Source organism: Gopherus flavomarginatus, chromosome 3 (genome assembly GCF_025201925.1).
Source record: "Gopherus flavomarginatus isolate rGopFla2 chromosome 3, rGopFla2.mat.asm, whole genome shotgun sequence".
Classification (NCBI taxonomy): Eukaryota; Metazoa; Chordata; order Testudines; family Testudinidae; genus Gopherus; species Gopherus flavomarginatus.
Genome location: NC_066619.1, coordinates 20,348,368 through 20,420,456, shown reverse-complemented (window position 1 = coordinate 20,420,456; position 72,089 = coordinate 20,348,368).

Below are 72,089 nucleotides of genomic sequence, written 5' to 3'. Positions count from 1 at the left end.
GATGATTAGGTTTATGTATCAGATCTGAAATCTGGAAGTTACATGGCAATTAATGTTTGAAGTACTCTGTAATGTCAAATAAAATGATTATATTTGCAAAGTAATTACAGAATATATGTGCCTAATAAATAACACTTGGCACTTATGTAGCACCATTCACCTGAGGATCTCTAAATGAAAAGATAACTAAAAATAATAGGAGTATCTCAAATGCAAAAGGTGTTTTCACTAATATTCCTCTTTAGATATGATGTAATAATATTTAGTAGGTATGTAGTCAAAGCACTCTATACACATTAACTAATTAATTCTTACAAGATGCCTAGGAGGTAGGTGAGTAAGCATTATTTCCCCCATCACTAAAATGGGGATACTAAAGTGGGGGGATAAGTGATTTGGCCAGGTCTATCCAGTGCCCAAGCTCTGATTAGAAGTCAGGGCGACCTGATTCCTAACCCATCATTCATTCCTGCAGACCACAATGACTCTCACAAGACGAGCACAGAACTGATAATGTCACAGCATTACCAATCAGCTACAAAGTGGCTGCCTTACTTTATGCAGGTTCTGCTTAGTCCCATGCCACGACACTCACAAAGAGTCAGGACAGAGAAACAAGCAATGTGATATGTTCAGAATATCTGACAGACTCATCTCCCTCCTTTGAGTTCATGTAGCCATTGAAGTTGTCCCTATGGTAGGGTGCTGAAGATTTTATTACAAGGATAAAGGATAAAAAGTCATTAAAAATTGAAACTCAACTACATAGAACAAAAGCAGGCAGGAAAAATCCCAAACCGCAGAGAGAACTAGGATACCCTCTTAAAATAAAGTTTTAGTATATCCTATTTAAGTGCCTGGTCCCACTTTTGAACTGGTCAAGGCATAATCAAGGCCAAATACAAAGACAGATGCACATTTAATTAACTGTACTATATTCAAAAAAGCAAGTCTATACATGAATTTACCAAAGATCATTCAGTGTAAATAACCTCTGTTATAAATCAGTCTGTGTTTCATATTTCTGTGTCTGCAGACAATAAGCCACCTGTTGTGTCCCTATAATGTCTCCTTTATCTACATTGTGTGATGGGGAATCTATGCCATTCAAGAGCAAGCTCACATTAAGCCTTTCCTGCTCTGGTCTTCTCAATGTGACTGGTTCCTCTTTCCCTCCCTCTCTTTTCCTTACTGCCAGATGATTTAGAAAGAAGGAGTGATGTAACACTGCATGGTCCAGTCTGACTTGTTTCCATTACATGGACTTCATCTGAGCTTAATTCCTGGATGACCTTGCAGTTTAATTACAGATAAAAAGAACAGTTATGTAATGGAGGCAGCAAAGCTAAATAAAACAAAAACAGAAGGGCCATATGCCACATAGCCCAGAAAAATCTAGAATCAAATTACACTCTTTGAATTATTTGCAATATTTCTTCTTGCCAAATCTAAGCAAACATTCCACTTGCATCAATTGCATCAACTCTCCTTTAATAACTTTAACTGTTTATTGTAAACCCAAGCATACAATAGCTCTTTCATAAAAGTTAACTATATATTTTATATTAATAAATATTACAAGAATATTATGAATGCTTCCTTATTATAAAACTAGATATACATTTCAGGAGACTTCTAGCTGCTGTACTCAAAATTATTGTAAACAAGATGTTTCCTCTCAGGCCAAGTATTCTGGTAGTGTTTGAGCTTGTAGCGAGGAGTCCCCACTCCCCCGTGCTCCTGAGGAGAACAGGCCAGAAAGGGCGCGGCCATGGGCGGAGCCCCCGCCGCCTGTCCCCGCCCCCCGGAAGTCAAGGGGCGGGACAGGAAGTACAAAAGCCCGGCCCCAGGGCTCAGTTAGAGGGAGGCAGCCAGAGAGAGCAGACGCTAGGGCCCGAGCTCCCGCTGGGCCCGGCCTACCCCGTGCCCGGTACTCGGAGGGGTACTGGCCTGACCTCCCCTGGGGCCAGCACTCAGAGGAGCTGACTGAGCGGTCCGACGCTCGGCCCGTGGAGGAGCTGCCTGGACCTCCCGACGCCCAGTACCCCGAGGAGTGGATCGGACCTCTTGACGCCCGGTACCCCGAGGAGTGTACTGGACCTCCCGACGGCGGACACCCTGAGGAACCCATGGTCTGGGACGCCTCGGACGATGCTGGCAGAGGGCAGGTACCCAGCGAGGGGGAGGCTGGAAGTGGCCCGGGGGCAGCCGACCCCAATCAGGCTGCAGGTTCGCCTGAGCCAATGGCAGTGTGTTTCGGTCAGGATTCCCCACTGACCGTCAGCAGCGTTAACAGCTGCTAGGGCCCCGGGCTGGAACGCAGTGGAGTGGGAGGGCCTGCGTTCCCCCTGCCAGCCCTCCAAGGGTGGCCAACTCCCCCTCCCTTGACCTGAGGAGGCCGTCTCAGCTACCTTGTTGCTCAGCCCCTGCTGAAAGGCCTGAGCATAGACTGTGTGCTGCCCCACCCTGCCTAGGGGCCTGGGCTTATATATATAAACTGTTACCTTGTTGCTGAGCCCCTGCTGAAAGGCCTGAGCATAGACTGTGTGCTGCCCCACCCTGCCTAGGGGCCTGGGCTTATATGTATAAACTGTTACCTTGTTGCTCAGCCCCTGCTGAAAGGCCTGAGCATAGACTGTGTGTGTTGCCCCGCCCTGCCCAAGGGCCAGGGCGTACTTATATACTGTTCTCTCATGCCCAACCCCGCAGCAAGGGACGGGCCAGAGGCAGAAGGAGTGAGGAGAGCTGGTGTGGCTCCCCTCCCACCCCCCCAAGGAGGGTCAAGCCCCGGCTGCGCTCTACTACAGAGCTATTGAATAAATATAGTGAAGCCAATATTTTTAATAACATTTTCCCACCACATACTGTAATGGAAAAATTAACAAGGAATCATTTCATTATTCTGTACTGTATAAACCCAGATTCACTAATTCTTAATACTCAGCATAAAGCACTATATTATATACAGTACAAATGTTCAGTCAATCAGATTATTCAATTGATTGAACATGCCTACCCTTATTTTGAACCAGGAGCAATGACTGCCTCGTGCAAGGAGACAGTTTCTATAACCATTGGTCCTTCCATTTCTTGTCATCTAAATTAAAGATTTAGAGGCCAAAATATAGATTTAGTTGCCTAACTTGGAAAATGTTGGCCTATGTTGTAGGGCTTATCTACACAAACATTTAGTTAGTCACAAACTGGGGCGCAAATCTGCTGTGCACTAGTCTGCCGTGGTCTAACTATCCACCTGCAACCAGCTGACATGAGTTAACAGTCATTAAAGTGGTTTGAGGTAGGCCCATTTCAAAGAGGACTAGATCAAACCACTCTAATGAACTGTCAACATGCATTAGCAGAGTAAACATGGACAGCTAATCTGAGGCAGGATAGTGCTGAGCAGATTCAATCCAAAACTTGTTGTGAACTAAAGATTTGTGTAGACAAGTCGTTAGTTTTCTCCTCTGGGAAATGGGGGTAATACTTGCTTACCTTCCTCACAGGGATCTTTTGAGTGTTATGAACCACTGCAGTTTGAAGATGTAAATACTGCTATATTACATTATGTGACCATCCGTTGTTTGTACAACACTAACTGGGTGTTAGGTGCTTAACAGACAGGTAGGATGACAATGTCCTTGCCCTAATAAACTCCCACTCTAGAAAGACAATGTACAAATAAAGAGTGGGGTCTGCAATGTACTAAAAGCATTGGATAGTCTTTCCCAAAGTACCTATGTGACTTAGAAGCTCAACTGCCACTGAAAGTCAGTAGGACTTGTGTGCCTAAGTCACTTAGATGCTTTTGAAAATCCCACCCAGTGTTATTGCTGGTGTCATTTTACACTCATGGTATTCCTCTGATTTTTGTTTGTGCTATTTAATGCTTCTCTGCAGAGGACATTACTTCATAGGAGGCAGGACTTTGGGGAAAAGTGAATTTTAAGGAGGGATTTAAAGGAGAGGCAAGACAAGGCTTGGTGGTCTGAGCCTGTAAGAGACATAGGCTATGTCTACACTACTGGGGTAAGTTGACCTACTCTACGCAACTCCAGCTGCAACATCCCTTAGGTCGAGTTACCACAGGGTCTGCACTGTGGGGGGTCAGCGGGAGAAAAAATCTCCCATCGACTTCCCTTACACTTCTCATCGTGGGTAGAGTACAGGGGTTGACTAGAGAGCGATCTTCAGTCAATTTGGCAGGTCTTTACTAGATCCGCTAAATCGACTGCCGGTGGATCAATCTCAGAGCATTGATCCTGGCTGTAGTGTAGACCTGCCCAGAGAAGAAAGGTAGTAGGGAAGGGATCTAATGAAGAGGGCAAGAAGGAAGGGAAGAGGCAAGAGTGTTGGGAGGGGTCATGAAGAGGGATGCAAGTTCTAAGAATTTTTTTACACATTATTATTTAGCAAAAGGAGAAATCAAACATTTTTAATCATTTATGAAAACACTTTATGCTTTAAAACTGATTTTTGTTACCTGTCCTCTCTCAGCAACTCTCTCATAGAGCAGCTACTAGTCTAACTCTGCATCCTGGTGTAATATAGTATTTCCAGAGAAACTTTAGGAATAGCCAAGTTGGGAGCCAGAAGTTATTCTTACTGAGTTATTATTAAAACCAGCTCCCAACAAGCAGGTCTGTTTGGATTTTATGTAAGGTGTATATATACTCTGTTAAGAACAGGGTGAGAAACCCAGGTAAGCAGATGCCAATTGATGGGGATTTCTAGTGTTGAGGATCAGACTTCTTGCCATTCCCATGGCTAACCGAAATTAGTGCATCTCAAACTGTCTATGAGCTATGCATTTAGTGCTTCCAAAATAAATTGACTTGAGTTATACCAGAGTTATTCTGATACCAACATCATCTCAGTAACAGGAGATATTCCTGGAACATGAGTATCAGCACACTTCTATGGAAATGATAAACAATAACAAGCAGCCTTGGTACAAAGACTGCTGAGCTGAAATCCTGGCCCCACTGAAGTCTATTGAAGTTTTACCTTTGGCTTCAGTAGTGTCAAGATTTCACCTAGGATCTGCATTATTTTATTATTATTATTTTTCATATTACTGTGGTACCTAGGAGCTCTAGTCATGGACAAGAACCCCATTGTGCTAGACACCGTGTGGTCTCACTGATATGTATTACAACTGAAACGATAGTCCATTATACTGCATTCAACTAAGTTTTAAATCTAAACAGTTTTTTAATAGTTTATAGATTCAGCCCAAAATTTCATAGTTTACTTTTATCTTTTTTTCACCTTCCCCCAAATATCTGCCCGTTGTTTCAAGATGTCGTCAGTGGCAGGTATTATAAATGAACATTGAGTTGCTTGTCTGCCAATTCCTAAGAGTTTGTTAACTCAGGGCAAGTTTAAAAGTGCATCTGACAGTCCTTCCAGTAGTTATGTGAAGAAATCAACCTGTTAGAGAGACCCAAGAGTTCTGTCTCTTTTTAGACCTTTTTTAGCATGTCATGACTATAAAGTACTACTGAACTGATGTAGCTGTAGATAAAGCCATGAGTTCATTTTGTCTACTGTGGCTGATGTAGACTTTGTAGTGCCTCACAGTACAGAACAAACAATTTCCTCATGTGCTTTCCTATGGTGCTTTCATTGTAGTATCTTAGTGCTTTGCACACATTAATGAATTTATCTTCACAACATTACAGTGATGTGAGGTGATATTATTATCACCATTTTACATATGAGGAAGTGAGTACAGGGACTGAGGCCAAAATTGTCAAAAACGACAAATAATTTTGGGTGAGAAGCCTAGGACCTGATTTTTCAGAGTACTTATGTTATAGCACTTTATATGTTCAAAGCATCAGTCCTATTAATCTCAGTTGCAGCTGAGAATGCTCAACACTTCTGCAAATCAGACCCCAAGTGTCTCAATTTTCGTATGCAGAAAACAAGAAAGAGACAGTAGCCACTTGTGAAAGTTTGGGTTTATATGACTTACCCAGCATCACGTCGGAAGTCTGTGGCAGAAGCAGGGATAGAATCTAAGGTTGTGTCTACACTACAGACCTTACAGTGGCTTTGCAGTACAACTGTGTTGCTGTTAGGTCTCCCACGTAGCCATTCTGTAGCCCGCACTGAAAACAGCAGTGTAGCCGAGTTAGCAGAGGTAGTGGTTCAGGCTAGCCATGCAGTACATAACCACGGGGTCCAGGCAGGTTTGTACTCAGGTGGCTAGCCCAAGCTACCCTGGCTATACTCCTTTAGCATGCTAGCTCAAGCAGAACTAGTGTGTCTACGGGCAGGAGGAATAGATCAGTGGTTTGTGCATTAGCCTGCTAAACCCAGCATTGTGAGCTCAATCCTTGAGAAGGCCACTTAGGGATCTGGGCCAAAAACAGAACTTGGTCCTGCTAGTGAAGGCAGGGAGTTGCACTTGATGACCTTTCAGGGTCTCTTCTAGTTTTATGAGATAGGTATATATCTCCAATTACACCTTCCAGCTCAAATGCAAACATAGCATTATTCAATGGATACCATCTCACCCTACACTATCATTAGAGCTAGAAAATTGTCCAGTTCCTTCCCTATGAAGTATCTGGCACTGGCCACTGTCAGAAGATAGGATGTTGGACTAGATATACCATTGGTTTGACCCAATATGGCCATACTTATGTTCTTACATCACTGCCATTGAATGTATTATTAATAGGAAGCATTTATAGATCATCAGAAATGTACATGTAGCCCACACACCTCCAGGGTGTGGTGTTGAGTCCCATCTAGTGGCACTGAGACCACTTAGAGAGAGAAAAATAAAATGAGTCTGCTCTACAGCCTTAGCTAACAGGCAGTTGGTTTTTAGCTCATGCAGGAGAGGCTCATACACTAAGCTCCAGAGGCCCCAGATTCAATCCTGCCTGCCGATGACCTGGGTCTGTTGGTGTTCCATACACAGCAAAGAATCCTCTCATATTCCACTCATTGCTGACAATATTCTTTGTAACAAAAGCACTATGCTCTGCTATTGACATTACCTGTACAATTCTGCATAAAAATGATACATACTGCAGCCCGAAGGTATACACCCAGCTCTTCCTTTTCCTTACATACGTGAGAGGATACAGTACCTAGAACTCCTCGTATCACAATCACAGCTGTGTCATACACCTCACAGGAGACAGCAGATCTCACAAACATACCTCTACTGAGCACAGCTAACTACTGCCTCTGCCATTCAGTACAGCTGCATCTGACACCAACCACACTCATTCTATCTAGAGTGCATGCAAATAATAAATGCTTGGACTGCTTTCATAGCCCAGCTCACTAATGACAATGACTTTTGTAATAAAATCTCTGTCTCCTGCTAATTATATCACATATACAATTTTGCCTTGAAATTATGCATACTGGATCCTGAAGACACACATGCAGTGCTTCCCTTTGCTCCTGCCTCAGGCTGCTCTCCCAGCCGGCATTACTGCGCAGTCGCACCTACCCCAGCCTGCCCCTTGCTCCCATGGCTCATGAAGCCTGGACAGTAGTAAGGAGCAGTTCAACTTGTGGAATGACAAATCCAGAATGAAGGATTGCACTCTATGGGCTACGTAAAGATTATTTCAGAGTCCTAGATAGCATTTAGTCCCTATAAAAAGCTTCATGAAAATTTTCCTCCACCCCTAACCAGAGCAGCTGAAAGGATAAGGAACCCAGGACTATAACTTAGAGAGAGAGCTTCCATATTATTTAACTCATAATTGATATAATTCAAAGTAAAATTTCACAGCACGGTCTGTTCTAAGACTAAAAATGCAGGAAGGGAGTCAGAAAAGCTACCTAATGCAATGTCTATATCTAAGGCCTTCCTGTTCACTAAGCAGTCATGCCTCCACCCAAGGCTGACACAGGAACCTGGCTCAGGCAGGATCTCTAGCGAGGCATGATACTTTTGCCATTAAGCAAACACAGCAATTCTTTCCTGGCCTCTTCCATTGAATGCCTCCATGCATTACGCTGTGCTCTATCAGTGCGGGAGGACTGCATGAGCTTGGAAAGCATTTCATCACGAGTGTGGGTTTTTTCCATTTCTAATCTGCGATAACCTCAGGGAAGGAGATGATAGGGGGAACGTAGAAACATTCTGGGGGGACTGCATGGTCACCTGTGTTGCTGAGTGCTGCTGAGTTTTCCACACTGGCCAAACAGGAAATTAAAATCAAAAGTTCCCGGGGCTTTTCCTATGTACCTGGCTAGTGCATCTGAGTTCAAAGTGCTGTCCAGGGCGGTCACAATGAAGCACTCTGGGATAGCTCCTGGAGGCCAATACCGTCGAATTGCGTCCACACTACCCCAAATTCAACCCGGCAATGTTGAGTTCAGTGCTAATCCCCTCATCAGGGGAGGAATACAGAAATCGATTTTAAGAGCCCTTTAAGTCAGAAAAAACAGCTTCATCATGTGGATGGGTGCAAGGTTAAATCAATGTAACGCTGCTAAATTTGACCTAAACTCGTAGTGTAGACCAGGCCTTTGTTTTAGAGATGTTGAGGCCTTGCGGCCTACCCTGACAAAGGAGACCCATTCTTTCAAGGAGTTCCTTCAGGGGACTATTTAAAAGCTGAGGCATAGCACAGACCCTGTGGATCCATGACCATCTGAGTAAAGGGGATTCAAATAAAAAGTCTCTTTTGTCTAATCTCAGTAACAGGAAAACTAAATACCTTTGTTTTTTGCAACACCTCATCAATCTGATGTTGCTTTTGAAAAACCAAACCTAAAACCAGGAGTGTTTTGAATGCAAGTTCCAAAAGTCTGGAGGAGGAATAGATAAGATTTGAATTTAGGCCAACCTCTAGTTACTGGGATAGAAGAATTCCTCAGTATTTATCTTTTTGGTGCTGTTTCTTTATTATCACTGTATCCACAGCTAATCTTTCAGTTACTTCACAACTGACTGAGCTTGTTCTAGACATCTCCTGATGAACCCTGTCTTCCAGGCCAAAGTATATTCTTTAAAAGAGTCTTTCAGATTGGAGCAGATTTTCCATATGTTGCACTGTAACATAAATCATTTTCAGAGAGGGGCTTTTCTTAGATACTTTTGTTAATTCTCAGAGATATGCAGATGATAATTTTAATATGCTACATGTTTATGAGGAAATAACCATAAATGAGGCTAATAAAATCAGAGGCTAAGTCGCAGAGAGATAGGAGCCTGTTGGTCTCATTATATGGATGGCTTGAGCAATAATGAATAGTTTGCAATAAACATCCAGGCTTTTAGCATTGTGTTGTGTTTTTAACTCTGTACACCAAAAAAAAAAAAAAAAAAAAAAAGAAGTCACGCAGGCACAACTGTGTCCCAAATAATCATATTTACTAAATATACATTAAAAACACCAATATAGGCCAAGACTATAACAGGGTTAAAAAAAAAAACTAAAGTTCATGGAGGATAGGTCCATCGATGGGCAGGGATGGTGTCCCTAGCCTCTGTTTGCCAGAAGCTGGGGATGGGCGTCAAGGGATGGATCACTTGATGATTATCTGTTCTGTTCATTCGTTCTGAAGCACCTGGCATTGGCTACTGTCAGAAGACAGGATATTGAGCTAGATGGACCATTGGTCTGACCCAGTATGGCCATTCTTATGGGATGGATCACAAGGCCCAGCTACATACATACTGCTACTCACTGGTTGTATGGTGATGAGTCATCCCTGAACTGGAGCTTGATTAAGCCACATGCATTGATGAGTCATTCCAGGAACTGGTTTGGTGACTCTCAGGGAATGTATATAAGCCTCACAGGAGGAACAGCAGCTCAGCATATTCACTGTCATGTCAGGATTTGGAACTCACTTGTGCCTGATAGTGGCAACAAACTCCACAAGCCTTAGTCTGCTCTGGCCTTGTTCCAGCCCCGTTCTGGCTCTGACCACTAGGCCTGACCATCCCCTTCATGGTTTCTGACAATGATTTCTGTTTGCTTCTAAAATATAGAACATGGTAAGTGCCACTGGAGGGCACACAGGGATACTACCCTATTTCTATACACTACAGGTGGCATTTTCAGAAGCTCGCAGCACTGGCTTAACTCTGTGAAGTGAATGGGAGCAGCTTTCGGTTAATATTGCATGCTTTTGAAAATACCGTCCCCAATTGCTAGTCCAAATCCTTTTAGATCCTCTCATCATTAGTTTAACTCAAGCATAGTTTACTGATCATTTTATTCCCTTTGCTACTGTTCCGAAGTCAGTTGCTGTGTTTGCAAATGCTTTTTTAGCTGTTTTCTTCAGTGTACAGGATGTTCTATGAATGTCATTTTGAGTGACTTAAGCTTTGTTTAGCAAACTTGCAGCCAAGACAATAGTGGTGATGTTGTCTTCATAAAGAAATAGGCAACATCATTATTAGCTCTGAAACCTCCAATTAATTCCTTCCTTCCTTTTCCCGTCCCCACATGGCAAGCCCATCCATTGATGGTGGTAGTGGTGTGGAGAGGAGGGGCAATTTCAGATTCATCCTCCGTTATGCTCCATTATGATAATTAAACTGCAAAGACTGAGCCAAAAAGATTTAAACACTGAGGTCTGACAATCTGCCTCTACCGAATTTTTCCCTTGCACTTCATGTGAATACTTCCCAGCCATTTGATATTCCGTACTCCCTTTGTGATTGATAAATGTGCATTTGTGCATAGGTGATTTTTCCACCTCTCTAATCACACCAGCTAGTATACTTCCCATTGAGGTAATGGAAAGCAGCCCCAGCTTATCTCTGAGCAACACATTAAACAAAGCAACATCATGAGCTGCATTTTGTTGAGGGCTCTCCAGGTCCCCAAATCCTTCTCAAATGTGATTGTTTATAAAATGTTGGATAAAAAATAAATGATGCTTTCAATTTAAACAAAATCTCACACTGTTGCCAGTTTTAATAACAGTTTTGACAGATGAGATTTTCATCATCTGTTTTTTCTTTGTAAAGCCTTCTTCAACAAACTCAAAATGCTTTAAACTAACAGATGTGACTATAAAATAAGGGTGAGCGTGAGACATCAGGAACTGAGGTTTGTCAAACGCCACATATATACATTAATTCCTAGTTTAAGCTTCCTCTAAGCATCAGGACATCTACTGTACCCTGCTAATGGTTACTGACCCTGCAAATACTTCATGTGAGGAGCTCAACTTAGAAGCCATTCAAGTGAATAAAGTTACTCATATGCTTTAGTGCTTGCAAAATTAGGCCCTGCATGATGCAACTGTTATTTAACAATGGTAAGTCAGTTATCTGAAACCAGGGCCAAACTTGGATGCCTAGAGTTAGGTTTCAAAGTCCATAACTGGATACCCAAATAAGTGACCTGGTTTCAATAAATATTGAGCACTCTCCACCTTTCATGGACACTCAGCACTTTTAAACTCAAGCAACTTATTTTAATGCCTAAATATGGACCTTTGGGCCTAATTTTAGGGAACCATTTTTTAAAATATTGGACTAGGCTTCTCTATATTCACAGCATATGTCAGCTTATCCTCGAGCTCTAATCTATTTAGTTTCTCTTACTATTACGAATGTATCTAGCATCCCTCCTGGAATCAATCTGAAGTGATGCTGATGTTTGAATAACTGATGAGCCACGATTTTTCTCATCTGTGAAAGGTTCAAAAATTAGAATTTTCAGTGATATTCTGTTTGCTGTAAACAACTTATATTTACCAATTTGGAGAGGAGTTTTGCTTTGTTTAATGGGCTTTAAGCAATGCAATTTTGAAAGCTTGATTGCTTGTAAAGCCTAATACTGTTTGTTTTTAAGTTTCCAATGTTATTTCTAAGCTCTGCATATTTTTACCGTTCCTCCTTCTCTACAGCTATAAACTAATCTATTGAGTTTGACTACGTTCCCCCACCACAGTGTGGCCTCTGTGCACCATACTGCTGATACAATCTGGCCATAGTCCTGGTATAAGAGGCACTAGGAGGATGCCCCCAGTACAAGGGGGATCCTTGTAGCATAGAGTCTCTTCCCTCTGCTGCCAGTGTAGGAACATTGCCAAGGGTGAAAGTGTGAACCTCCACAGCTAAAGAGCAACGCTCCCCAGCAAAGAGTTATAACAGAACCATATCCTTTGCAAGTTGGGCACAAAAGGGGAACACAATATATGCTGAGTCATGGATTGCATACTACTTCTAGACAGAGAAAGCTTGTCCCACAGCCATTCCAACTGCAGAGAAGACCCGCTTATGTCACAGCCACCATCCTGGCCAACACTGGGGATAAAACCAGGCTCTCCAGTGCTAAAGGCATGAGTTGCTACAGCCTGAGATAAGGAAATAGGTTCTATATCTGGGGCTATAACAGACTCACATCCTCTGTGAATCAGGCATTGAGGGCGACAATTACACACTGACTAGTGGCTTACCCTAGCCCCTCTCCTTGATTTGCACTGTGTGCTTTTCAGATGTAGCTAAGGATGTGGCCCTTAGTAGCCAATCGGTATAATATGTTAACAACAACAGAAATGATGGTGTAGACTGTGAGTAACTCCACTGAAGTCAATGGAGTGGCACTAGTGTAAAACTAAAACTACTGCAAGTGAGAGAGAAGAATCAGGCCCTTGGATATGTCACACTACAACCAAAAGTTCACTACAAACATCTATCTTCCTAAAGTCCAGCCATCCTGAATCTCATATAATTCCTTCCAAATGACAAATCTTGCTCATGAAAGCAGTATTTTATATAGAGAAGAAAATACTGTATTGTCAGCTGAGCCTGCAAGCTGAGGAGCACTCCAAACTCTATGGAAATCAAATCATGCTGAATGTGCTCAATGTCTTGCAGAATTAATCAAGCATTTAATGAATAATGGCCAAAATAACATTTTAGATGGCCTACAGTGTGTTTTCCTCAGGACAGAGCTCTTCGAAAGCTTGTTTCTTTATGTAATTCTTATATACATCTATTGCAATCAGGGCTAAAATAGAGGAGAGAAGGTGAAGCTAGAATTCTATCCTCTTTTTTAAACACTGACATGCAGTAAATAAAGGGTCTTATCCTGGCCCCGATTCAGCAACACACTTGAAGTATGTAATTAACTTTAAGATTATATGTAGACCCATTAAGCAGACAGAATCACTCATGTGCGTAAAGTTAAGCATGTGCTTAAATAGGTTGCAGAATCAGAATTACTGCAAGGTGTTGAATCCTTCAAGCAAGAGCAATGGGTGATGAGGGCTTTTAGCATCTTGGAGGATCAGGACTAAATATGTGAGTTTAATTGGTATAGTGAGAGGACAGAAAGGAAGAGAAGCTCCCTGTGTCCATTGCTTACCATTTCACTGCTCATGCTGTTGTAGTTTCACTGAAATCCATTATAAACAGCCTCCTCACAGCAAATCCTTCAGACTGTTACAAGGAGTCGGAGAGGGTCATGCTATCTGGAAAAGGATGGAGCATGGTAGGAGATCCTGATGCCAAGCTGATGTGATTATATACATTGTTCATATGTATTTATAATTTCTCAAACTGTGCGTATCACCCTTGATTCTTGGGCTTATTGAACATAAAGGGTGAGATTTCCAAAAATGTCCAAGTGTCTTAGGAGCACCAGGCCAACCAAAAGTCAGTGAGACTTGTGCTTATATGTTACTTAGGAGTTTTTGAAAATCTCCCCCCAAATCTTTACAAAATGTGAAATTAGCTGACCGGCATCTACCTAAATAAAATAGCCTCATGGCTGAGATATGCTGCACACATAAGGGTTCTACCTAATCATCCCCTCACTCAAAAGCCAGAGCAAACAGGTGCACTTTGCATCATGTCCTATAGGTAGAGGCCCCTCTAGCCATAGGCAAGCTAGGCAGCTGCTTAGGGTGGGAGATTGGGCCTGGCTGCCCCTCTGTCATGGCAGATAACACCAATAGGGCTACAGTCTATTGGTGTTATCCAATTGGTTAGTGGCAACCTTCACCAGCTGTAACTGCTGAGTATATCTTTGAAGAAGCCCATGTAGCACGCAATACAGTAATCCAGTCTAACATGGAAGAGACAAAGAATGGGCTTGTGGTTAAGGAACTAACTTGGAATTCAAGATCTGGGTTCAGTTCTTACCTCTGTCATAGACTCCCCGTATGATATTGGGTGAGTAATCTAATCCTTCTCCGCCTTAGTTTCCCATCTGTAAAAGAGGGACACTATCTGTCTGACTGTCTCTGAGTGTATGTGTGTATACAGTACCTGGTGCAATAGCGTGTTCACCGTAGCTGGGGCCTCCTGCTGCTATTGTAATATAAATTAGAATAAATGAGTAAAGCATTCCATCCTCATGCATGTAGGTGCTACTGCAATACGAATACGTAATGAGAATAATAATATCAGTTAGGGTGCTGGCATGCAAATTCAATAGCTCAGTATAGAAAAAAAGGGTGAGTGAAAGAAAAGTAGTCCCTTTCTGAACATTTCAGTTCAAACACTAAGTTAATTGGGACTGTTGAGTTGGTAAGCAAAAACAGAAATAATACTTTGAAAAATAAATTTTCCAAGAGACATAACTCTACTGAGATCCTCCCTGTTTGGTGCAGGCAAGGTTCACCAAGGACAAATTATCAGCCTGAGAAGCCTCAGATAAACATGTAAATTCTTTAAAAGATACATTATACTTATTTTTATCTGATGTTTTGTTATAGAATCCCAGACATTCAACTGAAATAATTTCCATTGTTATATTTTATATCTTGAGATAGCTATATCTCTGATTCTTTACATTCGTTAAATTCTTTCTTCTATGGAGCCATAAATGTAATAATCTAGATCCTGATAAAAGCTTTAAAGCATCCCATAGGATACTTGTGGTTGGAACTTATGGAACATTAGTGTCACGGAAGCATATTATTTGAGTCTCAATATAATTAATAAACCCTTTCTTTTCCCTTACAGGAATGTACTAAATCTCCTCCTCTTGTTTGTGTTGCGGCAAAAGATTTAGTTACCTCTAACAGAAAAAGACAGAGGGGTGAAAAAGATGAGAAAAGGGCTTTAAATATTTAACATTTTAAACCCTACATAAATTGGAGATTTGAATAAAAAATCAGTAGAAGTAAATCTCTATGAAACTGGTGAACAGAAGGAATATACATGCTCAGAGGAATAGATTTTATGCCAAACATCAATCAATCGCAGCTCAAAGCCTATTTATAATACTGTGGGGGTTCTGGACGGTTGCACTTCACACTGTGAAGACCAATCCATGACATTATCTATTGAGCAACTGAAGTATTTACAAATAATTAAAACTCTATTTGAAAATGGAGATGTTTTTCATAGCTTTTGTGTCCACATACCGGATCATCAATATCTGAGTGTGTAAATAATGACTAGTTAGTGTTGAGAGTCTGATGGAAAATTTCCCTTGAAATAAAGCTGTACCTTGTCTAACTCTCTATCCATCTGTACAGATATATATCTACATCCACCATGGGCTTGACTTTTCTCTCACTTACATCAAGAGTTACTCCAACAAAGTCAATAGAGTTACATCAGTGTAAATCTAGTGTGAGAGGAGGATAAGACATGTATAAGCTGCATTTCTCTCTTATAAAAGCTAGGTTGAGAATGTCACCAGTTGAAAGGCTCTTGGTTTGATGTCATAAAATTGATGCAAAAGTTGTTTCCTGGCTCTACACCTTAGATTCCTGGGAAATTGTCCTGATTTGCTGAAATTAATCAAGACAGAGACCTGATTAGAGTGAAGGCAATGAATGTATTTCCACACGATAGTTGCATAAATAAATACTCACCACAGAAATGTGATTCACAAGAATAATAGATGTAAAAGAAATGCAAAGAATTACTGCCTGGGTTGTGTTAACAAGCGAGCTATTTGAGGAAAGATGTACCAAGTGAGATGAACTGATTAAAAACAAATCGTTGCTATAACTTTCACAATAACAGTATGTATTATAATAACAATCCATAACCTGTACTGCCTCAACTCTACTGTATTCCCTTGCCTTGTATAGCTGTCACCCTTTATTTTACAACATCTATTATAAAAGAATTTGTATTGTAAACAATTTGGTTTACCATGCACAAAAAAGACATGGATTAACTGATACTCCTAAAAGGGCAAAACTGTCCCAACCCACCTTCCTCCCAGCAAATACATAGGGCCCCAGATGCAGCAGAACTGGTGCGGCTTATCTTTGTAGGAGTGAGAGGCTTGGGAGCCAGTCCAGGGTAGCTGCACCACCTATGTACTGCAGAACTCAACTTATCGTGGGCTTTCTGCATGGAAATGAACCTGGGATATTGGGGACCAGCAGATGCCTGACCATGCAGAATCACCGGTCACTATCCACATGCACAAACCCCTCCATTCAGGAAAGTACGTAAGCACATGCCTAGTTTAAGCATGTGAGTAGTTCCATTGAAGTCAATGGGACTGATTATTCATTGCTTAAAGTTAGACACATGCTTAAGTACCTTTTCTAAATCAGGGACTAAACAAGCAGTAGAAGAGAAGAAAACTGCATTTCAGGTCAAGCGTATATAAGTTTCTCATGACCAGAGTTGGTATTATGTCTTTGAATAGCCCATAATAGAAGTAACCTTTCAAAGGAAACTTTCCATTACTTATTCAAATATTAAAATAGTTTAATTTTTAATATTTTGTTTCTTTTTATTATTGTTGATGATGATGTTGTTATTCTAATTGTAGAGGAAACATCTATCCCCAGATATCTGACTCCAGATATTTTATTTGAAATTAAACAATACAAGAGAACAAAAATAAAATCCTTGAAGTCATGCAGAGGGCCCAACCAAAAAGTCATGAAAACTAATGTAAACTTGCCAATACTACTATATGTAATAATAATAATAATAATTAATAAACCCTTAAGGCCTAGAACTACTGGTTTGGCACCAGGTGTGGAATAGGATGCCAAACCAACCCAATAAGGAGAATACAGGCAAATCAATAATTAATATGAACAGCATCAAGGGGGCCTCAGAAGAGCTTAGTTGGATTGCAGACTCCTTGCCCAGCTGGGTGTGTTGTGTGGAGACAGGCTGACATCATGCAACTGTCCAAACAACCCCCCAAAAAGGAGATCATTAATTATGCCTAAATGAACTTGACTGACAGAACTGTTCCCTGAACTGCAGAATATGTTTCAAAAAAGAGGTGACGGTGGAGCATGTGTTGAGCTTCTGAAGGAGCCTGACAGAGAGAAAATATGAACAGGCACAATGAGGTTGCCAATTGTCTGCGTTGGAGCCTCTATGGCAAGTACAGATTTAAACGAACTATGAAGTATCATGACCACTGAACTGAAAGCACTCTAGAGAATGAAAAAGCTAAGATTTTATGGGATTTGACAATTGTCACAGACTGAACAGTGCAGACAAACAGGTCAAACACTGTTGTAGAAAAGAAAACAGACAAGACCATGTTAATTGATATTGCCATACCATCAGACAGAAACATAAAAAAGAAACAAGAAGAGAAGAGTTCTGCCACAGGGTGGAACAATTATGGAAAACTAGAACAAAGATGATTCCAGTGATTTTTGGACCACTTGGAGTGATCTCTAAGGGTATGAATGAGCAGCTCAAGAACACATTAGGCATGCAAGACATCACAATCGGTGATCTCCAGAAGACAATGCTCTTAGGCACTGAGAGTTATCCTTTAAGGAAAGTCAAAGAAGAATGAGTGCACTTGAGCACCTAAAATGCAGGAATTCTGGGAAGACTTTACAAAACTCCTGACTGACTATAGTGCTCCCTTCCTCTCGGGTCCAGAGGGAGGCCACTCTGCCTCACTACTGCAGACCACAATAGTTGGAGCTCTGGCCATCTGAGCAAGCAGAGCAACCAACGCAGTCTATAGCTCTCAGTCTTCAAGCTGGAGTACTAGAAACAGTCTGATGCAGACCTTTTGGCCTAGGGTGAGTAAGCAGCCAGCCCCAACTGTGAGGCAGCAGCAGGGGATAGAGGAACCTGGGCCCACTCTACTCCACACTGACCCAGCCCAGGGCCCTGGTCATGGCATTCTCACCATTTCTCAGTCGAGTGACATTGCCTCTGGAAATTTCTTGGAGCCTTCTGCCTCCTGGGCGCGCGTTCCTGGGGCGGCAAGCTGCAGTGGGTGGGCTGCCAGTCGCTGTGAGGGTGGCAGTCAGACAGCTTTTGGTGGCATTTCTGCAGGAGGTCTGCCAATTCCGTGGTTTTGGAGGCAATTCGGCAGTGAGTATGACGAAGGCACAGGCAGATCACCTGAAGAACTGCTGCCAAATCCGCATGACCGGCGGACCTCCCGCAGAAATGCCACCAAAGCCTGCCTGACTGCCATGCTTGGGGTGGCAAAAAACGTAGAGCCGTCCCTGCTCCTGGGATCTTTACTTGACCCACAGCTTAGCAGGGGGACATTCAGAATCTACACTAAGTTCAGTTTCCAGAGGGTCTCAAGTTGTGGCTCCTCATGCAGAATGCTTTACACTTTAGTCTAAAGGGGCTTAATTCTGTACCCATGGATGTCAGTGACAAAGCTCCTTCTGACTTCAATGGGGAAGAGCCAAGGCTAAGATAACAGAGACATGGATACAAGTACCATGGTCTGCATAGAAAAGAAAATGCTGCACTCCTCTTCACAAAGAGCTGAAAAAGAGACCTTAGTCACAGTTGCCACATAAACATCCAACCACAGCCACCGCAGGATCACCAAAATACAAACCTGAGTAAGTAAATGCAAACAATCATGCAAATATAATCATCATCAACTCCTCTGGTTGCCTCTGCTGATTTATCAACATTACCCCTCTATCTTTTATAATTCAGGTTAGCTAAGTTTCAGCCAGCTAGCCCTTATTCATGTATCAATCACAAACAAACAATGGATCATCCACTGCATCATCCAGTTCATAAGAGAGGGAGACAAGAGGTCCTGACTCTCCTTACATTGGTTTAGCTCCATGATGTAGCTCCCTCCTCATTTCCACAGGAGAATCAAGCCCATGGATCATAATCTCATCAGCATACTTTCTAACACTGTTAATTACACATTAAACTGAAGGGTATGATGTACCCCACATAGAATTAATAGATTTATAGATTCCAGGGCCAGAAGGGACCATTGTGATCATCTAGTCTGACCTCATGTATAACACAGGCCACAGAACTTTCCCAAAATAATTCCTATCTTTTGTAACATCCAATTTTTCCCCTTTCAAAAATAAAATAAAATGAAAGGTAATTTTGAAACAAAAAGTAATTTTGAATAAAAAATGTTGATGTCAGTGATGCTAACAATGTTTCAGTGACTTACAGGACAAGGGAGAGTGAGCTTCTTTTGGCTTCTTCTATCTTTTTTTTTAATAAGTGAAACAAAATTCTAAATCTTTTACTTTGATAATGACTATCCCTATTAAAAACACTTTAGAGATATGGGACTAATATAACTAGTTTCACTCAAGGTTCCTGAATTCTAATGCCCTGTGATAGGCGGGCTTTCTTTCACTAGCGTTTCTTCATTTTTACAGAAGAAACAGGCAGCTTTAAAGCTTTTAAAGAAACTTAAGTGATTCCTCACAAGGTAAACTGCAAAGCAGCAAAAAAAAAAACAAAAGGCCTTTTTCCCTCATGAATTTTCAAATATATGCAGCACAAAAACAATAGAGTAAAGCAGCAAGGGGAAAGATTAGAGAGGAGCTGAATCCAGACACCCCCAAACTTTTGGGAACTTCATATCTAGGTCTGGACCTCAACTGGTCCCCTGCTCTGTAGCAACCTGAACCAAGAACTCAGACTTCAAAACCACAAAACTTTGAGACAGTTTGGATTTAGATCTGAACCAGGAGGGGCTTTATGTTTCTATAAACAATTTATGGGGTCTCTCCTTGAAGACCATTCAGAAATATCACCTATTGCGGAATGAGGTTTTCCACTTGCTTAGAGGTGTTTCCTCCATAGACCATATTATATTCAGAGGCATCCCCAGAAATGTTTCACACTATACACACAACTGAACCATTCTCACTTTAACTTACATGGCATCTACATATACTCTTTTTTATCCTACATAGGCAAAACTCTAGGCAAAGTTCTCTCATGTCTACATCTCCTGCTAGGGCTCCCTGACACCCCACTCCCAGTGAGCTCCCCCATGCAAGCACCAACTGCAAGTCCCCATACTTGTAGCAGATCTTGAGACTGCCGTTGCATGAGACCTGTGGCCAGGAAGGGACACAGGTTACTGGAAGCAAGGTAAGGATGGGGAGGTCCTGGTGAGGATCCATAGTGCAGGAGCTGGTTCCACAGCAGCAGTGAGGAGGAGCAGTACTGACCACCTCACTGCCCACTGAGGTTTGGCCCAGCAGCCCCTCCATCTTGACTGTACCTGAGGCCAGACCTGAGCAGTAGTGTGACCTCCAGGTGCCACATTAACTTGGAGGACAGGTCCATCAATGGCTATTAGCCAGGATGGGCAGGGATGCAAAACTGTGCTCTGAAGTGTCCCTAGCCTCAGTTAGCCAGAACTGGGAATGGGCGATGGGGAATGGATCACTTGATGATTACCTGTTCTGTTCATTCCCTCTGGGGCACCTGGCATTTGTCACTTTCGGAAGACAGGATTCTGGGCTACATGGACCATTGGTCTGACACGGTATGGCTGTTCTTATGTTCACAGTGCCACTCACTGAAACCCAAACAGGCAGTGAGGTGGCCAGCACTGCTTCTCACTGCTGACGCTGGGCTGACTCCTGCACCAATACCTGAACCCAACCAGCTGGAGTGCAGATTGACTTCCCCCCGCCACACAAACTGGGTCCCATCCACGTGCTTCATTTGCCTATACCTTAATCCAGCCTTGACAATGGGATGCATTGTGAGTAACGTGCAATGCCACTGTTACATCAAGGTTTTTGAGCTACGCTGGCTACCAGTCTGCTCCTAGACGCAATTCAAGACGTTGGTTTTGATCTGTAAAGTTCTATATGGTTTAGGTCCTGATTATCTAACAGACATGCCTCTCTCTCCTTATTTTCCATCCTGACAGTTGAGGTCAGCTGCATGTCCCTAGATTTGTATGTGTGCAGGGGCTGGGGGTCGGGGGGAGGCTGGAGGAAGGAAGAATTTAGTGGGGAACACTTGACTCCGGAACACACTTTCTGAGAGTTTCTAGAGACGTAGTTAAACAGATTTTTGGAGAAGGGTCTAGCTTCAGGAGCAGATTGTGTGTTTAACTTAGGAGTTGGCTGTGTTTTCTTTAGCTGACTTTGTGCCACTTTTGTTATAGTTTAATTTCTGTGGTTTCACTAATGTGGTGGGAAGAGAGAAACTGGCTCCTTCCTTGGAAGAAATGTTGATGCTCCTTTTTAATTTCTGTAATGACATCTAGATATTATGGTGATGAAAGCCTTAGAAGTACATATGATAATCATTATAATCAAGTACATGTATCTGGGGAACGTAATAGGTACCATTTGTAAATTAGAAAATAAATGCGCTAAAGTCTTCTAATATTAATTTCCACTCTTTGAGATTAAAGCACTGAATTTGAGCAGGACCACAATCCAGCATTCTGTATTTAGGCACACTTTTGCCCCCACAATTAAATGCAAATATATTAATAGTGCCCACAGTTGTTTTTCCCACAATTACACCCATTTAGGGCCTGATCTAAAGTCCAACAAATTCAGTAAAAAGACTCCCATTGGTTTTGGATCGCCTTCATTCACCTTTTTACCTGATTACATCTACAGACCTGTAGAAAGGCATCTCAATGTGTGCAGTAGCAGGCATAATTAATTTCAGACGCAACCTGGCACAACATTATTGTAGGTCATTGGGGGGGGAAGCTATTAAAATAAAAGTAATGGGCCACACTTGCCACTGTGCTACTTCAGTTTTACGGTGGTGTAACTCCACTGAAATCAGCAGACTAAAAGTGGGATAATACAGTGAATACACTAATTCATTTGTCATTATGTCTTTAGAATAACAGTAAACACGGGCATAACAGTTCTAAGAAACCATTTTCATATAGTAAAGCCCAGAACAACCAGATTTAGGATTATATGGTCTGTTGAATTGGGGAATTTAATGTTGTTAAATAAATAAATAAATAAAATAAAAATTGCCTTCCTGGCTGGAATGTTGGTAAAATGAACAACTATATGTTTCTGCCTCGCTACACAGCCTATTGATTTTATAAGTCATCAATGTATATTGTCTGTCGATATTATTAACAGGACAACCAGGAGGTGCACATAGTTATCTGACAGCATAAGCCAGTTGTCCCATGCTGTGCCCTATGGGAAGCCACTGATTCTTACACTTGGAGCAAGGACAATGCAACTTAATCAGACTGACAGGAAACAGGCAGCAATTACAGTGTGCAGCTACATCTGCTGGGTTCCACTTCACTGAAGGAAGAGTTATCTCAATTTTAATGTACATCCCTTTTTCATGTTTCATTTAACCTCTGCTGTATTATTAAACACATCAAAATATAATGACAGTTGTTAAAAAAGAAACAGAGGACATTTTGGATATTTTGGATATTTTGGACTCTACCCCCTACATCTGTAATTTAATGGCATCAGTTTTACTTTGCTGTAATGTTTTACAGCAGTTAATGATTAATTTAGTGTATAGCTTTTTTTTAATAGCAAGTATAGACCCAATCCTGCTTCTACCAAAGTCAACGGCAAAATAGCTATTGAACCAATGAAAGCAGGAGTCGGACTCATATTAGCATATGTTGTTAACTTTGACATTAGGGGAAAGCTATCTCAATAGTTTGTTGGTTCTCTCAAATTCTTCTGGTGTTGTCTAAAGGCTCTTGTTGTTCAAGCATCTAATTTATAAAGCAGTAATTCTGAACTAGTGATGCAATTGTGTAAAAATTTAGGGAATATTGTGCCTCAGAAAATAATGCAAGTTTTACTACTGGGTCTAGGAGCTCACCCTATAAGCATCAATGTGTACTATAGCTATCAAATTCTGAGTGAGCCTGGCTGCTCAGTCAATAGAGCATCAGACTTAATTTGAGGGTCCAGAGTTTAAGTCCCTCGTCAAGCAATGAGACTCAACCCCCACGCCCCACCTTGTATGCCCAAGGACCTTCAAAAGGTGTGTCATTAAAGTGCTCTTTGACTTCTGAGTCACAGAAAAGTGGCATGAGACAGACAGACTGGGCAGGCTTTAGGCTGATTCCCCTGATTCCTAGGATTCGGGCCCTGCATCTGCGCCTAAGAGAGCCCCACACTTTAGGCTCATCGTTAATTTTTTAACTTTTTTTACATACCCGGTGGTGGTCTGGGTCTTCGATGGCACTTCAGCGGTAGGGGGTCCATCACTCATTCTGGGTCTTTGGTGGCATTTCAGCGGTGGGGGGTCCGGAGCGAGTGAAGGACCCCTCGCTGCCGAAGTGCCAGCAAAGACCCGGACCGCCACTGGGTATTTGAATCGGGCCCCACAGTTTCTAAAGCTGGCCCTGCAGACAGATCAGTAGTAGAGCTGTCAATGGAATGCAGAAGTCCTGAATCCCCATTCTGTGCATAAGCCATAATTGTTCCTCCTGTTTTATTCCTTCCTTTTCTTCTTTCTGTCTTTACTTCTGTCACATCTTTTTTCTTCGCCAATTTCGCTCTCTGTCTAGCCCTTTCTAATGGCCCTTACACATTTTTTCATGTCCCTCTTCCTCCATTGATCCAAATCTTTTCCATTTTCTCCTGAATTTCTTGTTAACCTCTCTACTTCTGTCTCCCTCACACCATGACTGCCTTCTGGGAAAGCATGGTCCCCCACTCCTGTGCTCTGGAAAGAATTGCAGGGAATGTTTTAGAAGTGTAGCACATTCTGCTGCTTAGCATGCTTCCCACAGCAGCCATGAGAAGGGTCAGCTGGAAAACAAGAATTTAATTTCACAAAACAGTTGAGTTTTTGAAAGTTGCTTTCATTTTTCACTGTAACAAAAAAGAAACATAACAGAAGTCAACTTAGATCCACTTACCGTAGTGACTATGCTGCATGGTGTTGACGGGAGAGCATCTCCTGTCGACTTCCCTTACTCTTGGGGAGGTGAAGTACACAAATCAATGGAAGAGTGCTCTCCCATCGATTTAGCATGTCTTCACCAGACCTGCTAAATTGACACTCGCTTCATCGACTGCAGCCAATCTACCGGTAAGTATAGACATGCCCTTAGTCTCCTTCTCTGGCCCAATTTATATTTAATTATTTATACAAAGTGGAACAATTCCAACAAGACTCATAGCTTGGTCATTAGAGTCCTTAGCTAGAAAGTAGGAAGCATTGGTTGATGTCACTGCCCTGAATCAGCCAGAGCAGGGATTTGAATATAGGTGTCTCTGATCTTAGGTAACTGCCTTAACCACCAGACTATCGGATCTTCTAGAGGGCTGTTCTCTGATGAGAAATTCCATCCTGGATCTTCAGTGAAATTAGTTGAAACATACATTTCCATTAAACTTTTTGGTTTTGACAAAAACAGCATTTTTCAACAGGAAACTTTGTTGAAATGTTTTTGACCAGCTGTAACTAAGAGGCAATATTCCTTACACTGTCATAATGTTTGCTTTAATATCATTGATTTTCTAGCTATTTACTCAGAGGGACCAATTCTGAACTCACTCAGAACACTTTTACACAGGGGTTGTGATAGATTTTTGTTAGCAATCTGCCTGAGGCTTCAGGTGATTAGGTTGAGGCCACAGGATCTTTAGGGGAAGAGATAAAGAAGTATACCAAGTGACTGAGTTTAAAGCTTTATTAACCAAATAAAAGTGGTGAGCACTGGGTGCATCCCATGTCATCAGAGGGAGGAAGAAAGCATTAGTGCCTGAGCCCTAACACACTTTTATACTTACACATGCACAACACAAGGCTGGCCAAGCCTGGGTGTAACGTAAAAAGAAGAGGGTAGGAAGGGTAGATGAGAGTTCTGCCGTGTGCACAAGTCATCTAAGGTTTGCTGTAAATTTTTTACTTGCTTCAGCTCTCAGGAGGGTTTTAAGCCCTGGGTTCTTTCAGGGACCCTTGTCCCCAGTGCTCTGGGTACCAGTCCAAACTGGCCTTCCACAGCTCCCTTAGTTTTCCCAAAACACACTGGTTTCAAGGTCGCAAGACTGTTGTTTTTTCACTTACTGACCTTTGCAATCTTACCAGCATCTTTAGTTCTGCCTGGCTTAGGGTTTTTTTTTTCACAGTTGGCCTGAGTTGAGCTACAGGCTTCTGGCTGTTTGGCAGCAGAGAGCTTGTTTGTGTGCACTGGCCTTGGGCTGCAGTTTTGTTTCTTATCTTTGGGCCTAGCTGGATCCTCAAATTAACCTATTTCTTTCTTTCTCTCTCCCTCCCTCCCCCTTTGGCCCCTTCTAACCTGCAAAGAAATCTTTCACTCTACACTCACCTTCAGTAGATACTTTCCAATGCATATAAAGGTCTTAGCAATACACAATGCTAGTGCTAACCCAGCAGGACCCCATGGTGAAAGGGGGGTGGCATTTTATTGTGACAGTGTTTTTTTTTCCCCCAGTTGGAAGGGACCTCAGGAGATCATCTAGCCCAACCCCCCACTCAAAGCAAGAGTAATCGCCAGATGGATTTTTTTACCCCAGTTCCCTAAATGGCCCCCTCAAGGACTGAACTCACAACCCTGGGTTTAGCAGGCCAAAGCTCAAACCACTGAGCTACCCCTCTAGTTACTCTAGTGACTTCTCTGGACTCATTACTTATTTACTCTGGTGTAAGTGAGATCAGATTCAAGCCCTGAATATCTTTCATGTGTGATGTATTTCCAGATTCTCTCAATCCATGTCAACAGTTACTTTCACCAGGCCTTGAATGCATTTTAATTAAAACAATTTCTTTAATTGCAGGTGAAGCTGTGTTGCAGATAGAATTTATACTTATACACAACTGAGCTGAAAGTTACATAGATTTCTGCCTGCACTAGTTTTGGCTTTTGGGAGCCAGGGGAACACCTTCAGCACCTGCCATGCCTACTACTTAAGGGTGAAGTGGAGTTTATGTGGCACAAATGTAGTTCATAGGTCTTGTGCTGGCCCTCCACAAAGTAGTGGATTTCACCATAAAGGTTTCTCCTCTGAGGACCATGTAGTGAGCGCTACGAATAACAAATTTCTTTTCAAATATGTCTGTCTCTCTCCCAATAAGGAATAATAATGTTCAGTTGTATAGCTACTAAATAATTTCAATACAGTACAAGTACCTTGTCTTACAAGGGTCTGAAAAGGTCCTGGAGAGTGTGAGAGACCCTCCTCTATCGTTCTGAATTTCATATCTACTAGACAGCAAAGGCCTTGAGTTCTCTGAGTCCAAGATTTATTCAAGGCTAGTGATAGTGGCAGTGCTAGCCTCCTCAAAGAGACAAGATGAGAAGATGCAACAGAGGTTCATAGATTCATATATTGCAAGGCCAGAAGGGACCACTCTGATCATCTAGTCTGACATCCTGTATAGACAGCTAGCTGTGAAGACAGCTGCAGCAGCACAGCAGCCAGCAAACAGAGCTGTAAACAGAGGTGTTTCACTGGGAGTTCTGTTGGAGGAGCAGGTTTTAGGTGGGAAGGCTATGACAGATACAGAGGCAGCAGTGAAAGACACAATGAGGATGACTGGATGTGGAAGCTGCAGCATGTACATGATCTTGGAGGCGGTACCTGAAAAGAGTTTCGTCTGCATGAAGTGCTGCCTGATAGAGCTGATGGAAAAAAAGATCCGAGGACTGGAGATGCAGATGGAAACTCTGGTTGAGATTATGGTGATCAACAGATAGCTCAGGCAGTGGTGCTATAAGGAGGACTTTGGGATGCATGGCCACTGGGAAGCATTCATGGACAGATGACTAGGAAAGAGGGAAATAGACTTCTAGGATGGAGGCTCACTCAACTGATTAAGAGAGCTTTAAACTAGGAATTTGGAGGAGATGTTTGGGACATGTCCAGGTAATCTCCACACCGGAATTTAACCTTGAGAGGGAAGAAAACAAAGTAAGAGAGGATACAACCATGGGCAGAAGAATGGACATAAGGAGGAACGGTAGTGTAGATACCATTCTAATAGGTGATACTGGTGGTAGAATGTCTGTGCCTAAACGGATAAAGAATGTCAGTGAAGCCAAACGGCAAAAATTAAGATGTCTGTACACTAATGCGAGAAGTCTAGGTAACAAAATGGAGGAACTAGAGCTACTGGTGCAGGAAGTGAAACCGGATATTATGCAGATAACAGAAACATGGTGGAATAGTAGTCATGACTGGAGTACAGGTATTGAAGGCTATGTGCTGTTTAGGAAAGACAGAAATGAAGGCAAAGGAGGTGGAGTAGAATTGTATATCAATGATGAGGTTAACTGTAAAGAAATAAGAAGTAATGGAATGGATAAGACAGAGTTTGTCTGGGCAAAAATCACATTGGGAAAGAAAGCTACTAGAGCCTCCCCTGAGATAGTGCTTGGGGTGTGCTACAGACTGCCGGGGTCTGATTTGGGTATGGATAGAGACCTCTTTAATATTTTTAATGAAGTAAACACTAATGGGAATTGTGTGATCATGGGAGACTTTAACTTCCCAGAGATAGACTGAAGGACAAGTGCTAGTAATAATAATAAGGCTCAGATTTTTCTGGATGTGATAGCTGATGGATTTCTTCACCAAGTAGTTGAAGAACCAACAAGGGGGGATGCCATTTTAGATTTGGTTTTGGTGGGTAGTGAGGACCTCATAGAAGAAATGGTTGTAGAGGACAACCTTGGTTCGAGTGATCATGAGCTAATTCAGTTCAAACTAGATGGAAGGATAAACAAAAACAGATCTGGGACTAGGGTTTTTGACTTCAAAAGTGCTAACTTTAAAGAATTAAGGAAATTAGTTAGGGAAGTAGATTGGACTGAAGAACTTGTGGATCTAAAGGCAGAGGAGGCCTGGAATTACTTCAAGTCAAAGTTGCAGAAACTATCAGAAGCCTGCATCCCAAGAAAGGGGGAAAAAATCGTAGGCAGGAATTGTAAACCAAGCTGGATGAGCAAGCATCTCAGAGAGGTGATTAAGGAAAAGCAGAAAACCTACAAGCAGTGGAAGATGGGTGAGATTAGCAAGGAAAGCTACCTTATTGAGGTCAGAACATGTAGGGATGAAGTGAGAAAGGCTAAAAGCCATGTAGAGTTGGACCTTGCAAAGGGAATTAAAACCAATGGTAAAAGGTTCTATAGCCATATAAAGAAGAAGAAAACAAAGAAAGAAGAAGTGGGACCGCTAAACACTGAGGATGGAAAGGAGGTTAAAGACAATCTAGGCATGGCCCAATATCTAAATAAATACTTTGCCTCGGTCTTTAATAAGGCTAATGAGGAGCTTAGGGATAATAGAAGGATGACAAATGGGAATGAGGATATGAAGGTAGATATTACCACATCCAAGGTAGAAGCCAAACTTGAACAGCTTAATGGGACAAAATCGGAGGGCCCAGATAATCTTCATCCAAGAATATTAAAGGAACTGGCACATGAAATTGCAAGCCCATTAGCAAGAATTTTTAATGAATCGGTAAACTCAAGGGTTGTACCGTATGACTGGAGAATTGCTAACATAGTTCCTATTTTTAAGAAAGGGAAAAAAAGTGATCCGAGTAACTATAGGCCTGTTAGTTTGACATCTGTAGTATGTAAGGCCTTGGAAAAAAATTTGAAGGAGAAAGTAGTCAAGGACATTGAGGTCAGTGGTAATCAGGACAAATTACAACATGGTTTTATAAAAGGTAGATCGTGCCACACCAACCTGATCTCCTTCTTTGAGAAGGTAACTGATTTTTTAGACAAAGGAAATGCAGTGGATCTCATTTACCTCGATTTCAGTAAGGCATTTGACATGGTTCCACATGGGGAATTATTAGTTAAATTGGAAAAGATGGGGATCAATATGAAAATTGAAAGGTGGATAAGGAACTGGTTAAAGGGGAGACTACAGCTGGTCATACTGAAAGGTGAACTATCAGGCTGGAAGGAGGTTACTAGTGGAGTTCCTCAGGGATCAGTTTTGGGACCAAATCTTATTTAACCTTTTTATTACTGACCTTGGCACAAAAAGCTGGAATGTGCTAATAAAGTTTGCTGATGACACAAAGCTAGGAGGTATTGCTAACACAGAGAAGGACCGGGATATCATACAGGAAGATCTGGATGACCTTGTAAACTGGAGTAATAGTAATAGGATGAAATTTAATAGTGAAAAGTGCAAGGTCTTGCATTTAGAGATTAATAACAAGAATTTTAGTTATAAATTGGGGACGCAACAGTTGGAAGTAATGGAGGAGGAGTATTGGTTGATCATAGGATGACTATGAGCAGCCAATGTGATATGGCCGTTAAAAAAGCTAATGCGGTTTTAAGATGCATCAGGCGAGGTATTTCCAGCAAAGATAAGGAGGTGTTAGTACTGTTATATAAAGCACTGATGAGACCTCATCTGGAATACTGTGTGCAGTTCTGGTATCCCATGTTTAAGAAGGATGAATTCAAACTGGAATAGGTTCAGAGACGGGCTACTAGGATTATTCGAGGAATGGAAAACCTGTCTTATGAAAGGAGAGTCAAAGAGCTTGGCTTGTTTAGCCTAACCAAAAGAAGGTTCAGGGGGGATATGCTTGCTCTTTATAAATATATCAGAGGGATTAATATTAGAGAGGGAGAGGAATTATTTAAGCTTAGTACCAATGTGGACGCAAGAATGAATGGATATAAACTGGACACTAGGAAGTTTAGACTTGAAATTAGACGAAAGTTTCTAAGCATTAGAGGAGTGAAGTTCTGGAACAGCCTTCCAAGGGGAATAGTGGGGGCAAAAGACATATCTGGCTTCAAGACTAAGCTTGATAAGTTTATGGAGGGGATGATATGATGGGATAGCCTAATTCTGGCAATTAATTTGGCAATTGAACTTTGATTATCAGCAGGTAAGTATGACCAGTGGTCTGTGATGGGATGTTAGATGGGTTGGGATCTGAGTTACTACAGAGAATTCTTTCCTGGTTGCTGGCTGGTGAGTCTTGTCCATATGCTCAGGGTTTAACCGATCACCATATTTGGGGTCGGGAAGGAATTTTCCTCCAGGGCAGATTGGCAGAGGCCTCGGAGGTTTTTCACCTTCCTCTGCAGCATGAGGCACAGGTCACTTGCTGGAGGATTCTCTGCAGCTTCAGGTCTTCAAACCGCAATTTGGGGACTTCAATAACTCAGACATAGTTTAGGGGTTTGTTATAGAAGTGGATGGGTGAGATTCTGTGGCCTGCATTGTGCAGGAGGTCAGACTAGATGATCATAATGGTCCCCTCTGACCTTAAAGTCTATGAGTCTATATCACAGGACACAGAACTTCCCCAAAATAATTCCCAGAGCAGATCTTTTAGAAAAACATCCAATCTGAATTTTAAAATTGTCAGGGATGGAGAATCCACCATGACCCTTGGTAAATTGTTCCAATGGTTAATTATTCTCACTGTTAAAAACATATGCCTTATTATCAGTCTGACTTTATCTAGCTTCAACTTCCCCAGCTTTTGGATCATGTGATATCTTTTTCTGCTAAAATGAACAACCCATTATTAAATATTTGTTTCCCATGTGAGTACTTATAAAATTTAATCTAGTCACCTAGAATTATAAGACAGGAAGGGACCTCGAGAGGTCATCTAGTCCAATCCCCTGCACTCATGGCAAGACTAAGTATTATCTACATCATCCTTGACAGGTGTTTATCTAACCTACCCTTAAAAGTCTCCCATGATGGAGATTCCACAACCTCCCTAGGCAATTTATTCCAGAGCTACTAACCTTTTTGGAGAAAACTGAAACAAAACAGTAGTTTATCACTTCTGCCATTTCCACATTTCCTGTTATTGTTTTTCCCCTTATGTAGTAATGGGTTTCCCCTGTCCTTGGTCTTCCTCTTGCTTTTAATGTATTTATAGAATGTTTTCTTGTTACCCTTTATGTCTCTAGCCTGTTTAATCTCCTTTTGCTCATTGGCATTTCTAATGTTCTCTCTATACACTTGTGCTATTTGTTTATATTCATTCTTTATAATTTGACCTAGTTTCCACTTTTTGTAGGACTCTTTTTTGAGTTTCAGATCATTGAAGATCTCCTGGCTAAGACAGGGTGGTCTCTTCTTACGCAGTGGGATAGTTAGCTCTTGTGCCATATTTAACTGCATAATCTTTACTTGCCAAGCAATCCAGATTGCTCTGTATCAATTACCTGTCCTCTTCATTTTTTCCTACTCCTCCAATTTTTATGTCATCTGCAAATTTTGTCAGTGATGATTTTATGTTTTCTTCCAGGCCACTAATAAAAATGATAAGTAGCATAGGGTCAAGAACAAATCCCTGCAGGACCCCACTAGAAACATACCCATTTGATGATGATTCCATGTTTACAATTACATTTTGAAACCTATAAATTAGCCAGATTTCAATCCATTTAATGTGTGCCACATTAATTTTATATCATTCTAATTTTTTTTAATCAAAACGTCTTGTGGTACCAAGTCAAAAGTCTATTACACAACACTACTACCTTCATCAACCAAACCTGTAATGTCATGAAAAAAAATCAAGTTAGTTTGATAGGCTCTATTTGCCATCAATCCATGTTGTTTAACATTAAATTATATTTCCCTCAAGGTCCCTCAACAAAGGCTCTTAAGCAAAGCAAGCTGTCATGGGATAAGAGGGAAGGTCCTCTTATGGACTGGTAACTGGTTAAAAGATAGAAAACAAAGGGTAGGAATAAATGGTCAGTTTTCAGAATAGAGAGAGGTAGATAGCGATGTCCCCCAGGGGTCTGTACTGGGACCAGTCCTATTCAACACATTCATAAATGATCTGGAAAAAGGGGTAAACAGTGAGGCAGAAAAATTTGCAGATGATACAAAACTACTCAAGATAGTTAAGTCCCAAGCATACTGGAAAGAGCTATAAAAAGATCTCACAAAACTGGGTGGCTGGGCAAGAAAATAGCAGATAAAACTCAATGCTGACAAATGCAAAATAATGCACATTGGAGAACATAATCCCAACTACACATATAAAACAATGGGGTCTTAATTAGCTGTTACCACTCAAGAAAGATCTTGGAGTCACTGTGAATAGTTCTCTGAAAACATCCACTCAATGTGCAGCAGCAGTAAAAAAAGAGTGAACAGAATGTTGGGAATCATTAAGAAAGGGATATATAGTAAGACAGAAAATATCATATTGCCGCTATATAAATCCATGGTATGCCCACATCTTGAACACTGCATGCAGATGTGTTTGCCCCATCTCAAAAAAGATATATTGGAATTGGAAAAGGTACAGAAAAGGGCAACAAAAATGATTAGGGGTATGGAAAGGTTTCCATATGAGGAGACATTAATAAGACTGGGACTTTTTAGCTTGAAAAAGAGATGACTAAGGGGAGATATGATTGAGATCTATAAAATCATGACTGGGGCGGAGAAAGTAAATAAGGAAGTGTTATTTACTCCTCTTCATAACACACGAACTAGGGGCCATTAATGATGAAATTAATAGGCAGCAGTTTTAAAACAAACAAAAGGAAATATTTTTTCACACATCGCAAAGTCAACCTGTGGAACTCCCTGTCAGAGGATGTTGTGAAGGCCAAGACTATAACAGGGTTCAAAAAAGAACTAGATACGTTCATGGAGGATAGGTCCATCAGTGGCTATTAGCCAGAATAGGCAAAGATGGTGTCCCTAGCCTCTGTTTGCCAGAAGCTGGGAATGGGCAACAGGGGATGGATCATTTGAGGATTGACTGTTCTGTTCATTCCTTCTGAGGCACCTGCCATTGGCCACTCTCAGAGGATGGGATACTGGACTAGATGGACCTTTGGTCTGACCTAGCATGGCCTTTCTTATGTTCTTTTGTACCCTACTTTAATTCTTTATTAATCAAGTCCCATATCAGTCACTCCATTATCTTGTCCAGGATCGATGCCAGACTAACAAGCCTATAATTAGCCAGGTCACCAATTTATCCCTTTGCACAACAGTAGCTTTCCTCCCGTTTTCTGGAACTTTCATGGTGTTCCAAGACCGATTGAAAATCAAAATTAATGGTCCAGTGAGATCTTTAGACAACTGTTTTAGAACCCTTGAAGGCAGCTTATCTGGACCTGCTGATTTAAAAAGGTCTAACTTTAGTAGATTTGGTTTAACATCGGCCTTAGATACCAGTGAGAATGAAAGAGTGTTATCATATGATGTGAGTATATCATCCAATTTTTTCCCCATATATGGGACAGAAATATTTATACAACACTTCTCCCTGTTCTGCATTACTCTTGACACTTCAACCATTTCCACCTAGTAACGGACTAATACACCCTGCACCATCCAGAAGAACTTCACCAGCATGGGGGAAAGGAGTACAGGCTACATATTGTAACAGGGTGTACCACACTCTATCAGCAAGCCTAGAGGGATTGTGTAGGTGTGAGGCACAATCCATACAGGAACTTCCATTGAGGCAGAGCATACACCTCCTACCATGGCCAGTGTGGCCTAAAGTATCTAGTGAACCACATCATACCCCTAGGTGAGTTACATCTTGCATGGGGGCAGGGAAACTCTCATTCAGTTTCCCCAGACTTCTATCAAATTACAGTTTGTCCTCTGTGAAACTGCCTGGGATCAGCCTCCTAAAAGAACAGATCCCAAGAGATCCCATGTTACATTGTGATCTGCACAGAAGAGCTGTGCTCCATACTGAGGCTATATCTATACTACGAGCCAGGGGTGTGATTTCCCTGTTTGTGAATACATACTTGCGCTAGTTCTCATCAAGTTAGTACGAGTATAGATAGCAGTGTAGCCACAGTGGCATAGGTAGTGGCAATGGCTTAGCCATGCCAAGTATGTACCCACCACTTTCATTCGGGTTTGTACTTGGCATGGCTAAGCCGCACTTCCACTGCTGCTACTCATGCTACTGTGACTGCACCGCTATTCATATGCAAACTAGCTTGATAAGCGCTCGGGTGAGGGGCATCACAACCCTCGCTCAGAGTATAGAAGTAGCCTTTGTCCTGTCTGATCTAGTGACAACATGGATCCTGCAAGAGCCACGCTGCCAATAAAAATACTAGCTCTTATATAGTGCTTTTCTTCTGGAGATCTCAAAGCACTTTACAAAAGAGAAGTTTTCTTTCTGCTCACCCCAGAACTCCACTAAAAGGGGGATTCCACCATACAGAGGACAAACCTGGGTAGACAGGTAACTTGGCATCTAACTCATTCTCCAAAGACTTGGGTCTGGAAGAGATGCTGCCGCAGAGGGTGGCCATCCTCTTCCAACCTTGCTTCCCTCATTCCCTACCTCACCCCATCCCCAGGAAGGTAGCTCACCCCCATCTCCTGTGGAGCCCCTGCATAAGGAAGATGAAGGCAGAATTACAGGTGATGAGGAGGGAGAATGATGCCACACTCCTCATGCCCCATAATCCACTGAATCCCCATACTCTGCTCACAGAAGCAGAGGGTATATTATGGCTCTAAGTGATTGCAGATAACACTGCTCTACAGCCAAAATGCTTCTGAAATAAATGTAGTCCAACTTTACTAATTCTGGGTCACTGAGAACGAAAATGATGCTTAAACTTGTTGATTGGCTCTAGTTTTCAAGATATGCTATTGGGTCAGTATATACGACCCTTGACTTGGGAATGGCAGAGGAGAAGTGAGTTGTAAAGGGAAGGGATCTCAATTTAAACCAGAAATGACTAAAATACATCTTTGACTGGATCTATGAATAAATCTATGACTGAGTTTGGATAGTACTAGCTTTTTAGGCAAAACAATGAATGATGCAATCTGAAGCTGGTATTGCATCATACATGATATGAATTGCATCATGTTATTCCTAGAAGTCATGGATGATGCAATCATAACGAAGCTTACATCACCCTGCTGAACAAATTGCCCTATATCAGCTCTAGAAATCATACAGTGTCGTGCTCTCTTATTTGTCAGTGTCTGATTTTGCAAAGGGACACATTTCTGTTTAGCCAAAGTGAGCAGAGATGCCTTGTACTTGTGTGAACAGTGCAGATAACTTCTGCTATGTTTGTGGTGAAGTGACTTTTGCATCACAAAAGCGCAGTATAACCCCTATGGTTAAGAAAGCCTATCACCTTTATTTTGGCTGCAAAATTGCAGATCAGGACAAGAGGTGGGCCCCACACATGTGCTGCAACACTTGTGCAACAAATCTTTGCCAGTGGTTGAACCGGGAAAGGAAATCTATGCCTTTTGCAGTGCCAATGATTTGGAGAGAGCCAACAGGTCATACCAGCAATTGTTACTTCTGCATAGTGCCTCCAGTTGGGAAAGGTGTGTCAAAGAAGAAAAAGTGGACTGTGCATTATCCAAACATTCCATCAGCTATACGCCCAGTACCCCACGGAGAAGGACTGCCGGTTCCTGATGCACCAGAATCATTCTCACTTGAGTCAGACGAGGAAGAGGAAGAGGATGAAACTTCTGGTCCTGAACCATCCACGTCACAGGATCCACATTTTCTCCCATCCTCCTCCTCTGAAGCACACCTCATAACACAAGGTGAACTGAATGACCTTGTCAGGGATTTGGAATTACCCAAGAGTAAGGCAGAGCTGTTGGGCTCCAGACTACAGCAGTGGAATCTCCTGGCAGGCTATCAGGGCAAATGGAGCCCATCAATGCTTGCAGACTATTGCTGGACAGTGACAAGAGATGCTCCATTTAATGAATACAAGAGACAAGCCAAGAAGCGCCGAGTAGACACTGAATAGGACTAAACTATGTACATAATAGTTTTTTGCCTTTTGTTTCATAATAAATTTTATTTATATAACTCTTTTGTTGATTTTTAAAGTGTTACATAAACAGGACAGGTGAAATATTATCATGTAAAGCAACCATAAACACATGAAAAGACCTAGGTTTACAATTTATGATTAAAACTCTACTATCTACACAATATACATAGACATAAAATGTAAAAACTTAAATATTTTAGAAACAGTAGCCAATCAGTTGTTTTAACTGTCATATTTGAATTCAGCACATCAAAATACATAATAAATATCACATTTTATCTCTGAAGCAGACGACTGCTCAAAAATTGTAGACCAGTGTAATTTGTACCATTATGATACTGAATTTGGTGCATATTACTAGATGCTACACGAGTGATATCTAAGGTTGTAAACTAAAGTGCATCACATTATCTTACATTATTTGACAAACAGCATGGGCTGTGCCAGAGCTTCTGTCACACAAGCCACTGTGCCACCCCATCAGAGGGCACAGGATGTGTTTCCATCAGCAATACACCCCATCAGCTAGTGTGGAAAGGGATGGGACCATGGCTTTGCTTCCTTGAGTTTCTAGCACTGCTAGCAGTGCTAGCCTCATACACAGTCCTTGTGCTCAGAAGAGCGCAGGGATTTTGATTGTTCTTTATAGGGGCACAAAGATGGGAGTTGGCTCTTTCAACCCTTCTGCTTGTGCATGCATAGAGGATCCAGGCACAATCTGGTCCTAAGTAACTAATATGTTAAATATTTTTTTTTATAAAGTGCCTAAAAGCATACAGGCATCTGCTAAGAAATTACTTACAATTCATTATTTACAATTTGGTTCTGGGGCTTGTTACGTCCCAAATCAGCCTCACAATTTGAGAAATTTTCCTTCTGGCATAATGAGTCTTTGTAGATGTATATATATTTTCCTATTAGACATTCTATTCTTATATTGACATATACTGTCTGCTGTCTTGGCACTCAGGCTCACTACCTTCGAGCCAGTTTTGATTCCTTCTCCTTTTCCTCAGACATCCAGACTGTTACCAACTCTTTGTGTCTCTTCATTCACAACTGAACAAAAATTCTCTCTGTCATAACTCTTCCTTTCTATCTAGGTGATTAATATACTTTCCCATGTCTCTGCTTTGACTAGATTTGCCTGCTCCCCTCGGGCTCTCCCATATCATTTCCCTCCAGTGTATTGAAACTACAGCAACTAAAGTAATCTTGGTACCATTTCAAATCCCTCCACTGGCTCCCCATGGCTTGGTGAATCAAGTTTAAAGTTCTCACATCCCCTTTACTCCACCATTGATGTCCACCCCACAACGCCTTTCATTTCCATCTCTGACTTCTGCCTTCATGCGTTCTTCTCTGTTGCCCCTTCAGCAATGACCTCCTAAACCTAGTGCACCAGGCCCCTGATTTATTCTATAAAGCATCAAACACCCCATCAAACACCACCTTCTCTTGCCCATCAATTTATAAGAGGAAAGAGAAAGGAAAGAGAAAAAGAAAGGAAAGAAAATGCCACATCAACACCATCACTCTAGTTTCCCTGTAGGCCTTGTCTTATCTATATTATGCAAACACTAAGTATGTGCTGAAGTTTAAGCTCATGAATAGTCCAACTGAAGTCAACTCAAAAATCCCCAAACTTAATGGAACTACTTATGTGTTTACACTTGAGTACATGCTTAAGTGTTTGAAGGATTAGGGCCTTAGATTGTAAACTCTCCCAGGCAGCAATATCTTGCATTTGTGTCTTGTACAATACTGAGTACAAAATAACAAACAAACATAATAATGATCCTTTTCCTCATCAGCATCCTAGATATGGAGTGAATAATCATAATTTACTTATTTGACAGTTTGCTCACTGGGAGAGCCACACTTTAGGTCAGATTCTCAGCTGGTTTAAATCAGCATAGCTTTACTGAGTTCAGTGGTGCTACTCTGATTTATACCAGTTGAGGGTCTGGCCCCTTGATGAATGTTCTAGGGAAACATCAGTCATCACAATCTTACTCCAGTGTACTTCCAAGAATGCACATAGACCACACTACAGGACACCCAGTCTAACATAGCAGACAAAAACAACAAGCAGTCACAATTTCAGTTCATTTTATACTGATAAGGCATCTTAAGATAAAAGGTGGAAAGATTTTGACTGATAGTGTGAAAAGTCAGCACGCTTGCAGGTAAAGCTCTAACAAAAGCTGCAGCCAATAATGTAATGATATAAGTAATTCTATGGCTCCAGCCTTCAGCAAGATGCAGCAAGTGACAAAGTAGACTTTGAGTTTCATTTTCTGTTTAAAAAAGATCTAAAGAATGAAACCTATCAATCTGAATGTCTTAATAATGATACTTGGCACCTCTCTGGTGCATTTTATGTAATTGGAGGTGCCTTTTGTATAATCAAAATGCTTTATAAGCACTATTAAAATAAATTACACAACCTCTCTAATGAAGTAGGTATTATAACCATTTTACAGATGGGCAAGTTTAGGCACAGAAAGGTTAAGGGCTTGATTTACAGAAATGTGTGCATGTAAGACTGTGCCTATTTTACCCATGCTATTACTGTTCATCTATCAAGAAAGGGGAAAAGTATGCTCAGATACAGACTGGCTAACCTAGGGAGCCAGGTTTAAACTATGTTTGACAGGGGCAGGAGACAAAAGCTTGTAGGTAAGTCCAAAACATGGGTGAAGGATTGGAATCTGGGGGGAATAAACTCTATCAAGCATTCTTAAAACTACAATAGCAACCTGCTGAAGTGAAAAAACAGATTGACAGAGCCAGAAGAGTACCCAGAAGTCACCTACTACAGGACAGGCCCAACAAAGAAAATAACAGAAGCCACTAGCCATCACCATTAGCCCCCAACTAAAACCTCTCCAGTGCATCATCAAAGATCTACAACCTATTCTGAAAGGGGGGAGGGATAGCTCAGGGGTTTGAGCATTGGCCTACTAAACCCAGGGTTGTGAGTTCAATCCCTGAGGGGGCCATTAAGGGAACTGGGGTAAAAATCTGGGGATTGGTCCTGCTTGGAGCAGGGGGTTGGACTAGATGACCTCCTGAGGTCCCTTCCAACCCTAATAGTCTATGATTCTATGATCCCTCACTCTCACAGATCTTGGGAGACAGACCAGTCCTCGCTTACAGACAGCCTCCTAACCTGAAGCAAATACTCACCAGCAACCGCACACCACACAACAAAAACACTAACCCAGGAACCTATCCTTACAACAAAGCCCAATGCCAACTCTGCCCACATATTTATTGAAATGACACCATCATAGGACCTAATCACATTAGCCATGCCATCAGGAGCTCATTCACTTGCACATCTACCAATGTGATATATGCCATCATGTGCCAGCAATGCCACTCTGCCATGTACATTGGCCAAACCGGACAGTCTCTATGCAAAAGAATAATGGACACAAATCTGACATCAGGAATCATAACATTTAAAAACCAGTAGGAGAACACTTCAACCTGTGTGGCCACTCAGTAACAGACTTAAAGGTGGCAATTTTGCAACAGAAAAGCTTCAAAAACAGACTCCAATGAGAAACTGCTGAGCTTGAATTAATATGCAAACTAGATACCAATAACTTGGGTTTGAATAGAGACTGGGAGTGGCTGGGTCATTATACATATTGAATCTATTTCCCCCTGTTAAGTATCCTCAGATCTTTTGTCAACTGTCTAAAATGGGCCATCTTGATTATCATTACAAAAGTTTTTTTTCTCCTGCTGATAATAGCTAGTCTTAATTAATTAGCATCTTACAGTTGGTATGGCTACTTCCACTTTTTCATGTTATCTGTATGTATAAATATCTTCTTACTATATGTTCCATTCTATGCATCTGATGAAGTGGGCTGTAGCCCACGAAAGCTTATGCTCAAATAAATTTGTTAGTCTAAGGTGCCACAAGTACTCCTGTTCTTTTTGCGGATACAGACTAAGATGGCTGCTACTCTGAAACTAGAAATACTAGTGAATAATCAAAATTACAATATAATTGGCATCACAAAAACTTGGTAAGATAATTTACATGACTGGAATATTGCTATAGAAGGGTACAGCTTGTATGGGAAGTATAAGCAGGGAAAAAAGGAGGAGGTGTTGTCTTATATATCAAAGATCTGCACATTTGCACTGAGGTTGAGATAGAAATGGGAGGCAGTCTTGTTGAAAGTCTCTCATTAAGGATAAAAACAAGGGTAATGTCATGGTAGGTGTCTACAATAGGGCACCTGACCAGGAAGAAAAGGTGGATGAGGCTTTTTTTAAACAACTAACAAAATCATCCAAAATACAGGACTTGATGATGACGTGTGACTTCAACTAAGCAGACATCTGTTGGGAAAATAATACAGCAGGGCACAGATTATCCAATAAATTCTTGGAATGCATTGGAGACAACTTTTTATTGCAGAATGTGAAGAAAGTGATTAGGGGAGAGGCTATTCTAGATTTGATTCTGACAAATAGAGAGGAACTAGTTGAGAATTTGAGAGTGGAAGGCAGCTTGAGTGCAAGTGATCATGAAATGATAAATTCATGATTCTAACAAATGGTAGGAAGGAAAACATCAGAATAAAGACAGTGGACTTCAAGAAGGCAGACTTTAGCAAACTCAGAGAATTGGTAGGTAAGAGCCTCTGGGAAGCAAGTTTAAGAGAAAAAAAGAGTTCAGGAGTTTCTTAAAGAGACATTATTAAGGGCACAATAGCAAACTCTCTCTATGCGTAGGAAATGAAGTATGGTAAAAGACCACCCTGGCTTAACCAGGAGATTTTCAGTGACCTAAAACTCAAAGAAAAGTCATACAAAAAGTGGAAACTAGGTCAAATTATGAAGCATGAATATAACAAAAACAACACAAGCACATAGGTACAAAATTAGAAAGGCAGAGGCACATGATGAGATTAAACTAGCTAGGAACATAAAGGGTAACAAGAAAACATTTTCAAAACGCATGAGAAGCAGGAGGAAGACCAAAGAAAGGGAAGGCTCATTACTTAATGAGCAGGCAAAGACAGACAATAATAGAAAACACGGCAATGGCTGAAGTGTTAAATGCCTTTGTTATTTCAGTTTCACAAAAAAAGTTAGCAGTGATTGGACAACTAACATAAACATTAGTGTAAACAGGGTAGGATCTGAGGCTCAAATAAGAAAAGAACCAGTTAAGAATTACTTAGAAAAGTTACATATCTTCAAGTTGGCAGGGCTTGATGAAATACACCCTATTAGAATATTTAAGGAACTGTCTGAAGAGATTTCCCAGTCATTAGCAATTATCTTTGAGAATAGGAGAGATACCGTAGGACTGAAAAAGGGCAAATATAGTACCTATCTTTAAAAAGAGGAATCAGGACAGCCCAGGGACAGAGCCATTCCTTGGGTACAAAGAATTGGGGCAACCGCCCCGGGCCCTGCATTTTGGGGGGCCCCATGCTTCGATAAAATCATGAGGACATGAGCGGGAAGGTGAGACGGGAGGCAGGCAGGCAGGCGAGAGGGGTGAGGAGGCAAACGGGGAGGTGAGCAGCAGGCAAGCAGGCAGTGGGGGCAGGGGGCAAGGAGGAACTTCCCTACCAGAACCTCCCCCCGAGTGCCTCCTGCCTGCCAGCAGGACCTGCCGATTCGCGCCTCCCTCTCCCTCTCAGCACCTACAGTTTGCTATGGATCAGAGGTTTCATGGCATCAGGAGGCGCTGGGGGAGAGGGTAGAGGAGCAAGGACGCCGTGCACTTGGGGGAGGGTGCAGAACTGAGTGGGGAAGAGGTAGGGAAGAGGCGTAATGGGGGCGGGGTGGGGCAGGAACAGGCAGGGCGGGGGTAGAGCCTTGGGGGAAAGGGTGGAGTGGGGGCATGGCCTGGGTGGAGATGGGGAGAGCACCCCCGGCAGATTAGAAACTCGGCGTCTATGTCCCAGGCCCCGCACCCCCCTAGGGACAGTGCTGCCCAGGGAATTATAGCCCAATCATCTTAGTTTCAGTATCCAGAAAGCTTAATCAACTTGTAAGCACCTAGAATAAAATAAAGTGATAAATAACAGTCAACATGGATTTCTCAAGAACAAATCATTGACAGGGTAACAGGCCTTATGGATGGGGGAAGCAGCAGATGTGATATATCTCAACTTTAATAAGATTTTTGATATTGTCTCTCATGAACAAACTAGAGAAATATAGCCTAGACAGCCCAACTATAATGTGGGTGCACAATTGATTGTAAAACTATACTCAGAAAGTAGTTCTCAACGGTTCATAGTCGAGTTGGAAGGGCATATCGAGTGGGATCCTGAAGGGATCTATCCTGGGTCCAGTTCTATTCAATATCTAATTCTTTGGATAATGGCATAGAGAATGCACTTGAAAACTTTATAGATGATCTCAAGCTGGGAAGAGTTGCAAGCACTTTTGAGGACAGGATTGGGATTCAAAGATCTTGACAAACTGGAGAAATGGTAGGAAAAAAACAGGATGAAATTCAATACGGACAAATGCAAAATACTACACATAGAAAAGAATAATCAGTTGACACATACAAAAATGGGAAATGACTGCCTAGGAAAGAATACTGTACACAAGGATTTGGGGGTAATAGACTGCAAACTAAATATGAGTCAACAATACGAAAAACCATGGATATCATTCTGGGATGTATTAGCAGGAGTGTTGTAAATAAGATACGAGATGTAAATCTTCTACTCAGCAATGATAAGGCCTCTACTGGAGTATTGTGTACAGTTGTGGGCACTCCATTCAGGAAAGATGTGGACAAATTGGAGAAAATCCATAGGAGAGCAAAAAAAATGATTAAAGCTCTAGAAAACATGAACCTTGAAGAAAGATTTTTAAAAAATGGGGGTTTAGTCTGGAGAAGAGAAGACAGGATAACAGTTTGCAAGTATATAAAACAGGGTTCTCAAACTTCATTGCACTGCAACCCCCTTCTGACAACAAAAATTACTACAGGACCCCAGGAGAGGGGACTGAAACCTGAGCCTGCCCAAGCCCCACCACTCCAGGTCGGGGGCAAAGTACAAGCCCCACACCTGGGGGCTAAAGCCAGGGGGCCTGTAACCGTAGCCCTGCCCCCGCAGGGCTGAAGTTCTTGGGCTTGGGCTTTGGCCCCGGGCCCCAGCAAGTCTACACCATCCCTGGTGACCCCCATTAAAATGGGGTCACGACTCATTTTGAGGTCCCAACCCACAGTTTGAGAACTATTGCTTTGAATCTCAGTGTCTGTTATTAAATAATTGTCTGGCTGCCTATTTCCTGACCTCCACATAATTTTGCACAATTGTGAAAGTTTAAATAGATAAAAATAAAAAAAAATGGAAGGGAGGCATAAAAATAAACATAAGAATATAAGAACATAAGAACGGCCGTACCGGGTCAGACCAAAGGTCCATCTAGCCTAGTATCTGTCTACCTACAGTGGCCAGTGCCAAGTGCCCCAGAAGGACTGAAGCTAACAGGCAATGATCAAGTGATCTTTCTCCTGCCATCCATCTCCATCCTCTGATGAACAGAGGCTAGGGACACCATTCTTTACCCTTCCTGGCTAATAGCCATATATGGACTTAGCCACCATGAATTTATCCAGTTCCCTTTTAAACATTGTTATAGTCCCAGACTTCACAACCTCCTCAGGTAAGGAGTTCCACAAGTTGACTGTGCGCTGTGTGAAGAAGAACTTCCTTTTATTTGTTTTAAACCTGCTACCTATTAATTTCATTTGGTGACCTCTAGTTCTTGTATTATGGGAATAAGTAAATAACTTTTCCTTATCCACTTTCTCCACAACACTCATGATTTTATATACTTCTATCATATCCCTCCTTAGTCTCCTCTTTTCCAAGCTGAAGAGGTCTAGCCTCTTTAATCTTTCCTCATATGGGACCCTCTCCAAACCCCTAATCATTTTAGTTGCCCTTTTCTGAACCTTTTCTAGTGCTAGAATATCTTTTTTGAGGTGAGGAGACCACATCTGTACACAGTATTTGAGATGTGGGCGTACCATGGATTTATATAAGGGCAATAATATATTCTCAGTCTTATTCTCTATCCCCTTTTTAATGATTCCTAACATCCTGTTTGCTTTTTTGACCGCCTCTGCGCACTGCGTGGACATCGTCAGAGAACTATCCACGATGACGCCAAGATCTTTTTCCTGACTCATTGTAGCTAAATTAGCCCCCATCATATTGTATGTATAGTTGGAGTTATTTTTTCCAATGTGCATTACTTTACATTTATCCACATTAAATGTCATTTGCCATTTTGTTGCCCAATCACTTAGTTTTGTGAGATCTTTTTGAAGTTCTTCACAATCTGCTTTGGTCTTAACTATCTTGAGTAGTTTAGTATCATCTGCAAACTTTGCCACCTCCCTGTTTACCCCTTTCTCCAGATCATTTATGAATAAATTGAATAGGATTGGTCCTAGGACTGACCCTTGGGGAACACCACTAGTTACCCCTCTCTATTCTGAGAATTTACCATTAATTCCTACTCTTTGTTCCCTGTCTTTTAACCAGTTCTCAGTCCATGAAAGGACCTTCCCTTTTATCCCATGACAGCTTAATTTACATAAGAGCCTTTGGTGAGGGACCTTGTCAAAGGCTTTCTGGAAATCTAAGTACACTATGTCCACTGGATCCCCCTTGTCCACATGTTTGTTGACCCCTTCAAAGAACTCTAATAGATTAGTAAGATACGATTTCCCTTTATAGAAACCATGTTGACTATTGCTTAACAGTTTATGTTTTTCTATGTGTCTGACAATTTTATTCTTAGCTATTGTTTCGACTAATTTGCCCGGTATCAATGTTAGACTTACCGGTCTGTAATTGCTGGGATCACCTCTAGAGCCCTTTTTAAATATTGGCATTACATTAGCTAACTTCCAGTCATTGGGTACCGAAGCCGATTTAAAGGACAGGTTACAAACCTTGGTTAATAGTTCTGCAACTTCATATTTGAGTTCTTTCAGAACTCTTGGGTGAATGCCATCGGGTCCCGGTGACTTGTTAATGTTGAGTTTATCAATTAATTCCAAAACCTTCTCTAGTGACACTTCAATCTGTGACAGTTCCTCAGATCTGTCACCTACAAAAGCCGGCTCAGGTTTGGGAATCTCCCTAACATCCTCAGCCGTGAAGACTGAAGCAAAGAATCCATTTAGTTTCTCTGCAATGATTTTATCGTCTTTAAGTGCTCCTTTTGAATCTCGATCGTCAAGGGGCCCCACTGGTTGTTTAGCAGGCTTCCTGCTTCTGATGTACTTAAAAAACATTTTGTTATTACCTTTGGAGTTTTTGGCTAGCCGTTCTTCAAACTCCTCTTTGGCTTTTCTTATTACGCTCTTGCACTTAAGCTGGCAGTGTTTGTGCTCCTTTCTATTTGCCTCACTAGGATTTGACTTCCACTTTTAAAGGAAGTCTTTTTATCTCTCACTGCTTCTTTTACATGGTTGTTAAGCCACAGTGGCTCTTTTTTAGTTCTTTTACTGTGTTTCTTAATTTGGGGTATACATTGAAGTTGGATCTCTATTATGGTGTCTTTAAAAAGGGCCCATGCAACTTGCAGGGATTTCACTTTAGTCACTGTCTCTTTTAACTTTTGTTTAACTAACCCCCTCATTTTTGTATAGTTCCCTCTTTTGAAATTAAACGCCACAGTGTTGGGCTGTTGAGGTGTTCTTTCCCCCACAGGGATGTTGAATGCTATTGTATTATGGTTACTATTTCCAAGAGGTCCTGCTATAGTTACCTCTTGGACCAGCTCCTGCACTCCACTCAGGATTAAATCTAGAGTTGCCTTTCCCCTTGTGGGTTCCCGTATCAGCTGCTCCATGAAGCAGTCATTTAAAGTATCGAGAAATGTTATCTCTGCATTTCGTCCTGAAGTGAAATGTTCCCAGTCAATATGGGGATAATTGAAATCCCCCACTATTATTGGATTCTTAATTTTGATAGCATCTCTAATTTCCCTTAGCATTTCATCATCACTATTACTGTACTGGTCAGGTGGTCGATAATAGATCCCTAATGTTGTATTTTTATTAGAGCATGAAATTTCTGTCCATAGGAATTCTATGGAACATGTGGATTCACTTAACATTTTTACTTCATTTGAATCCACATTTTCTTTCACATATAGTGCCACTCCTCCCCCTGCACAACCTGTTCTGTCCTTCCGATATATTTTGTACCCCGGAATGATTGTGTCCCATTGATTGCTCTCAGTCCACCAGGTTTCTGTGATGCCTATTATATCAATATCCTCCTTTATCACAAGGCACTCTAGTTCTCCCATCTTATTATTTAGACTTCTAGCATTTGTGTACAAGCATGTTAAAAACTTGTCCCTGTTTATTTGTCTGCCCTTTTCTGATGTGCCAGATTCTTTTTTATGTGACTGTTTATCATCTGATCCGGTCCTTACATTATCCTCTTCCGTCCTCTGTTCCTGACTTTAACCTGGAGATTCCCTATCATCAGACTCTCCTCTAAGAGAAGTCTGTGTCCGATCCACATGCTCCTCTGCAGCAGTCAGCTTTCCCCCATCTCCTAGTTTAAAAACTGCCCTACAATCTTTTTAATGTTTAGTGCCAGCAGTCTGGTTCCACTTTGGTTTAAGTGGAGCCCATCTCTCCTGTATAGGCTCCCCCCATCCCAAAAGTTTCCCCAGTTCCTAATGAACGTAAACCCCTCCTCCCTACACCATCGTCTCATCCATGCATTGAGACTCTGAAGCTCTGCCTGCCTACCTGGCCCTGCACGTGGAACTGGGAGCATTTCTGAGAATGCCACCATAGAGGTCCTGGATTTCAGTCTCTTCCCTAGCAGCCTAAACTTGGCTTCCAGGACATCTCTCCTACCCTTCCCTATGTCATGTACCACAACCACCGGCTCCTCCCCAGCACTACACATAAGTCTGTCTAGATGCCTCGAGAGACCTGCAACCTTCGCACCAGGCAGGCAAGTCACCATACGGTTCTCCCGGTCATCACAAACCCAGCTATCTATGTTTCTAATGATCGAATCTCCCATTACTAACACCTGCCTTTTCCTAGCAACTGGCATTCCCTCCCCTGGAGAGGTAAGCTCAGTGCGAGAGGCAACCCCAGCACCATCTGGAAGGAGGGTCCCAACTATGGGAAGTATCAGAGGGGTAGCCGTGTTAGTCTGGATCTGTAAAAGCAGCAAAGAATCCTGTGGCACCTTATAGACTAACAGACGTTTTGGAGCATGAGCTTTCGTGGGTGAATACCCACTTCGTCAGATGCATGCACGAAAGCTCATGCTCCAAAACATCTGTTAGTCTATAAGGTGCCACAGGATTCTTTGCAACTATGGGAAGGTTTCCCTCTGCTCCCATTGACTACTCTGCTTCCCTGAGCCTTTCTTCCTCTTCAACAGCACAGAGGCTGTCTGAGTGGAGGTGGGACAATTCTACGGTGTCCCAGAAAGCCTCATCAACATACCTTTCTGCCTCCCTTAGCTCCTCCAGTTCCGCCACCCTGGCCTCCAAAGTCCGTACGTGGTCTCTGAGGGCCATGAGCTCCTTGTACCAACTACACACATACGCCACTCGCCCACAGGGCAGGTAGTCATACATGCTACACTCAGCGCAATAAACTGGATAGCCCCCCCTCTGCTGCTGGGCTTCTGCTTGCATTGTCTCCTAGTTAATGAAAGGGTGGTTTAAAGAAAGGGGTTTTGGAATATGGTTTGGATTATAGGTTTTAAGGGGACTACAGGGGAACAAGTAGGACCCCCTCTCCCTTCCCAACTCCCTTGCAAAACTCCCTGTTAGCAGCCCCTGGTTGCAAGCTCCCTAGTCGCTTGTGCGCGGCTTTACAAAGCCCTGGCCTGAGTTAATGCCCCGCCTACTGATTAAGGCTCAGCCAATTACCAGAGGCTTCGAGCTTTCAAACCTTCCTTTGAAGCTCACGGCCTCCAACTGCCAGCCACAGCACACGGTCCTTCAAACCACCAAACAAACAAACAGACTAACAAACACGAGCTCAGCACACAGCACACAGCAAGTAACCCCCAAACACGAACACACACACACTACAGACAGTCACTTACCCCACAGATGCTGTATTTGCTCCTCCTTCACCTGGAGAACTCCCTTGCAAAACTCCCTGTTAGCAGCCCCTGTTCGCAAACATTGAACATTTTCTCTTGAAATTATAAACAAATTAAAATCTAATTCTGCTACACCTACTCCTAAGAGAGTAGATTACTTGTGCCTTGTCCCCTTAAGAATTGAAGTTCTGAAGGGGGTCAAAGGGGATAGTTCTGGTTGCAGCAGCAAAGTTGAGTGTGCTCTAAAAGAACTGAGCAGCAATGGGGCTTGTGTAAGCTGTATTTATTGGAGGGAGGGGCGTTAATGAAACTCCAGTTTTAAAACTACCCCTGGTCTGGGAATGTAATTTTTTTCTTTACTTTTTTTTTTTTTAACACACACACACAGCCTAACACAGTGAGGCCTCAATGCTGAGTGGGCCCTGTGGACACCAGTGTAATGCAAATATTAAGTAAATACCTAATTGGTTAAATAAGTGTAAAGAAATCTAAAATGCTTTAACTTACAAACCAAGAGTCAGGAAGAAGGTGAAAAAATGTGAATTATTGGTGGGAGCTAATTTAACATACCCATCCTACAGTCTCCTTGCCAGTGGCTGGTTGTGCTTAGCCATTGGAGCAGAAATTAGGCCCAGTAGCTGGAGTGGGAGTTGGTAGCCAGAAATTGGAACCCAGAGTTAGAACCACAGTCAGAGGCCAGATGCCAGAGCCAGAAGTCCGGAATTGGAGCCAAGGGTCAGAACCTGGCATGAGGCAAGGCAGGCCCAAGGCAGAGGGTCTGGAACGAGGCAGGAGCAGGAGCTATCACAGCCATGGACAAATGATTTGAGCTGCTGCTGGACTGCTGCTGCTGCTTGGATTGAGAGCCAGTCTGCTGACTCTTATAGCCAGTCAGTCAGCCCTACTATAGGTCAGCTGCACTGGTTAGGTTGTCTGGAGACTGGCTGTGCTGCAGGCCCTGATTCCTGACAGCACCCCTCCATTGAGGGTGCCTCCCATCGGCTTTGGGGCACTTCCAATGGTACTCTCACAATAGAACTAGGGTGTGGATGTTCTTTACTGTTTCCCAAGACTGGTTGTCTGGACTGAAACCTTCTCCTAGCTCGCCGAGATCTGAGGATTTGGTGGACCAAGTAATCCTCCTGTCTGTGAACTGTTATGGGTGGTGGTGGTGTGTTGGAGTGGTCTGGACATGGGTTCTCAGTGTAGGGCTTTTAAAAAGTGAGATGTAGAAGGGTGGAACTTCAAGGGCTAGGGCAGCGATAACCTGAAGGCCACTGAGTTCATCTGTTCTATAATCTTGAAGAGGCCCAGGTATGGGTAGTATAGCTTGGCAGATGGATGATTTGATTTAAGGTTCTAGACAGAGAGCCAAACCTCCCCTATGATCTGACTGTGGGCAGCCTGATGATCTTGGTCTACATGGTGGTTATAGGCTTCTTTGGCAGACTGCAAGTATTCTTTGAATTTCTGGTGCACCCAGCATAGGTAGGTAGTCAGAACTGGGGAATACATGGGCAAGTCTGGGTGGAAGTGAGCGTGAAAGCCATAATTTGCAAACAATGGGCTATACTGGGTCCAGGCATGGATAGCATTGTTAATGCGAATTCATTGTAGCACACCAGGGGAAGTCAGTTGTTCTGGTGGTAACTCCAAAAGTAGTGAAGATACTGTTCCAAGATTTGATTGGCCTTCTCTATTTGTCCATTAGTCAATGACAAGGAGTCTGGGAAATTTCTGTCAGTACTGGGACATGAACTATGGACCCTGATCTGATACAATGCCTGTTGGTAACCTGTCGTAGTGGAAGACATTTTTCATGAAGAGTTGAGCCATCTCTTGTGTGGTACAAACAGCACAGCATGGGATGAAGGGCACCATGTTGGTTAGGAGGTCAACAACAACCAGGATTACAGGGTATCTTTGGGACTGTGGCAGTTCTACAATAAAGTCTATTGATATAGTAGACCAAAGCTCCAGCAGCCTGGGCGGAAGCTGGAAGAGACCTAGGGGGTCTGATTGTGGGTTCTTGGTATGGGCTCAGAGATCATCTGACCTTATATAATCCTTGGGGTAAACTCAAAGGCCTGGCCACCAGAAGCGTCTCATGATAAAATTTCACAAGTGGCAAATTGTGGCATAGTTTCAATACTTGAAACCTAGGTTGTCCCTCCAGAACATAAATACAACCGTGGCAATAAAGGCCATTCTCTAGTTGGAACTCTGAGTTGAGTCAGATATCTGCATTGTTCAGGATCTAGTGGATCTGTGTTGAGAACAGGTCAGCAGGGAGTGGATAGAGGATATCAGACCATTGGCAAAGTTGGATTCCTGGAGCATAGTGGCAGAAGGCTCCTCACCAAGATAGTAGAAACAGAAAGCCTGAGACATGAGGCCTGGTATAAGAGGCCTGGTATGAGGCTGTAAGCCTGAACTAAAGTAGTAGTTATCAAGGCCTGCTAATATAAAGCAAAATTAGCAAAAATCAGGCTGTGAGCAGAATTCAGGCTCTGCCTGCATGCAGGTTCACAGAACCTGGCAAGAACAGGGCTGGTACTGCAAACACACATTCCTGAGAAGTACTAGGCACAAGACAGTCACACAAACACATTCTAGAAGGGTGGTACCAGATACCAAGTATGGTACAAACACACGCTCCGGAGATGATACAAGGACACACTGACCCTCTGTTAAAGATAAGGTCAGATGACAGCGTGATGGCTAGAAATGTTTTGATTGAACCAACATGTACAAGGTAAAGGGTGGTAACTAACCATGTCAGAGGGGCAATGCGTAACTTCTTTTTATCGGTGTATAAAAAGGAGTTTCAGGGGGAGTGTCAGGCCTTAGAGCTACTCCCAAAAAAATGTGTTATACCAACCTACACTTCGAGCTTAATTCTCCTTTCACTTACTATTTTTTTACACCAATGTAATTCAATTGACCTCAATGGAGTTACTGCTGATTTACATCAGGGGAAATGAAGATCAAATAAAGATCTCTTAGCCTTCTATTTCCAGGGACAAATTGTGGCCAGTCATGGCATGTGTGCACAAGGAGAGGGAGAGCACAAGAAACCAGCCAGCCACAACTGCTCTCTCTACATTCTCCTTAGGGAATGTGTCTTTCACCTCCACAATGGTTAATGAAGAGAGTGACTATTTCAATTTGGTTTGTTGGGTCATCCAAAAATGAATCCTTATTGAATATTAAGAAAAGCAGAATTACAACCATAATACCTAAAATATGCACAGCTACATTATAAGCATGGAAGAGATCTATGAAATATCACTGTGATACATCAGAATATGAAAACCACTCCATTAGGTAAAAATGAGCTAAAAATGTGAACCAATGAGATATTCAGTGGGATTGTCTTGCTCCTTCAAATTACTTGTCAAAATCCAACCATTCTCTCAAGCCTTCCAAACACTCATCTCTTCTTCAGCTCTATGTAAAATCTTGTCTTCTTCTACCAATGAAGTTGGTCCATTAAAAGATATTACCTCTGCCGCCTTGAATCTCTAATATCCGGGGACCAACACAGCTACAACAATACTGCAAACATTAATGATCATGTCTTTATTCCAGGAGTTCTCAGACTTCATTGCACCGCGACCTCCTTCCGACAACAAAAATTACTACACAACCCTCAGAAGGGGGGGGACCAAGCCTGAGCCTGCCCAAGTCCCGCCCCTAGGTGCAGGGGCCAAACCCTGAGTCCCATCACCCCACGTAGGGGTTTTAAAGCCGAAGGCTTCAGCTGCAGGCAAGGGTCCTGTAACCTGAGCCCTGCTACTCAGGGCTGAAGCCATCAGGCTTCAGCTTCATTCCCGGGCCGTAGGGCTCGGGCTTCAGCTTTGGCCCTGGGCGGTGGGGCTCAGGTTTCAGCCCTGGCAACCTCATTAAAACAGGATCGTGACCCACTTTGGGGTCCCAACCCACAGTTTGGGAACCGCTGACGTAGAAGGTTGGTATAAAGAGGAAGGTGATTAATTGTTCTCCCTAACCACTGAGGACAAGGCAAGGCAAGAAGCAATGGTCCTAAATTGCAACAAGGAAAATTTAGTTTAGACATTAGGAAAAACTTCCTAATTATCAGGGTGGTTAAGCACTGTAACAAATTACCTAGGGAGATTGTGGGATATCCATAATTGGAGATTATTAAGAACAGGTTAGACAGACACCTGTCAAGGATGGTCTATAATACTTAATCCTGACGCACAGCAGAGGACTGGACTAGATGATCTATTGAGGTCCCTTCAAGTCCTACATTTCTATGATTCTATGCAAAGGTCAGATATTTACACATGAAAACTACCAGTTATAAGTTTGTGCAAATACCCAATTTTCACATGCCGTTGTAATAACTGCACAAACATTTCAAAAAATCTGTGTGTATTTCTCATCTCAGAGCATGGTGACTTCTGCAGGATCAGATAGCATGTCGCTGATGGAGTCTGGAATAGAACCTAGATATGATGATTCTCATGGTGTATCTTCATTGCAAAGCAAAGGTGTGATTAGAACATGGGTAGGCACATCTCTGCTAGTGTTAATCTAGCTAGCATACGTAACAATAGTAGTGAAGAACAATAGCAATAATATAAGCCATCCAGGGCCCCTGAGTACATACTCAGATTGTCACCCTGCACTGAAGTTTGTCTTGCCACATCTCCACTACTATTGTTACCTGTGCTACCTAGATTAAAGCTAGCATAGGTATACCTACCCACCTTCAATTTCCAGTGAAGACATACCCTTTGTCTGCTGCTCTATTAGGCAATGTTTCTTAAAGTGAATGTAGGATATAGCTCAGCAGCAGGTGAAATGCTACTGAAAGCTGCAGCTGCATTGATATAAAAAGCACTTGTTTGTTGCATAACCCAAATGTGCCAAGATTCATCATAGATTGTGACAATTTATATCTAATTAAAAAGCAGAGTTTTTAAAGCCATTTCATATGTGAGCTTCTAGTCTTTTCTCCAGCCATATGTTTTTTATCATTCCAGTTAGCAGGGGACTAAGAAAGAGCCTTTTACTGAGGAGTCAAGGAAAGGAAGCACCAGAGGAGGAATGACGGTATAGGGAGCATGTCCAGTTTTTATTTTTGGACACAGGAGTATTCCCACTTCTTGGCAGCTGCGATCACTTGCATAGACTGCAAAGTTTAAATGAGGTATGTGCCAATCTCCAAGTTTTCTACAACTTGTTTTGATGTGGTTACTTCTAAAAAAGTCCTACCTGGCTCCCTAATACAGCCTGACCACTGCAAATCAGATCTGCTCCAGCACTCTAAATTGAGCGCACAGGATTTGAGGAGAAGCAAATATTTTCCATTTGGATTCCTTTTCTCTGTCAATACAATGTCCTTTCTGCTGCCAAACTTACATTCCCTTGAAGGCACAAGACAGCATCCACCCTCATATAAGCCCTTACTACTGAATGACCATCTAAAAATCTTGCCTGCAGCCCTGATCCAAATTTAATTAAAAATCACTCATGTACATGTGGTGATCTAAGACTAGCTTGTCTAATATAAGTTGAAAGTGTTATAGAAGGATGATAATTCAAGTCTGCATCTGAAAGAAAATTTGTGAAACCAACTATTCCACCTGGAAAATCAAAAAAGCCTGACAGGAGGGGACCAATCAACATGTGGTTAGTCTTTAATCTAACAAGGATATCTTAAGTGTAGTTGTATGCAAAAAGGTTATGTGTATCTGCCAAACACCTATCCCAAGTTGAAAGGATTTCTCTGAAGTACTGCATGCTAATTGGAAGGAAGTTGGAATGCTTTCTATCAAGCTTCTATAATAAGCTTCATTACCCAATACTTAAAATGGTAAATTGTATATAAAAAGGAGACAGAATAAGATAACTGGAAAGTGTTGTAACGGATAAGTATGATTATCTATACACCAAGGCACCTTCTGTTTGAAATGGCTATCTGGCATGTTCCCATGAATATCAAATGGACAGAAACAACATAAATGAGAGAGCACAAGCCAAGAAACGGAAGCAAAAGCTGGAGATGCAAATAAAGGCCAAAGTCCTGCAACGATTTATGCACTTATTAAGTTTAAGCACATGAGCAGTCCCGCTGATTTCACTGTACTCAAAATTAAGCACATGTATAGGTGTTTGCAAGAGCAGGGCATAAAGGAGGTTGTCAGTTTGGAAGCTGGACAAATGAACTCTCAGATGTAAATCAAACAGCTACTCACTTCAAATGGCTGTATCTAGAAGAATTAGTCTATTGAGCAAGACCTTAGATTAGATATGAATTATTCTACTGGCATTTCATTTAGTTTGATTTTCTCTCTCTTTTCTATTTTCTAAATTAAATAAACCTTGCTTGATTTAAGATAATTTGCCTTTAGTGACTATTACTTTGGGATAAGCATTGCAAAGCCATTCTTGGAGAGAAGGAAAACAAAATGCAAGATTCAGAGGAACCTGAGTGAAAACAGATACTCCACTGGGACAGATAGTCAAAGTTATGGGCATGGATGGCTCAACCCCAAGAAATCCTCCCAGGATGCTAGCTACAGTCAGATGAGACAGAAGCTAAAAACTAAGAGGGGTGAACAGGCCCTTAGGTCCAAAAGTGATCATATACAACTACTGCATAATATATTATGCTCATATTTTTCCTTCCTTCCCCAATATCCAACATTGCTGCCACCACAAAGACTCCATGTATAGCAATGACAGTTTTTATCAAACACATAGCAAAGTTATTCCATATTTCATTCCTGTGCAACTGAGAAAGAACTTCCTAACTGCAACATTACACAGCAGTGAGAATTACTTATTAAGTGCCATTAGTCTGCACAACACAGAGGAAGATGTGATTCCTGCCCCAAGGAGTTTACATTCCAAATTATGCTCAGACACATAATGCACGGGAAGAGCATTTTCTGAATTGAAGAGGGTAGGAAGAGGCAGCACTGTGGGACAAGGTACCTGCAGGGAGAGGATATCTACAAAGGCACGTATGTGGAGGCATGTTTATGGGATGGAGAGCACAGAAGAAGGGTAACGGGGCATCAACAGCTCTGTGTGAAAGTACCTTGGGTGTTAGAGATTTTGCCAAGCTTCATCTGCTGCTTCTACTATTTAAAAATATTAAATACATTTTCTGAGCCGTTCTTGTGCTTACACATAATACAGCAACAGGGCCGATAACTAGTACACCAAATTGGCTGATATACCTCTTTTTTGTAGGGATAATATGAGTAGATTCTAATTTAGCATGCATGATTTTATTTCTACTTTATATTGTTCTTGTATCTGGGAACATAGGTGCCAACTTCCTCAGTTCCTGGGGGGTGCTTGACCCCCCTTCTGCCCCAGGCCCAGCCTCTTCCTGCCTCCGCCCTACCACTTCCTGCCCCTCCCCCACCTCTTCCTGCCCCCACTGCTCTCCCTCCCTCTTGCACGCCACTGAACAGCTGATTGTGGCAGGCAGGAGGCACTGGCAGGGGGAAAGAGAGGCTCTGATCCACAGGGCTGGCAATAGATGGAGAGCACCCACTATTTTTTTTCCTGTGGTTGCTCCAGCACCAGAGCACCGACAGAGTCAACGCCCATGTCTGGAAATCAGCAAATTAAGTTTTAAAAATAAGAAAGGGACATAGAGGGAAGAGGAGAAGACAGGAGAAAATCAAGGAAGAGAAGAATAAATAGAAACAAATTAAACTGAACGTGCTCACTTCTTATTGTGCTTGTGTAACACCAACAGTCCCTAGTCATTGGTGGGCAGAATCAAACTTGGAACCTCTGGAGCTAAATGCATGAGCCTCTATCACATGCCTCTTAGCTAAAGCTGTAGAGCAATCTCAATCTCTCTGTCTCTAAGTGGTCTTGGTGCCACTAAATGGGACAGAACATCACACCCAAAAGGTGTGTGGGTCACATTTGTTCTAATCACTGGCATTTTTCTGAACACCATTACCATGTGAAAGCTGAGTGCTGATTTCCTCCCATTTTCTCATGTTACATTTTACTGTTTTCTGAGAAACAGGCAGTAAAATCCATCTCTGTGATATTGTTCCCTCAACCCCACAACATCTTTAGCAGATTAATGTCTGTGGTCTCACATCTCTGTAGTAGCCTCTAATCTATGCAAAGTGAAGTGTTTTGGATTTACCTATAACATCATTGCCCACCCTGTAATTTGTAACTGTTGAATGAAATGACAGACACTCTAAATCACACTATAGGCTGAAGATATGCCATAAACTGGTTTGCAAAAAAAGCAGTGAGCAGCTCAACTGGAGAGAATGTGTGCTAAATTTCTTCAAGGGGATTCCTCTCTCTAGACCATTGGGTGGCAGCAGATCTTCTCCATAGCCATGGCTAAAGCCTCAGAGCAGCAGTAGTTTCTCCTGCCAGTGTGTTCCTCCTCTGTCAGGGAAATGGCTTGTGGGTGCTCCTGGTTGTAGACTTAGCTGCACCAGCTCCACTCTTTTTCTTCTTTTCTGCTCGTCCAATCTCTCCTGGTGAAGCAGACTTCATGATGCACGGTAGGAGGGTGAGTAGGCCACTTCTATGGGGTCCCAACTTTGTATGTTCAAAGTGACCCTGCCCCACTTTCTGAAACAGGACTCAGTGATTCCCCTGGGTCTCCATGGAGAAGGGAGCAGAATTCTGTTCTGTTCAGGTCCTTATGCTTTCTCTATTGCCTTGGTATCTGAACATCTCATTTACAAAAATAAGAATGTTCCACTTAGTGCATAGACATTTTCATTTAGATCAAACTGTATGTGAACATTTTTTCATTAAGATGTTCTTTGGTTCCTATCTATGCATAAAGCCATTTAACATACTGCATGCACTTTCCAAACTCTTGCTTTACCAGCAAAAAAAACAAAGAATTCCCACTCACCAAGTGAAACCAAATAGAGTAAAAATCAAAGCAAACAAAGAATGCTGAAGCAATCACTACTCTTCATACATTTGTTATACTGTTTGACATACACAATAAATTATAACAGTTACCAAATTACCATTCAAGTTCAAATGATGTACACACATCTATAATCTTAGTTAGCTGCTTGCTGGCATACTTCAGGAATGCCACTGCGTCCTCCAGTGTAATTCTATATCAATGACTTTTCCAAATAAATCTAGTTGCTGGTTTATATTAATGAACTGTCACAGTTCCCATTGTTTTCCCATGGCCTTGCAGCTGCATTCTTTCACAGGTGCTTGGCAAATTAAAATGATGCTGGTTTGGGGTTTCAGTCTGACATAAAACCACTCCTTCAGCAGATTGTTAGGAAGTTATTCATGCAAGAAACACATCTTTACTTTAGACATTCTGCCTTCTTCCTTAGCCTATAACCACTTCTTGACTGAACCCTTGCATGTCTGATTTTCTTGCTGATGAGGTAAAAAAAAGAGAGAGATTGCATCTTGTTTTTACTTTGGGGGGGGAAACCTGTTAAACAATAATAAGCACTGGAAGAATGTAAGGCCTGAGTCTGCTCTCAATTACATCAGTGAGAATCAAGAGAAGCTCCACTGAAGTCAACCCAGATCCTCAGCTGGTGTAAAATGGCATAGTTCTATTGATTTCTGTGGAACTGTGTTAGTTTATACCAGCTAAGGATATGGCACAACTTAATATAAAACAAGAACACAATCAGACCTGTAACATTTTAATATCTGCTAAAATAAAATCTAATATGAATAATAGCTGTGTTTCTATAGCATCATTCAGCCAAAGATTCCAAAATGTTTAAAAATATTACTTAATTAACCCTTATGGTACCCTTTGTTCCTGATTCTGAGAGGCACTGAGCACTTACAACTCTCACTAAAGTCACTGCGTGTTATTGATGCTCAACAACCCTCAATTAGGTACACGTTTTAAAGATGACTAAAAAGAGGGGCAGAGATTAAAGCCTAAATTGTCAGACTTGGACAGTGCTTAAATTGCCTCCATTTTTGGGTGCACAACTTGGGATCCAGTACACCATTGTCTTGCACGTTGTGCAGTCACTTGCAAATGGGATAACTATTCTGAGTCCATAGCTTTTTATGCCCTCTTTATGCTCACTTTCAATTAGTGTGCATGGCTACACAAGGTGCAGAGAATGGTGAATTTGGCCCTGGGAAATTTGGCCTTATTTTAAGATGCTCACAGGTGCACTCCTCACCCCATTGACTTCAATTGGCCAACAAGGCCATGATGCTGAGCACCCCAAACTCTAACTGAAGCACTGGGCACTCAAAATTTGGGCACCCAAACTGAGTCACCCAAAATCACTGGCCACTTTTAAAAAAAAAATCAGCCCTCAGTGATTTGCTCAAGATTCTGAGTAAAGAGCAGAGTTTTGGCACCTGGTCTTCTGTTCTAGTCCTGCCACTTTCAATCAGTTACTGACTACTCAATGCCCCTATCCCAGTACAAAATGTATGGAAAGGAAAACTTAGATAACAAGCTTCGGACAGATTATCAGATGGTGTAAATGGATTTACACCATCTGAGGATATGGCTGTGATGGGTTTAGTCACAGATCATAAGGAACCTCAAGAGGTCATCTAGTCCAACCCCCTGCTCAAAGCAGAATCAATCCCCAGACAGATCAGATTTTTGCCCTAGATCCCTAAATGGCCACCTCAAGGATTGAGCTCACAACCCTGGGTTTAGCAGACCCCTTTAGGGCTGTCACTTGATGTGCTGAGATTACCTCTGAGCCTATTTTCCCTGCCAAAGCTTGGGACACTAGAACCCTGCCTTGTTGAGCCAGACACACTAGCTTGCTGCAACACAGACCCAGGTCTTGTCCATGCCCCCAAAGCTGCAGACTTTAACCAAAAACTGCTCAGAAGGTCACTATTTCCAGCACCCAGAGACCCAGTTCCCAATGGGATCCAAACCCCAAATAAATCCATTTTACTCTGTATAAAGCTTATACAGGGTAAACTCATAAATTGTCCGCCCTCTATAACACTGATAGAGAGATATGCACAGCTATTTTCTACCCCAGGTATTAATCACTAACTCTGGGTTCATTAATAAACAAAAGTAATTTTATTAAGTATAAAAAGTAGGATTTAAGTGGTTTCAAGTAATGACAGAACAAAGTAAGTCACCAAGCAAAATAAAGCAAAAACACACAAGTCTAAGCCTAATACATTAAGAAACTGTTTACAGGTAAAATCTCACCCTCACAGATGTTCCAATAAGCTTCTTTCACAGACTAGACTCCTTCCTAGTCTGGGCCCAATCCTTTCCCCTCGTACAGTCCTTGTTAGTTCCAGCAGACATCTTAGGTGGAAAGCAGGGGTGTTCTCATGACTCGCAGTCCCCTTTGTTCTGTTCTCCCCGCCCTTCTATAGCTCTGGCACAAGGCAGGAATCTTCTGTCCCTCCGGATCCCCACCCCTACTTCTGACTGGAAAAGTACCAGATCGGGGTGGTTCTATGTGTTTTGCAGCCCCAAGCATGGCAGTCAGGCAGCCTTCAGTGGCGTTTCTGTGGGAGGTCCACCGGTCACGCGGATTCAGTGGCAGTTCTGCAGGTGATCTGCTGGTCCTGCACCTTTGGAGTACTCACTGCCGAATTACCACCGAAACCCAGGGCCGGTGGACCTCCCACAGAAACGCTGCCAAAGGCTGCCTGACTGCCACCCTCAGAGTGACCGGCAGCCCGCCCCCCGTGGCTTGGCGCCCCAGGCAAATGCTTGTTGCGTTGGTGCCTGGAACCACCCCTGTACCAGATTTAAGATGGATTTCAGTATCAGGTGCCATGATCACATGTCCTGTGAGACCCTGGCCTCCATTCTTCCTGGGATGGCCCACATGTACACAGGAAGGTTTGTAAGTAAACAAAGCCTTTTACAACCAATTGTCCTAGTCAATGGGAGCCATCAAGATTCTAAACCACCATTAATGGCCCACACTTTGCATAATTACAATAGCACTTCAGGGTTATACTTCATATTTCTAGCTTTAGATACAAGAATGATACATATATACAAATAGGAGGAATATATTTAGTAGGTTATAACCTTTGTTATAATACCTTACAAGAGACCTTTTGCATAAAGCATATTCCAGTTACATCATATTCACACTCATAAGCATATTTCCATAAAACATATGGAGTGCAACGTCACACTGGCTTCTATGTGTTTTATACTTCTGAAGATGTCCTCATTCTCCCCTGGGTGAGGAAGGTCTTGTAAAGGTGCACAAGAGGCAGTGGGCAAGGTCTGTTGAATTTCAGGAAAAGAGCATCAACTTCCTTGAAACCAGACCAAGCAGATGTATCAGTTGTTCATCCATAGTTTACCCTATTACCCAAAGAATCGAGGTGAAGACTTTGTATTAAATATTCACAGTGAGGTTAAACAGTTGTTGAAGTCATCCAATCCAACATCTCAGCTTTTATTTAAAATATTTTACTTGTGGCTAAATATTAACAATAACAGTAAGAAAATTTAATATGCAAGAACCTATTCATTTAAGTTAACCAGACGCACTTCTGGTTTGTGTTTCCTCTCTCCAGTGACTTTTTGTAAAATTCCATTTCCTTTCATCACCTTAAGCACTGTCTCTAGCTTTATACAGGACACAATCAGAGTATTTTTGCCTTGACCAACAAGGCACTATAGTTCCATCCACTGGGGAATTGGGAAGGAATATATTAGCAATGATTTAATGCATTATTCCTGTTACTCCATCTACACCTATTGTAAATTATATTTACTTACCTTTAACGTATACTAGGCCGCAAGAAAACTATGTACTAAAAATGACCTACACATTTTAATCAATATGTTCTGAGTTTTCATTTTTCAGATCCACTAATACAATGTAGTGCAAATGGAGCTCTTGCATCAGATTCTCTCTTTCTCCTTTCATGTATTATGTACAGTAAAGATGGTTGGGCATGGAAGGGACATGAAATCAGCTTTGCATCTCCCCAGTTCTATTTCCAGCCAACAGCACAACTGACTGCTACTCTAATGTTGCTATATTGACTGTTAAACTGGAAAAGAACAGCCAGAGAGCAGTGCACTTGGTCCACACGCTGTTCCAACCTCTCCTGGCCCTAGCCTGCTCCAGTAAACCCACGCTGAGTGCCAGTGTAGAATCTTATATTTCATTCTATGCTCTTTATGTTAGGAGAATTTTGCTGGGACCATTTCTGCTCCCTTTGTGGCCCTGGTGTACAGGGCTCCATCAGGAGATAGAATTGGAGCCACTGTTAGGAGAGGAACATATCAAATTCAAGGTAGAATTAGCTCCTTCCCCTTTGTCCCAAAACCTCTTAGAATTTTATTTTACATTGTCAAGGTTTTTTCCCTCACTTTGAACTTTAGGGTACAAAAAGTGGGGACCTGCATGAACACTTTTAAGCTTAATTACTAGCTTAAATCTGGTATGCTGCTACCAGCCAGAATTTAGTGTCTGACACACTTTCTCTTCCCCCAAAACCTTCCCTGGGGAACTCAGACCCAAACCCCTTGGGTCTTAAAACAAGGAGAAATTAACCATCCTCCTCCTTTCCCCCCACCAATCCCTGGTGAGTTCAGACTCAATCCCTTGGATTTTAAAACAAGGAAAAATCAATCAAGTTCTTAAAAAGAAAGCTTTTAATTAAAGAAAGAAAAGGTAAAAATTATCTCTGTAAAATCAGGATGGAAAATGCTTTACATGGTACTCAGATTCATTTAAAAGAGAGGGACCCCCCTTGCCTTAAATTCAAAGTTACAGCAAACAGAGGTAAAAATCCTTCTAGCAAAAAGACACATTTACCAGTTGAGAAAAAAAACATAAGACTAATCCGCCTTGCCTGGCTACTACTTACAATTTTGAAACATGAAAGACTGATTCAGAAAGATTTGGAGAACCTGGAATGATGTCCCATCCCTCTCAGTCCCGAGAGCGAACAACGAACAAAACAAAAAGCAAAAACAAAGACTTCCCTCCACCAAGATTTGAAAGTATCTTGTCCCCTCATTGGTCCTCTGATTAGATGTCAGCCAGGTTTACTGAGTTGCTTAACCCTTTACAGCTAAGAGACATTAACCCTTAACCATCTGTTTATGACACGCCCCCCAAATCTCAGACAGTGTGGAACCACACTGGCGGTGATTTCTTCCTAGAACTTTAGAATAAACAGATTAATAAAACACATGCACCTTTACATATACTACTAATTATGTAAACTACAAGACTTTTTACATTTTAAGGACAATTTTTAACCAGTTGATTCTGGGAAACTTTCACGGGAGAGTGCATCAGTTACTTTGTTAGAAGCTCCTGAAATGTGTTGACTTTCCAAATTAAAATATTGGAGAGCTAAACTTCATCGCAGCAGTTTTTTGTTGTTTCCCTTGGCAGTATGAAGCCACTTTAGCACAGTATGGTTGGTTTGTAGCTGGAAACGCCGTCCCCAAATGTATGGGCATAGGTTTTCCAGGGCATACACAATGGCATAGCATTCTTTTTCACTGATTGACCAGTAGCTTTCCCTTTCAGACAGTTTCTTGCTGAGAAACATGACAGGATGGAAGTTTTGATCCAGTTCTTCCTGCATTAAAACTGCTCCTACACCACGCTCAGATGCGTCTGTGGTTACTAGGAATGGTTTGTCAAAGTCTGGGGCCCTTAGCACAGGGTCAGACATGAGTATTGCCTTAAGCTGGGTAAAGGCCTTCTGACATTCATCAGTCCACTTAACTGCATTTGGCTGGGTCTTTTTGGTCAGGTCTGTTAGTGGGGCAGCGGTTTGGCTGTAGTGTGGTACAAATCGCCTGTAATACCCAGCCAAGACTAAGAAAGATTGGGCCTGTTTCTTGGACTTTGGGACAGGCCACTTTTGGATAGCATCCACCTTGGCCTGTAGGGAGTTTATTGTTCTTTGACCCACCTGGTGTCCAAGATAAGTCACTCTATTTTGGCCTATTTGACACTTTTTATCCTTAACAGTTAGTCCTGCCTGCCTGATGCGCTCAAAGACTTTTTCCAGGTGTTTTAGGTGTTCTGCCCATGAATCAGAAAAGATGGCCACATAATCGAGGTAGGCAACTGCATATTCTCCCAATCCTACTAGGAGACCATCTACAGGTCTTTGGAAGGTGGTGGGTGCATTTCGCAGCCAGAAAGGAAGCACAATAAATTCATACACCCCTGCATGGGTGATGAAGGCTGACCTTTCTTTGGTGGGTTCATCTAGCGGTACTTGCCAGTACCCCTTGGTTAAATCTATTGTAGAGATGAACTGGGCACGTCCCAATTTGTCCAATAGCTCATCGGTGCATGGCGTTGGATAGTTGTCGGGATGAGTTACAGCATTTAGCTTATGGTAGTCCACGCAAAAGCATATTTCTCCATCTGGTTTGGGTACTAGAACCACTGGAGATGCCCATGCACTGGTAGAGGAGCGGATTATACCCATCTGTCGCATGTTTTGGATCTCCCATTCTATAGCAGTTTGGGCATGAGGAGACACCAGGTAGGGTGGGGTTCTAACTGGGTGAGCATTACCTGTGTCAATGGAGCGGTATGCCCATTCAGTCCATTCTGAGGTGGCTGAGAACAATGGGGCAAAGCTAGTGCACAGCTTCTTGATCTGTTGCCGCTGCAGACTTCCAAGGTTGTGGAGAGGTTCATCTCTTCCACGCCACCGTCACTTTTTCCTTCATAGTAGACACCTTCAGGCCACTCAGCGTCATCTCCTCCCTGGGCTGTAATCTGACAAACCTTTAAGTCTCTGGAATAAAAGGGTTTGAGAGAATTAACATGGTACACTTTAGGCTTTAGGGTTGAGGTGGGGAATGCTATGAGATAGTTAACAGCTCCCAGGCGCTCTTGGACCGTGAATGGCCCTTCCCATGACACTTCCAACTTATGGGCCTGTTGCGCCTTCAAGATCATAACCTGGTCTCCTACTTTGAAGGAATGCTGTCTGGTATGTTTATCATACCAGGCCTTTTGCTCTTCCTGATCATCCTTTAGATTTTCTTTAGCAAGGGCTAAAGAGTGTAGGTTGCTTACAAAGTCTAGAATGTTAGTTCCTGGAGAAGGCGTAAACCCCTCCCATTGCTGCTTCACCAACTGTAATGGCCCCTTAACCTCATGGCCATACAGAAGTTTGCATGGTGAAAACCCTAAACTGGGATGTGGTACAGCCCTGTAGGCAAAAAGCAACTGCTGCAACACTAGGTCCCAATCATTGGACAGTTCATTTATGAATTTACGTATCATGGCCCCCAAAGTTGCATTAAACCTCTCCACCAGGCCATTGGTTTGATGGTAGTAAGGGGTAGCAACCAAGTGATTCACTCCATGAGCTTTCCACAGATTTTTCATGGTCCCTGCCAGGAAATTAGTTTCCATCAGGAGATAGAATTGGAGCCACTGTTGGGAGAGGAACATATCAAATTCAAGGTAGAATTAGCTCCTTCCCCTTCGTCCCAAAACCTCTTAGAATTTTATTTTACAAATATAAATGCCAGGAAAGCTTAACAAACATGATTCTGCCTTTTCTTTATCAACTCCACTCAAGACTTAAACTGAGATGGGTAGCCAAAAAAACTAAAGAACTGTTGTTGGCAGTGAAATGGCTGAGTCTAAAGTAACCTTCCGCAAATGGCAAAAAAGGAGCACAGTACTCACAAGCCCCACCCCTGAATGATTTCCCATTAAGCTTCCTGCTCTGTTCAGATCGCAATGGTATGAGTGATACAGGCTATTTTTGTAAGTCACAAAGGTTCAACTGTTTTAAACATTCAGTTGGGCCTAGGCTCAGGGCGCTTGATTCACCTTTCCCCATTCCCCAGCTGTTGAGTTTGGTTCCACAAAGGCTTGAGTGGGTGAGAGAGCTTAAATCAATCTGTAGTGTGTCAACCAGCTTAATGAAGCTGCAGGGGGTTGGCAGGGGGGAAGTGAATGAAAATTTATTTTGTGGAATGGGATCCTAGCCTCTGCCAGTTGCCTCCTGATTCACCAGAGGGTTCTGATGATCACCCAAGAGCTTTCAGCCAGCATAAGTGACCTCGCACACCACTGCAGACAGAACTGGAGCATGAGCAATAAGCAATGCCTTAGCAATTTTCATCCAGTGCCTGGTGGGGGAGGTTCTCATGATTGGGGGACAAACCTACAGCTGCAGATGGCAACATTGTCATTACAAGAATTGGACATGGCAGGTCAACACTCAGAAAAGACTGACTTGTAGGGTGCAGAATGAAAGAAAGCCCCGTACATAAAGGTCTCAGAGGGGAACAACAGGTGCTGAAGAAGTGAATTTCAGAATATATATGCAGTAGCACTGGGTGTGGAGAAGGGGGAGATTGGCACTTCTTGAGACATGAACCACCGACAAGAAACCCATATAATTAGTACGGGGATTGCTTTCTCTGCTAGATCCAAAGGACAGCAGTAAGGCAATCAGCTATGTGTGCATTAGCCGAAGGAAAAAGGATGCCCATATGGAGACACCTGCTCTGAAAGCTCACTTGAAAAAGAACCATTCAATAGAATGAGAGAAACATCTGTGTAGTGTTAGTCAGACACAGACCATCAGCAACAGCATCATAGCAGAGATGCAGAGGCAAGTGAAAAACAGAATGGGCTAGAAGTTTTTCCAGGGACAACATCCAAATCAGTGCCCACCATGCTGAGTTGCAATACCTCTGTCATCCTTCACATGCTGCAATATTTCCAGCTGAGGAATTCAGATGTAGATGTCTCTGCAGACTTGCACCCCGCATATTAAAAATCTAGTAACAAAAGTTAAGTAAGGTGCATGGCCATTAATTAATTATGCGGTGTTGTTGTAGCTGTATTGGTCCCAAGATATCAGAGTGACAATATGGGTGAGGTAATATCTTTTCATTGGACCAACTTCTGTTGGTGAGCGAGACAAGCTTTCTAACCACACACAGCTCTTCTTTAGGTCTAGAAAACATACTGAGTGTGTCACAGCTAATACAGGTTTCAGAGTAGCAGTCCCTTGAAATATGCATTAAGTACTTATGCTAAACAATCTGTTGCACCTTGTGTTAGCTGTAAAAAGAACAGGAGTACTTGTGGCACCTTAGAGATTAACACATTTATTTGAGCATAAGCTTTCGTGGGCTACAGCTCACATCTTAGGAGGCATAGGATGGAACATATAGTAAGGAGATATATATACATACAGAACATGAAAAGGTGGAAGTAGCCATATCAACTCTAAGAGGATAATTAATTAAGATAAGCTATTATCAGCAGGAGAATTAGCCTCTTAGAGTTGATATGGCTACTTCCATCTTTTCATGTTCTGTATGTATATATATCTCCTTACTATATGTTCCATCCTATGCCTCCTAAGACGTGAGCTGTAGCCCACGAAAGCTTATGCTCAAATAAATGTGTTAGTCTCTAAGGTGCCACAAGTACTCCTGTTCTTTTTACAGCTAACACAAGGTGCAACAGATTGTTTAGCATAAGTAGTTAATGCATATTTCAAGGGACCATTCAAAGTGAAGTGGCCTGTTAACACCCCTTCAGTCATAGACACATCTCTACAGCCACTATGATCAATGCCACTCACAACACACCATTCAAGATCCGTGGGTCCTACATACGTGGTGTACCACATCCACTGCACTAAATGTGCTAACCACTATGTGGGTGAAACCTGACAATTGCTACATTCTCAAATGAGCTTACACAGAAAAATGATAAAAGACAAAAATACCGAATCACCAGTGGGTGAACACTTTTCAGAAAACGATCACTCACTGTATCTGACTTCTCAGTCCTCACCCTCACAGGAAACCTGCACAACACCTTCAAACGACGAGCCTGGAAGCTTAAATTCATAACTTTGCTACACACTAAAAATCATGGACTGAATAGAGCTACTGGATTTGTGACTTATTACAACAGTCTATAAAATACAAACAACCCTCCCCCAACCAGCTGCCTTTCCCTCCCCCGCTTTTCTTTGACTGGCGAGGTGTTAATGGGCCACTTCACCTTGAATAGTGTCCCTTGAAATATGTGTTAACTACCTATGCTAAACAATCTGTTCCATCTTGTATTTAGCCATAACACCCTGAGTAAATATCCCAGACCTGAAGAGGAGGTCTGTGTAAGCTTGGAAGCTTCTCTCTCACCAACAGATGCTGATCCCATAAAAGATATTACCTCATCCACCTTGTGTCTCTAGTAGTTGATTATAACATTTCTGTGAACTAAATGTCTTTCAATGTGTCATCAGCAGTGGTGCTCCTTGAGGATTACACCCATCACTAGTATAGATTTTAGAGTTATTCAAGTTATATTAATTTTTTTTCAAGAAACAAGTCCCTCGCACCCCCTTCCGGAAGCTTGCACAGCTCAACTTATTTTGTTAATATTTTCCCCCAAAAATTACCTTTGGGTTAAGAGTGAGAATGAACATGAGAAACTTAAGCACAGTATATTCATAAACAACAGCTATATAAAATTTCCCTTTCTTGTGCGATTACAAACCATCTTCAGCAAATTAGTCACTGCTCTCCTTTAAGATTCCATAGAATCGTATTAGCCATCCCTATCCATGTCAGTGCAGGACTTTTCCTGACAGTGTATTCCCTGTCTCGTTCAGTCTACCTTTTAAAAAAATGAGGGGCTTCTATATTTATCATTAAAACATAGCATTTCTCTAGTTTCCTAATGTTAAAAGGACAATGTCAGATAGTTTAGGTCCAAAATTTAAGAATTTTTTAAAAAAAAAACAAAAAATTATAAATTCTAATGAGCCGTAGCTAGATTCAGTCCCTAAGATTTTTTCCTGCTTTATCTAATTTCAATGGGATATTTGCCCAATTAAGGACTGAGTAAGGACTTTGGGATTTGACCCACTAAATACAAAAGCTTTCAAGATTTTTTGAAAATGTCAATTAAAATAATGCTGTGATTTGTTTTAAGCATTATTTGCAGCACTGTATAGAGCAATGGTTCCCCAATTGTGTTCCACAGCACTCTTCTGGTCCATGCAGAACCTGCTGGCAGCCCACATAGCAGTGGCTTATCACATGTTGCCAGATCTCTCCATTCTTCCCAGCTGCTAAATTACATTACAAGGTCTAAAGGTATGCGTATGAATTTATGAAAAAAAATAGAAATTCTTTTTACATAAATGTGAATGTACTGCTCCCCTTTCTACTCTCTAAGCCCAGAGGCAAATCCTGAGAGGTGCTGTGCATCTGCACCTCCCCTGGGATTTCCTATAAGCAGGTTTGTCTGTTTTTCTTGGAGCCCATTAGCATAGTATTTGAGCACCTCCAAATCTTTAATATTTTTTCCTCATATACCCCTGTGAAGAAGGGAAGTAATATCATCCACATTTTACAGCTAGGGTGACCAGATGTCCCGATTTTATACAGACAGTCCCAATATTTGGGACTTTTTCTTATATAGGCTCCTATTACCTCCCCCCACCTCCCTCCCGATTTTTCTCACTTGCTATCTGGTCACCCTGTTTACAGCTGGGGAGCTCAGTCATTGAAAAGTTAAGTGACTTCCCCCAGGTATCACAAGAAGTGAGGAGGGACTTAAATCCAGGTCTCACAAGTTCTAACCTAGCACCCTACCAACCAGACCACGATTCATCTCTTTTTAACAATTCAATTCAATGAGATTCAATTGGCAGGACAAGTTCTGTAGATGTTGTCAGAGTTTACAGTCCTCTCGAGTATCTGTCACAAGCAGGTAAGTTCCCACCAGAATAAGGCTACATGCTGTGTTGAGTTTAATCCTGTGTTCATTGGTCAGCAATGTTTATTTCTGATCTGACGGCTTAGAGTTTGTCGCTCAGTGCCATCTCTTTCTTTTCTCCCCATATCAGACAGTTTTTTATCACCATTTTTTGATTAAATTTTTTTTATGATTCCTGATAGCCTGAGAAAGTCTCTTTCTCACACTTCCTCATCTATCAGACATTGGAGTAGAAAGTGCCCTTTTTAGAGTTTGGTCAGGAGTGAAAAGTGCACCAAAGTAAAAAGATGCCATGAGTGATGTAAACTAAATTGGATAATGAGATTTTAAAATTATTTCCTTTTTATATTTACATCTAAGATGTTTTTAGGAAAAGAGGTAAGGAAATGTATTTCTTATTAATATCTGATATTAAATCTGACAATATTTTCAACAGAACATTGTACAATTCTGCAGGACCAACTTAACCTCCGGATCTACTTAATATAAATATGCGATGCCATCATCAAGCCACATGACTGAGGAATCTTCCACACAAATTAGCATTATCTGCTCATATTCAGAGTCCTTGCTTGTGCCAGCTCCACTGATACATCATGTAGCAGCAACAATACAGTGGGATCGAAGGTCACATTGTGGTGATCTGAGACCCTACTGGTTGTGTTGCTTTCCTTCTTCAAAATTGTGAAGATGTAAGTTGAACTGTCCCTTGTACAGTGGAACATAAAACAGCTGCTTTCCAGAGTTTTAAACTGTGAAGAAAAACAAGCATGTTTCTGGGAGATTTGGGTCTTAAAGCTCTCCATAGTTCCATCTGATAATCCTATGAAGGTTCCACTCTTCCAAAAGAAATCAAAGGTTTATGACTTGATCTACATACTGAACCATTCTTATTCACCTTTCTTGATATTCTTGGTAAAAGATGAATGAAACACTTTCCAAACATATTACATTGTTGCCCTGCCTGTCTTGGGAAAGCCTACGTTTTCATAATGTCTATATATTCAGATTTTCATTCTTAGGTGCCAAGACCCCTAAATTTGGGACTGGGATTAAGAATGGCCCCGGGAAAAAACTAATCTTGCAAATATGAAACATAAGATACCAAATTCACTCTGCCTGGCTAAGGAGGTGCATCTTGCACATCTTTGCACAAGCAAGGACCAGGGCACGGGTGGAAGGATTCACCCCGAGAGAGAGCAAGTAATGTTTCCAGTGGAGTATGCAAGCTTTAGGTTCCACCTTGGACTCCATCAGAGGGCATAAAATCCACACATCCCCTGGCCATGCCCTTTTCCCCGTTTGGATATTGTTTCTCTTCTTGGTGCAAGGGAAGTTGCAAATGCTTTCTGTTGTCACAACTTCCCTCACCCTGTGTTATGAACTTTCTGCACGGGGGCCCTGTACCTGGGTTTCTGCCCAAATAATCTTTTTGATCTCACCAAAGTTGAATGCAGCTGTCAGATCTGAATGATTTGGATTAAGATTAGATTTTCATAATCCTAAATCAGAACAAACATATTTTAGAAACTACCATTCTAAATCAAGAAGATATCACACATATGTTTCCTTTACAATACCTTCCAGCAACATATAGTGCAATTTGAGATCAATTGTTCCCATTTCTTTTGTTATTAGGTTTTCCCCATGCATCCAATCAAGCCCACCCACCATACCGTCTCTTCTTACTCCTACCATAAATATCCTTGCTCCTTCCATAGCCCCACACATCATAGAGGAAATTGGGGGAATATGTGTGTCCTCCCTTCTATGCTCCCCTCAAGCTCTTCTACATTAGCCATATTAAAAATCCAGGAAATTCCATAAACAAAACTTTGCTTAAAAGGGGTTAAGGTTTTCCCCAAACCTTAAAAAGCAAAAAAATGCCAACAGGACACCTGCTAGCTATACTGTAATGCCTACACAGAGCGATTCCACAGGTACTGATGAATTCCACATAGAATCATAGGACTGGAAGAGACCTTGAGAGGTATTCTGATCCAGACGCCTGCACTCAAGGCAGGACTAAGTATTATTTAGACAGTCCCTGACAGGTGACTGCCTAACCTGCTCTTAAAAACCTCCAGTGGCGGATTCCACAACCTCCCTAGACAATTTATTCCAGTGCTTAACTACCTGGACAATTAGGAAGTTTTTCCTAATGTCCAACTAAAAGCTCCCTTGATGCAATTTAGCCCATTGCTTCTTCGCCTATCCTCAGAGCTAACAAGAACCATTTTTCACTTTCCTCCTTGTAACAACCTTTTATATACTTGAAAACTGTTATCATGTCCCCTCAGTCTTCTCTTCTCCAGACTAAACAAACCCAGTTTCTCAATCTTTCCTCATATTTCATGCTTTCTACACCTTTAATCATTTTTGTTGCTTTCCTCTGGACTTTCTCCAATTTGACCACATCTTTCCTGAAATGGGGCACCCAGAACTGGCTGTATCAGTGTGGAGTAGAGCAGAAGAATTACTTCTCGAGTCTTGCTTACAACATTCTTGATAATAAATCCCATACTGATGTTTGCTTTTTTTGGAACAGTGTTACAATGTTGACTCATACATTGAGCTTGCTATTCACTATGACCCCCCAGATCCCTTTCTGCAAAACTTCTTCCTAGACAGTCATTTCCCATTTTGTATGTGTGTAATTGATTGTTCCTTCCTAAGTGGAATACTTTGCATTTGTCCTTATTGAATTTCATCCTGTTTACTTCAGACCAGTTATCCAGTTTGTCTGAGTCATTTTGAATTTTAATCTTATCCTCCAAAGAACTTGCAACCCCTCCCAGTTTGGTATCATCCATAAAGTATGTAAGTGTACTCTCTATGCCATTATGTAAATCATCATAAGGATCTTCCTTCTGCCTCCAGGGGTTAAGGGAACACAATGCACACAATACATTGCACACTATAATGCAAAACCTTAGTTATGATCTCATACTTCCCCCCAAAACAGTCTACACCAGGGGTGGCCAACCTGTGGCTCTGGAGCCACATGATCCTCTTCAGAAGTTAATATGCGGCTTCTTGTATAGGCACCGACTTCGGTGTTGGAGCTACAGTTGCCAGCTTTCCAATGTGCCGGGGGGTGCTCACTGCTCAATCCCCTGCCACTCCACCCCTTCCCATCCCCTCCCATCCCAAGCCTGCCGTGCCCTCATTCCTCCTTCCTCCTTCCCAGAGCCTCCTGCACACCACAAAACAGCTGATTGGGAGGTTCAAGGAGGGAGGGAGAGGCGTTGATTGGCAGGGCTACTGGTGGGTGGGAGACGCTGGGAGTGGAATGGGGGAACTGATGTGGGGCTGTTGACGTATTACTGTGGCTCTTTGGCAATGTACATTGGTAA